Raw genomic sequence first — 72,089 nt, 5'->3', positions numbered from 1 at the left:
CTGTGGAGAAGTTCAGCTGTGCCTACAGGGAGCCTTCACCTTTACGTGTTAGCATCATGGGTACAGGTACTCTGCATGCTACCAAAAGAGAAATGTGAACACCAGCCCAGCCACAGACCCTTGGATGGACAATGATGTCCTGCCAACAATATATGCAAGCGCAATGGTGGTATAAAGCTTGTAGGAGTAACCAACCAATATTTGATTTGACTGAAGGCTCACTCCTTCAGTCAAATGGAGCCCACACCTGGCACTCCTTAGGTAATCAAGAACCTGAGACTAGATAGTCCAGAGAGCTATATATTTGTTCTTAAAAAAGAAACAAACAAAACCCCAGAAATATAGCAATAAAATGACTCCTCATGACATTCTGCTATATTCATACTTAAGTGCCTTGCTCAGACAATGGCAAAGTAACTTCCTCCTGCAGTAAATGGGAACAAATACAGAGACCCACAGTCAGACAGTATGCAGAGAGTGAGAGACCTTAGAGCACTCAGCCTTAAACAGGATGTCCTCAAATCCCTTCCCTCAGGCCTCACCAAAACTCTCAAAACACAGGAGGCAGAAAGAGTATGAGATACAGAGGGTTGAAGGATACCACGAATCAAGGCCCTCTAAATCAACAGGATCCATGCACACACGCACTCACAGACTGGGGCGCTGTGCTCAGGGTCGGCATAGGTCCACACCTATGGGATCCTAGAGCTGAAAGGAGTGGACACATGTTCCTCTCCCTCGCCCAGAAGCAATCTCTATTGATAACCTCTGCAACTGAAAATGTAGTTTCCTCCAAGGGAGTCTCACTGGGGAAACACAGTACTCATAAGGGTAGGCTGTATACCCCTCAGTAGATGGCCAGCAGAAAATGAACTCTATGCTGTATTTGGAAGTTCCTTGTCTCATAATATTCTGTCAGGATCCTTCCTGTTTTTCCCTTCCAATTATATCTTTAAAATTTTTTATTATATGTAAATACATAATACATATGCATCTATGTATCTATCTATGAATCTATATATGTATGTATTATCTATCTATCTATCTATCTATCTATCTATCTATCTATCTGTCTATCTATCTATTTATCTATCTATTTATCTTCCTCTTTTTTAACCCTATAGATCATATACATACATATATGTACATATATGTAAACTTCCAATTTAGTGAGTTTTTTGGGGGGCTTCCTCAGTGGGTCTCTGTGTCTTGTGCTTTTTCTTGGGCTCTTTTTTATTGTTTGCTCATTTTGTCTAATTCCAATGTGTCCATTTTTATTTTATTTTATTTTTTATTACTCCACAGAAGCCTGTTTGTTCTCTAATGAGAGATAGGAAGGAGGTAGATCTAGAAGGAGCAGGGGGAGGGGGAAATGTAGACAAGGTATATCATGTGAGAATAAAATCTATTTTCAATAAAAGGAGAAAAAAGAAAAAAGTATAAGTGTATAGTAAGATGACTCTTAGTTAGAGGGGACGAAGGAGCTCTCGAGCCCCTGCTGAGTGTGGCCTGTCGCCAGGGTCCTGGTGTGCATCCCCTCAGAACAGCTGTGGCGTGTGTGACTGCTCCTCACCTGCCCGGCACTCTGCACCTGCTGTTTGCCCAACATAACATATGTCTGATGTTTGCTGGGCCTGGTCTTCCAGCTGTTTCTGTGCAGCATAAAGAGGAAGCGGGTCACTGGTGGCAACACCAGGCACTTAAATTTTCTCAGGTTTTCAGGATCGAAGGAGCTGTGCAGGGCTGGAGTGTCAGATGGGTTCTTGAAACACACAGGTATTATTAAGTGTCAACATGTCTGGCCACTTCCTGTTATTTCCTGGGAGGTAGGTGTTCAGATGGTCTTGGAAGGAGGATGCATTTCAAAGAATTTAGCACTTTCCTTCAGTTGATGTTCTTAAGGTTTTGTCTCTGGTAACTGTGTATGTTTCTGTGAGCAAATACCAAAAGCAGAGCTGCTCTGACGATCTAAGGGACTTAGCAGCGCTCTGAGCCGTACTTAATGGTAGGTGGTAGCTTTTCTTGTGAGGATATAACTTCTTCAAACTGGGACACTTGGAACAAGAGAGAAAAATGTGAACAGGGCAAACTGGGCTTGGGTGATCTGCAGGCTCCAATCTATAGATATCACTCAACTCAGAAGGGAGGACCAGAAAGGGTAAGAATCACAGAGAGAAATCACAGAGACAAACGGAATATTCTGTATTTTCGAATGGTTGAAGAAAGCTGGGAGATCGAGTTGCTAAGTCTCTGCTCAGTCATCCCATGTAAAAGAAGGAGTCTCAGTGAAGGGTAAGGGCATGACCTGGGTCTGCTGAGGACAGGTAGATCCTGTAAACAGTGGATGCATACATAATGAACCACAGTGACTACAAACAGGATTGGCAGGACAGCACTCTGTTTATTCACGAAGGACATCGTGCTTGCTTACCAACCAGGCCGGAGGGGAAACAGGTTAGGTCCTTCCCCTTCCCCCTTATTTTAAATGCCACCTCTTTTTTAAAAAGCCTCTCTCCAAGTCCTATAAACTTCTGGTGGCATGAGCTGCGGGGATCGGGATGCGACTGTCTGACCGGGACTTCTTCCTGAAGCTTTCTGATGTCTGTACTGTGAGAGGCTGGATGCTGGTACCCGTTTTCTCTAATGGAGACCACCAGGAACTTGTGTATTCCAGGCTAGCTTCCCGCTAGAGCTAGGGTTCTCAGAGGGGCTGATATTCTCACAGTGTTACTAAGTGGCAAGCGTGCACCTCAGATCAGCATGAGAGAGCTTCAGATGCAGGGATTCCAGGCTTCCTCAGGAATAGCATAGCTCTCCAGTGACCTACTTAGCAGAAGTCTTTCCCGTTCTCCCTTTGAACCGTGATGAAAGTGGGCTCCACACGGGCTGACAGGCGCAGCCTATGAAATTAAATCCCAAGCCAACCTTGATGTTAAAACCCTGAAACAGAGAGTTAAATTTACACAGGAGGATCTGAGTGTCCAGAGGACTCCCAGACACCTGTGCTCAGCAGGACGAGTTTGATTTGAAGACAGAGCAAGCAAAATAACATCCTCATGATTTAACTGAGATATCACGCTTACAACAGAATGGGAAAACTTTTAGAGTGTGCTCTCTGTCTCTCATCTGAGTCTCTGAAAGCACACATTTATTAAAATCTGAGCTGTTTGGGCCATTCGTGTGCTTGCCAGCTCTTACCAAGAGTCCTTTTATGTCTGTTTTCCTCTGAATAACTACATTTTCTGAACATGAATAGCATGTTTGTGTTAGAAGTGATATTTGCAGCAGTTAGTTACCCGATTCCACAGTGACCTTTTTTAAAAATTAAATTTATTTACTTAATCATTCTGCATCCCACTCACTGCCCCTCCGTTTACACCCTCCCACAATCCTTCCTTCCTCCCCCTCCCTCCTCCTTTTCTTCCCGTAGTGGTGACAGGACCTGCGGGATGTGTCCCCACTCCCCAGCACTTCAAGTCTTCCAGTCCAGGCGCTTCCTCTCCCACTGAGGACGCACAAGGCAGCCCAGGTAGTAGAAGAGCTCCCGCATCCAGGCAGCAGCTGTCGGGATAGCCTCTGCTCCGTTGTCTGGGACTCACGTGAGGACCAAGCTGCACACCTGCGACATATGAGCAGGGAGGTCATGTGTGGTCTTTGGTTGGTGGTTCTGACCCTGAGAGTCCCAAGGGCCCAGGTTACTTGGCTCTGTTGGTCTTCCTGTGGAGTTCCTGTCCCCTTGGGGCCACAGTGCCCTTCTCGATCACCCACTGCTCCCATAAGGACAAGTTCACAGATGTGTGATGACTGAGACACACGAGCGCTCAGCTGCCTGCTTAGCTGCTGTGAGGGAGAGCAGTGAACATCTTCCTCAGTCATGGCTGCACTTGGTTTCCAGGTGTGACGCTTGGGACACATTGCTTAGTCTGAAGCATTTTACCATTTTACCTTTGCTTCTCTCTCTCTCTCTCTCTCTCTCTCTCTCTCTCTCTCTCTCTCTCTCTCTCTCTCTCTCTCGTAATTTCCTGTGATGATCTGGATTGGCCCCAAGACTTGTGGACTTGTGTCCACCAGGCAAATGCTGTATCTCTGAGCTGCATCCCCAGTCCTATTTTGTACAGTTTTGAGGCAGGCTGGCTGGATTCAACTTACTGTGTAGCCCAGTTATGCCTCGAACTTGTCACCCTTTGCCTCAATGTTCCCTGTAGCTGGTATCACAGGCCTGTGCCACAAGGTTCGGGGTCACCTTCCTGGACTCTATTGTTATATAACTGAGAAACAATGACTGTAAGCCAGCTGGGCTGGTGCTTACCTGTGGTCCTAGCAGGTGTGTGTGTATGTTGGGGGTGAGTGAAGGCAGGAGGAGCAGGAGTTGAAGGATAGCCTTGGTTACATTATATGATTATAACTAGCCTGGGCTACATGAGACCTTGTCCTACAAAAGCAAAGCTAACTAAATAGCTGAATCTATGAACAGCAGATGTGATATCTTGGTAGACATTATACACTGTGAAATATGGTTACCACAGTCAGCAACACACCCACCACCTTGTGCGGTATCCTTGTGCCGTGAACATGTAGTAAGATCATTGAACACCTATGTTTGTAAATTTCCAACATAGCATGCACACTGTATATTGACAATAGCCTCCAATCTGTAAATTAGAATTCCATAGCTTATTCCTAGCCTGTTACTGAAACTAATAAGACCTGGATGTGCATGCACACAGGCTTGCATGCGGGGACAAAACAGAGTGACGAGACAGAGGCACACGGAGGGGCTAGCTACAGGTGGCAGAGGAAGGAAAGGACAGGTTACGGTTTTGTTTGCTTGCTTGCTTTTGTGGATAGGAAGAGCAGGCTGAGGGCCAGATAACCGTAACCCAGTGAAACCAGAAGTGCGGTCTTTGAGAGGTTATGAGCCTGAGACCTTCATGAATATCATCAATACTTATAAAAGGGACACCCCAGAGCCACCTTCTCTTCATTCTGCTGTGTGAGGACACACTGAGAAGGCAGCCTCTGCAGCCTGGAGAAGACTCACAGGTTGGACTCTGCTGACGCCCTAAAGTCAGATTCCACTCCACAGAGCCATGAGCAGTCAGTTTCTTTACCAGACACCCACTGGATGGAACTTGGTTCCTGAAGGCTCTTTATTAAGAAAGCAGGTGTTTAGAGAAAGCAACACGGGGGAGTACAGCCCCTTGGTCAGACTCTCAGAGGAAGGGCATTCCTTACTCTGTAAAGAGGGCTCGAGGGGAGTGAATCCCTAGCTCAGTGTGGCCCGCCGTCCCCTTCCAGACATGCACCGGGCAGTCCTCATTGGAAGCAGAACTCACGCGAGCCACTAGGCACTCAGGGCGACGAGCTAGGCATAACGCAGACGTGAACTTGGTAGGAAGCAGACATTAGCCAGGGAAGGCTATGGCGGTTAGCATGTTGCCCGACTCCGTCACAATCCTTGTAGTGTGGACACAAATCCAGTGTGAACCTCAAAATCAAGCTCTACCTTTGAGGACAGTGGATGATCTGAGGACACGCCAATGCTTTCTACATGTGAGCCTTCAGAACATTTCAGAACGTGCTGGTGTGCTTGTCCAAAGCCTTTTCCCACACATTGCCCTGTGGGCTCTGTTGCACACGCTCGCTCGATTACAGGTTTAACAGTGTCTATTGCTCCACAGGTCTGAGCAAACTCCCTGAGCCCGGCCAGCCTGGGCCATGCCAACTGCCATGAGGCAGCCTCCAGCTTGTCCTTCCTCTTTCTTAGTTGTACCGTGCTTTCCAGACACCTCCTTAGGTCAGTCAGTGTAACTAACTGTGACAGAGTTCAGTTCACATTGCAGTCTGTGGAAGGCTAACCTTTCCCAGGCCCAGAGGAACCTGACTTATACCTACAATGATTCCTGACAAAATTTTACATGTAAATGATTTTTAAAAGGGCACCATAGTTGGGTGCATTAGTATTAGTTTAAACCTATTACTTATGGGTCAGTAGTCTTTATTTAATATGTGAGTTCCTTTTGATTCTAAGTATAATAATTTAATGAACATTTCAGAAAATATATTTTCTTCATTATTTTGCAAAGACTCTAAAGATTTAGAATCTGAGATGTTATGCTCTTAGCCGTAGAGATGGTTGGCACTGAAACAGTGACTCTGTGATGGACAAGATAGCACATACTTGGCTACTGGGAAGACTGAGGCAGGAGGATTAAATATTTGAAACTAACATGAGCAATTTAGTGAAATTCAGTCTTAGAAAAGACAACAAATATGTGCTCAGTGATGAAGGGCTCACTTGGCAGTAAGACTCTAAGTTCAATTCCAGTACTGAGATAATCAACACACACACATACACACACACACACACACTCACATACACATCACAGACACTCACACATACACCCTCACACACTCACACATGCACACACACACTCACACATATACACTCACACTCACATACACATCACACACATTCTCACACACACACATACCCTCACACACACATACATTCTCACATACTCACACACACACACACTCACACACACATACACTCACACTCAAACATCAGATACCCTCACACACACAGACTCTCACACACTCACACATACTCACACACACACACACACATTCACACACACTCACACACATTCACACACTCACACACACTCATACACCCCTACCAACCCTCTCTAACTCCCTACTATTAACACCATCACCATCAGTGTGAGTATCACCACTACCACTACCACCACCATTACTAAAACTCCACAGAATCTGAAATAACTACAGAAGAGGAAACCACATGATTTTAAAAACTAAAAAACTTCATGTTATAGATGATTTTCTTGGATGTTTGTCTTAATAAAAGTTAATAATTTTCAGAGGCCAATATTTCTTTGGTGAAGTTAGTATTTTTACCACGCATATAGCTTAAAATCAAACAGGACTTGAATGACAGAGTCTTGGCTACTTATGATTCTGTTTTGAGAGGTTATTGTTCAGAGCTCTTACCCTTCATGCTTCTAGAAAGCACACACTAAGTTTTTAGTTTTGTTTATTAGAATTTCCCCACAACTAGAACTATTAAGAACTTAGCTTCTTTACATCACCCCACAGCTGCAGAATCATAACACGTTCACCATTGTTCAAGATCTTTTTGGTTATGACTGTGTGTATTTTTCATGGCCAAGGCACATTACGTGCTATGATTATAATTTCCCATACTTCCTTTATCAACACTGTGCTAACTGGAGTCATTGTCCATACGTCTACCTGGCCCTTCACCTTCTCCTACCACTACTTGTCTTTTGCCCTGTCTACAGCAAAGTGTTTAGATATTCTCCCAAACTGAAGACAACTCTCTTTGTCCACTTTTACATTTTTGGATTATTCCTTAATTTCAGCATTTCTCTTGTCTCTTCCTTGTACTCCAGGTGGACTGACATGTTTTGATACAGCTGTGGTCTGGGACCCTCTCAGGATCTCCTATCCTGCATAGTAGTCTTGTTTTATTGCTTGGCGTGTTTTCTTTTTCTTTTTAAAAATTAATTAATTTTTTACACTCCATATTATATTCACCCCCACATCCCGTCTACCCTCCGACTGTTGCCTCACATCCCATACCTTCTCCCACCCCTTCACCACGTGAATGTCCCTACTCCTCACCCTATCTGCCCTCTAAACTCCCTGGGGCCTCCAGTCTCTTGAGGGTTAGGTGTATTGTCTCTGAATGAACACAGACCCGACAGTCCTCTACTGTATGTGTGTTGGGGGCCTCATATCAGCTGCTGTATGCTGCCTGTTTGTGGTCCAGTGTTTGAGAGATCTCATGGGTCCAGATTAATTGAGACTGCTGGTCCTCCTACAGGGTCACCCTTCTCGGCTTCTTTCAGCCTTTCCCTAATTCAACCACAGGGGTCAGCTGCTTCTGTCCACTGGTTGGATGCAAATATATGCATCTGACTCTTTCATTTGCTTGATGGGACTTCTGGCATGCAGTCATACCAGGTTCCTTTTTGTGAGTGCTCCATAGCCTCAGTAATAGTGTCAGGCCTTGGGGCTTCCCCTTGAGTTGGATCCCACTTTGGGCCTGTCATTGGACCTTCTTTTCCTCAGGCTCCTCTCCATTTCCATCTCTGTAATTCTTTCTGACAAGAACAATTATGGGTCAGAGTTGTGACTATGGGATGGCCCCCCTCTCCCTCAGGTAATTCCGTCTTCCTGCTGGAGGTGGGCTCTATAAGTTCCCTCTTCCTACTGTCCAGCATTTCATCTAAGATTCCCCCCTTTGAGTCCTGAGAGTGTCTCACCTCCCAGGTCTCTGGTGCATTCTGGATGCTCCCCCCAACCTCCTATCTCCTGAGGTTGCCTGTTTCCATTCTTTCTGCTGACCCTCAGGGCTTCAGTCCTTTTCCCTCCCCCAGTACCAGATCAGGTTCCCCTCTTCCTTTCCCTCCCTCCCAGTCCATTCACTTTCCCTCCCAGGTCCTTCCCTCCCTCCCCACTTGTGATTGCTTTCTTCTCCCTCCCAAGTGGAACTGAGGAGTCCTCACTTGGGCACTTCAGCTTGTTGACCTTTGCGAGTTCTGTGGATTATATCTTGAGTACTCTGTATTCCCACCCCCCTCTTGACTAACATCTACTTATTAGTGAGTATATACCATGTATGTCCTTTGGGTCTGAGTTACCTCAGTCAGGATGATATTTTCTAGTTCCATCCATTTGCCTGCAAAACTCAGGATGTCCTCATTGTTAATAGCTGAGTAGTATTCCATTGTGTAAATGAACCACATTTTCTGTATCCATTCTTCTGTCATGGGACATCTGGGCAGTTTCCAGCTTCTGGCTATCACAAATAAGGCTGCTATTAACATAGTGGAACACGTGCCTCTGTGGCATGGTGGGGCATCTTTTGGATATATTACCAAGAGTAGTATAGCTTGTTCTTCAGGTAGATCTATTTCCAATTTTCTGAGGAACCTCCAGACTGATCTCCAGAGTGGTTGTACCAGTTTTCAATCCCACTAGCAATGGAGAAGTGTTCCTCTTTCTCCACATCCTCTCCAACATGTTTTGTCACCTGAGGTTTTGATCTTAGCCATTTTGATTGGTGTAAGGTGGAATCTCAGGTTCATTTTGATTTTCATTTCTCTGATAACTAAGGATTTTGAACATTTCTTTAAGTGCTTCTCAGTCATCCAAGATCCCTCAGTTGTGAAATCTTGGTTTAGTTCTATACCCCATTTTTTGATTGAGTTGTTTGGTTTTTTGGTGATTAGTTTCTTGAGTTCTTTATATATTTTGGATATTAGCCTTCTATCAGATGTGGGGTTAGTGAAGATTTTTTTCCCTAATCTGTAGGTTGCCGATTTGTCTTACTATGTCCTTTGCCTTACAGAAGCTTTCCAGTTTCATGAGGTCACATTTATCAATTCTTGATCTTAGAGCATGAGCCATTGGAGTTCTGTTTAGGAAATCTCCCCCTGTCCCAATGAGTTCAAGGCTCTTTCCCACTTTCTCTTCTAATAGATTCAGTATATCTGGTTTTCTGTTGAGGTCCTTGATCCACTTGGACTTGAGCTTTGTGCAAGGTGACAAATATGGGTCTATTTTCATTTTTCGACATACAGACATCCAGTTAGACCAGCACCATTTATTGAAGATGCTTTCTTTATTCCATTGCATATATTTGGCTTCTTTGTCAAAGATCAAGTGCCCATAAGTGTGTGCCTTTATTTCTGGGTCTTCAATTCTATTCCATTGATCAATGTACTTGTCTTTGTAACAATACTATGTAGTTTTATCACTATTGCTTTGTAGAAATCAGAGATGGTGATTCCCCCTAAAGTTCTTTTATTGTTAAGAATTGTTTTCACTATTCTGTTTTATTTTTATTTTTTATTTTTTATTTTTTTGCCTTTCTAGAAAAAGTTAAGAATTGCTCTTTCCATGTCTTTGAAGAATTGTGTTGTGATTTTGATGGGGATTGCATTGAGTTTATAGATTGCCTTTGATAGAATGGCCACTTTTACTATGTTAATTCTGCCAATCCATGAGCGCAAGAAATCTCTCCATTTTTCAAGATCTTCTTCTTTGAGAGACTTGAAGCTATTGTCATACAGGTCTTTCACTTGTTTGGTTACAGTTACCCCACACTATTTTATATTATCTGTGGCTATTGTGAAGGGAGTTGTTTCCCTAATTTCTTTCTCAGTCTGTTTATCAATTATATAATGGAAGGCTACTGGTTTATTTGAGTTAATTTTATATTCGGCCACTTTGCTGAAGTTGTTTATCAGCTTGAGAAGTTCTCTGGTAAAATTTTTGGGGTTGCTTATGTATACAATCATCTGAAAATAATGATAATTTTATTTCCTCTTTGCTAATTTGTATTCCCTTTATCTCTTTTTGTTGTCATATTGTTCTAGCTAGCACTTTGAGTACTATATTGAATAGATATGGGGAGAGTGGTCATCCTTGTCTTGTCCCCGATTTCAATGGGATTGCTTCAAGTATGTCTCCTTTTAATATGATATTGGCTGTTGGTTTGCTGTATATTGCTTCAATTATGTATGTATGGGCCTTGAATTCCTGATCTTTCCAATACTTTTAACATGAAGGAATGTTGTATTTTGTCAAATGCTTTTTCTGCATGTAAGGAGATGTTCATGTGATTTTTTTCTTTGAGTTTGTTTATATAATGGATTATGTTAATGGATTTTTGTATATTAAACCAACCTTACATCCCTGGGATGAAGCCTACTTGATATTTATGAATGATGGTTTTGATGTGTTCTTAGATGTGGTTTGCAAGAATTTTATTGGGTATTTTTACACTGATATTCAAGTGAGATTGGTCTGAAGTTCTCTTTTTTGATTGGGTCCTTGTGTGATTTAGGTATCAGAGTAATTGTGGTTTCATAGAACAAGTTAGGTAGTGTTCCTTCTCTTTCTATTTTATGGAATAGTTCGAGAAAAATTGGGATCAGGTCTTCTTTGAAGGTCTGGTAGAATTTTGCACTAAATCAGTCTGGCCCTGGGTTTTTTATTTTTATTTTATTTTATTTTATTTCTGGCTGGGAGGTTTTTAATGACTTCTTCTATTTCCTTGTGTGATATGGGCCTGTTTACATAGTTTACCTGCTCTTGATTTAACTTTGGTATATGGTATCTGTCTAGAAAACCATCCATTTCATCTGGATTTTCCTGTTCTGTTGAGCATAGGCTTTTATAGTAGGATCTGATGATTTTTTGAATTTCCTCCATTTCTGTTGTTATGTCTCCCTTTTTCATTTCTGATTTTGTTAATTTGGATACTTCCTCTCAGTGCTTTAGTTAGCTTAGCTAGGAGTTTATCTATCTTGTTGATTCTTTCAAAGAACCAGCTTCTGGTTTTGTTGATTCTTTGTATTGTTTTCTTTGTTTCTATTTGGTTGATTTTGGCCCTGAGTTTGACTATTTCCTGCCTTCTGCTCCTCTTGGGTGAGTAGGTTCTTTTTGTTCAAGAGCTCTCAGGTGTGCTGTTAAGTTGTTAGTGTAAGCTCTCTCCCATTTCTTTACCAGGTCATTTAGTGCTATGAACTTTCCTCGTAGTACTGCATTCACTGTTTTCCATAAGTTTGGGTATGATGTGTTAATATTTTCATTAATTTCCAGGAAGTCTTTAATTTCTTTCTTTCTTTCCTGACCAAATTATCCTTGAGTAAAGAGTTGTTCAGTTTCCACGTGTATGTGGGCTTTTTGTAGTCATTGCTGTTATTGAAGACCAGCCTTAGATCATGGTGATCTGATAGGATGCATGGTATTATTTTAATCTTCTTGTATCGGTTGAGGGTTGTTTTGTGAACAATTATATGGTCAGTTTTGGAGAAGGTATCATGAGGTGCTGAGAAGAAGGTGTATTCTTTTGTTTCAGGGTGAAATGTTCTGTAGATGTCTGTTAAATCCATTTGGTTCATAAGTTCTCTTAGTTTCACTGTGTCTCTGTTTAGTTTCTGTTTCAATGACCCGTTAGAGTGGGGTGTTGAAGTCTCCCACTATTATTTCTGTGGGGTTCAATGTGTGTTTTGAGCTTTAGTAAAGTTTCTTTTTTGTGAATGTGGGTGCTCCTGCTTTTGGGGCATAAGATGTTCATAATTGAGACTTTCTCCTGGTGGATTTTCCCCTTGATGAATATAAAGTGTCCTTCTTCATCACGCTTGATAACTTTTGGTTGAAAGTCTATTTTATTGGATATTAGGATGGCAACTCCTGCTTGTTTCCTGGGACCATTTGCCTGGAAGACCTTTTCCATCCTTTAACTCTGATATAGTATCTGTCTTTGTTATTGAGGTGTGTTTCTTGTATGCAGCAAAATTCTGGATCTTGTTCGCATATCCAGTCTGTTAGCTTATGACTTTTTAATGGTGAGTTGAGTCTATTAATATTGAGAGATATTAGAGAGAGATGACTGTTGGTTCCTGATATGTTTGTCTTTGTAGGTGGCTTTATGTGCTTGTGGTTCTCTCCTTTTGGCTTTGTTGTGAGATGCTTAATTTCTTGTCCTTTATTTGGTGCAGGTACCTTCCTTTTGTTGGAGTTTTCCTTCTAGGATCTTCTGTAGGGCTGGATTGGTAGATGGATACTGTTCGAATTTGGTTTTGTCCTGGAATATTTTGGTTTTTCCATCTATGTTGATTGAGAGTTTTGTAGCCTGGGCTGGTATTTGTGTTCTCTTAGACTCTTCATGACTTCTGATCAGGGTCATCTGGCTTGCATAGTCTCTGTTGAGAAGTCTGGTATAATTCTGATAGGTCTACCTTTGTATGCTACTTGGCCATTTTCTCTTGCAGCTTTTTATATTCCTTCTTTGTTCTGTGTGTCTAGTGCTTTGATTATTATGTGACGAGAGGATTTTCTCTTCTGGTCCCATTTATTTAGTGTTATATTGGCTTCTTGTACCTTTATGGCCATCTCTTTCTTTAGGTTGGGGGAGTTTTCTTCTATGATTGTGTTGAAGATGTTTTTAGGGCATTTTGAGATTGGAATTTCATTCTTATCTATTCAGATTATTCTTAAATTTGGTCTTTTCATTGTGTCCTGAATTTCTTGAATGCTTTGGATTAGGAGTTTTTTATGTTTTAAATTTTCTTTGACAGTTGTGTCAATCTCTTCTACAGTGTCTTCTACACCTGAGATTCTTTCTTCTATCTCTTGTATTCTATTGGTGATGCTTGCATCTTTATTGATTTTACTTCCACTTTTAGGTCTTGGATTGCTTTATTCAATTCCTTCACCTGTTTCCCTGTATTTCTTTCAGTTAGTTACTGATATCCTCGTTAAAGGACTCTTATTTTCATGAAACAGGATTTTAGGTCAGCTTCCTGAATTCATGTGTGTTGTTGTATTCAGGGCTTGCTGTGGTGTGAGAACTGGGTTCTGATGATGCCCAAGTATATTGGCTTTTGTTGCTTATGGTCTTGCACTTGCCTTTCGCCATTTGGATATCCCTGGTGTTTGTTGGTCTGGAGTCTGCCTCTTGTGCCCCTGGGTTGCTTCAGGTCTCCTGGTAGGCCTGCAGCCCTGGATGTAGCAGACAACCTGTGGGGCCTTCCAACTGGAGGTTGCCGATCTGTTGCCCTGGCTGCAGTAGATCTCCTGGGAGGCTTTCAGACTGTTGGGTCTTCAGTGGAGCAGTCCAGATGTTGTCCAATTGCTCTGAGTGCAGCTGACCTTCAACTACTCTGAGTGCAGTGGGTCCTCAACTCCTCTAAGTACAGCAGGTTTTCTACAATTACTGGAGCAGACCAGCCAAGAGTCTGCTCCAGCAGAAAGAACTGGGCTGTGAAAGGGGTGGAAGGGACAGAAGGGGAGTGGTATTTGGGAGGGCAGGGGTTTTAGTTGGTGATGGGCCCTGAGTCCACTGGACCCCTAGCAGCAGTTCTGGGATTCCGGAGTGGGGAGGGGGTTCTTACCAACTGCTTTGAGTGGAGCGGGTTCTCTAGGAACCTGCTCCCGCAGAAAGGACCAGGAGACAGAAGGGATAGAAGGGTGCTTGGTGTGTTTTCTAACTAGGTTTGCTTCTGGTAGATTTACTCCTGATAGGTCTATTCTGGTAAAGCATTCCTTGTGCAGGTTGTATCTTGCTAAGTTGACACAATTCTAGATATATCTGAAACAAGTGAACCCTGATTGAGAAAATGCCTCCATATTGGCCTGAGGACAAGCTTGTGGTGGTATTGTCTTCATTGAGGAAGGGCTCAGCTCAGTGCGGGCAGGGCCAGCCCCTGAGGAGCTGTTTCTGTGTGCTATAAGAAAGCAGACAGGTCAAGCCACTGAAAGCAAGCCAGTAAGCAGCATCCCTCCATGGCTTCTTCAGTTCCTGACTTGAGTTCCTTCCCTGGGTTTCCATGGTGATGGACTTCCAAGTTCTGAAGTGAAATAAACTCTTTCCACCTCAAGTTGCATTGGGTCAATAGTGCTTTATTATAGCAATTGAAACCCTAACGAAGGCAGTCCATGCGATATATTTATATAAAAAAGCTATATGAGAACAGGGTGGAGCCTTTTCAAAGTTGTCTTTCTTATTTTCAGTTGGATGAGTGAGTCATGAAGAGCTAAGCAAACACAGACATTGCAGTAAAGGTCATGTTGTTAGCAACAGTGAGGAACCATCACTGCCAGGTACCGTCAGGGTTTTCCTAGGTCCACCCATAGAACACGTGAGTTGTTTAGAACATAGGGAGAAGGTTGCTCCTCCTTCTGGAAGTCAGCAGATGCTGAAGCCACTTTAAAATGGAGAATATGCAATACTTCGTAGGCAGGCTGAAATGGTCTCCACAACCTCCCCAATGCGAAGCGGGTTTCCTACCAGCACTCTGTCATTTCCCACACCAGCAACTGAGATTAGACATCAGCTGCCCCTTCTCTCCTGTCCTCCCTCCCCATATCCTCCCCACTCTCTGGCTGCTTATATTCCCCAGACTGTCTTCCAGTTCATGATCCTCCTCCAGCCGGCGTCAAGGGCTGGGACAGCACATAGTGCCATCCAGCTGCCACTTGAAATTTCCCAGTGTCCTGAGAATGCAGAAGAATTACTAAAACAAGATGCACTGGGTTCTTCAGATATGCTTGTTTCCTCCCCTTTCCTCCCTCCCTCTCTCCCTCCCTCCCTCCTTCCCTCCCTCCTTTCTTCCTCTCTCTTTCCCTTTCCTTTCCTCCCTTCCTTCCTTCTTTCCTACCTACCTACAGTGTCTTTCTGTGTAACTATGGCTGGACTAGAATTTGTGTACCAGGCGGCCCTGAACTCGGACATCCACCCCTGCCTCCCAAGGGCTGGAAACAAGGGTGTGTCTAGCAAGCCTTGCCCGTGCTCAGGTTCCTCACGCAGCATCACTATCCTCAACGGTGTGATAGAAACGTGGAGAGCCAAGGGCCACAGGAGTCTCAGAGCAGCCTCCCAGCCACGGCACAAGGACACCCTAATACCTTGGGCAGATGAGATAAGGCATCTTCAGTTTCATGTGGCCTCAGGCAGTGACCGTCCCACCTCCACTACGACAGCGGGCGCAGTTGAGGGCAGGGTGGCAGGGTGGCAGGGGCCAGTGCCTACGTCCTTACATGTGCCCTCCACTCCTAAGGCTTCAGTTACTCTCTGTCCCCTGTGGTCTGAAAAAGGAAGATGGAAGATCTTAGATATAAAGAAGTCGCCCATTACAATGACACCCTGAATACCGTGATGAGGTTTAATACTGCCCCGCCTAAGCCCTGTTGGTGATCACCTCTTCCTGTAGAGCATCTGAGCACTGCACTGTCTCCCACTACTCCCTCAGTGTCTTCGTTTATCTGAAACACACATATCCCGCTCCTAAAATGACCCTAAAACACAGACATGAAACAAAGTTTTGTGTGACATCCTGACATTAAATAACTATGATGTGAAAAAAAGGCAATTTCTAACTTATCTGTTTACTTATTTTTGGTTTTAGAGACAAAATCTCACTCAGCTTAGGCTGGCCTCAAAGTTCCGATGAAGCCAACGGATAGCCTTAAACTCCTAATCCTCCAGGATCAGCATCCCAAGTGCAGGTAAAGACTTTTAAATTTTAGGTTTTATGTAAGACAGCACCTGTGTATGCAGCCCTGGGTGTCCTGGAATTCTCTATATAGCTGAGCCTGGCCTTGAACTCACTGAAACCTGCCTCTTCCTCTTGAGTGCTGGGACACTATGAAGTCTATCTTAAAATTAGGTATTTGTCTGTGGATTAATCATACAGTTATTGGTGTCCACTCGAGGCCGCTTCCCATGCAGACTGAGTCCCTGCTGTCGGGTGGCAGGTCTCTCCCCTGCCTTCATTGGCCTTCTGTCGGTGCTGGTGCTGGTGCTGGTGGTGCTGGTGCTGGTGCTGGTGCTGGTGGCAGCGGGTGGGGGGGTGGGGGGACGATGAAGGAACTTGCCTTTGTGTGGGCAGTGAGCACAGTGACTTACAGACTGCACTGCGTTTTCTCTCAGGTGACCAAAGAATCATATGGCAATGTAGGGTAGTGCCTGACAGTGTGGGCGTCGACACCCCGTCTTAGCCTTAACCCTCGAGTCAGCTGTCCTCTAAGATGCCAGCGCAGGAGCCTACATCTAGCTGCCTTTGCTAGTGTCAGCTGGGGTTGGGGAAGACGGCCCGTCGGCCGTCGGAGCTGCAGTCTGCCTGCTTTCCGCGCGGTCCGAGGCCCCGTCTTCCGGCACGAGGAGCCCAGGGGTTCAGAGAATCGCTCTCAGCTTAGGTGCCGCGCCTGTCACCCGCGAGGCGCAGACCCGCGTGGGCTACGGTCAAGGCCGGCCCGGGCCCCGCCCCTCGGGGCGGCTCTGCGCATGCTCGGCGGTGCGGCCGGCAGCGCGGGCGGTGGCGACCTGGAGACCCCCGAGGGATGGAAGCGCCGGCGCCGGCGGAGGCGGCAGGATGCGAGGAGCTCGGTGGGTGTCTGCCAGGCCCGCCCGGGCCCCGGGGCGTGGGCGTCTCCCGTGTTCGGAGAGAGGGTGCGCGGGCCTTCGCGCCCGCCGCCGCGGCATCCGGGCTCCCGGTGTCTCGCGCGCCTGGCGGGGGCGTCTCTGCGCGCGCCCTGAGCGCTAGGGTGGCAGGATGGCGGGGTGGCGGGGCGACGTGGTTTGCAGAGACCCCAGGCAGAGGGTGGTGCGTCCCAGGACCCTGGCCGGCGGGAGTTCCTCTAGGACCAGCTCAGCACAGGGGTCCCCAGGCCTGGTGGGGCCTTGCAGGTCGCTGCCCAGTGTGTACGAGCGTCTGTCTGCCTTTGAGTCCCTCAGTCTTTGTATGTCTGTCATTCTGTCCATCTGTCTGTCCGCGGGCCTGTGCTTGTAGTACTGTGCGTCAGTGCGGGGAGTCGCCCTGCTTGTCCACGTCAAAGGGAGGCGGGAGCTGCTGCCACCGCTCGCTCTGGTTTTTTCCAGGATGCTTTAAGGAAGTTACCATTGTTTTCTTTTCTAAGCCTGGATCTCAAAACTGGGCGTCTCCCGGTGAAGCCTCATTTGACTCCTTGCTGCCCAAGTGTTCTAAAGGGATGTTGCCACCTGGAGACTAGGACATACATGGGCTCTGACCCGCCCTGAGCGCTCTGTTTCCATGGTTTTGGAAGGCTTGCTTCTGTTTACTGCTGTCAGAAAGAAAACAGAAGCCAGGATCAGGATAGAAAGATGTCCTCCTAGCTGCACCCTGTGTTAAGGAACATTTCTTGAAGAAAGATTAAATTAAAACATACTTTGAAGTAATTCATAGTAAGTAATTCCTGTAATAACGTGCCCTTACTTCATGGCTGTTTTCAACAAAAGTAGTCACAACAAAGGTAGAAACTGTAAGTCTAACTTTGATTGAGAACAGACCGTTAAGCAGGGTGCTGTATATTATGCTAGCCAATGGCTACTTGATCTTCCCTAGAATTCAGGGAGGCAAGTTCTTTTGTCTTGCAATTGCTCTCACTAATGGCAGGGCCCTCAACTCAAGCTTATGCGACTTTTCAGTTCATTGATAACCCATGTTGGTGAGCTGTGAGGAGATTGGCAGGAGCAGGGTAGTATATTATCATCAATACACATAAAGCTGGGGTGGTAATAGTACACATTTGCAGTCCCAGAGTTCATGGGGCTGAGGCAAGTGGACTGTCAGCCTGTGCCACACAGTGAGTTCTAGGCCAGTGTGGTCCACACCCTGATGTCCTGCCCTTTGGAAAAGTTCATCTTTTCACTCAGCAGTTTTATGTGTAGAATATTTTTTTCAAAGAAGTAAATCATGCAATTAAACTGTATCAAGCTGAGAGGGCGTTTCAGTGGGTAAGAGTACTTCCTGTGCAAGCCCGATGTCCTGAATTCTGGCTCCCAGAACCCACGGAAAGCAGTGGAACATGGGAGACAGAGGCAGGGGGATCACTCGTGTACTTGAATGACAGCTTCAGAGCCCAGCAGCAGAGATGAGAGCTTCCCTGCCTCGAGTCAGGTGGGAGGGAGAACAGAGTCTGCAGAGTTAGCATCTGAGCCTCATATACATGCTGTGACACACACACACACACACTCACACACACACACACACACACAATCTCTCTCTCACACACACACACACACTCATACACACACACACACACATTCTCTCTCTCTCTCTCTCTCACACACACACACACACACACACACACACACACACACACGTCTGCCAGGTGACATTCATTGGCTCATCTGTAAGGGTCAAGGCAGTTATTGTCCAAGTGTCCGATGAAGAGCCACGAGCTAGGCTGTCCTTTAGCTGCACGGTCACCCGCTGCTTAGCTGGTAAAGGTGCTAGGGAGCTTATCACCCTGGTTCATCTGATAACTGGCAAAGCTCACTGGTTCCGTCCTCCCCAGCCCTCCTCCTTTTGGATTTTTGAGGTGAGGTCTCACTGTGTAGCTCAGGGCACAGGATACATCATGAAACAAAGACCACCCCCCACCCCAAACTCCAGCCAAACTAACAACCCGTCAAGATGCTGCTTCCTCAGCCATTGTATTTAGTAAGCAGACACAGACTGTGAGCAGCACGGATACCTCAGGTAATTACACGGCCTGCCCAGCGAAGGCTACTGTGCAAGGAGGAGCAGTGTAATGTGAAGGGAGGACGAGTGAGCTGAGCATTTACAGCAACTTGGCTGGCTTAGGTTTATTTGTATTTTTGAGACAGGGTCATACTATGCAGCCCTGGTTGTCTTAGAACTCAGAGAGCTGGCTGCCCCTGCCTTCAGAGTGCCAGGATTAAAGGGTGGGCCCTGCCTGCTTTAGGGATGTGGGGGAGGGGAGGGAAGGGAAGGGGAGAGGAATATAACTGCTAGAGTGTTGGTCTAGTCTGCCTTAAGCTCTCAGTTTGATCCCCATCCCTGCATAAACTGGGCATGGCGGTACAGGGCTCAGGATGTAGAGGGAGGAAAATTAGAAGATTAGAAGTTCAGGGTCAGCCTCTGCTACATAAAAAGTTTGAAGCCACCCTGGTCTAAACAGCGAGAAGCACTACAATAAAGTGTGTTTATGGTGGTTTCCCTGTGACAAATGGACTTTTGAACAAAAGCGGGAACTGGAGGGCATTCTACATGCTCAGGAAAGAGGCCAGCATGCTCTTCAGACCAGCATGGTGGCCGTGATGGGAACAGAGAGGTGGTTAGACTGGGGATGACGAAGACCAGTGTGATTTCCAAAGAGACTGGGTGAAGGCAGGCAGGATGGCTACAGGGACCCTACAGGGACACATTATAAAACATAAAACCCCCTATGTTTTATAATGTGTCCAGCCTTTGATGTTTCCCTCTTTAGCCTCACTTCTGATGACTAGCTTTTGGCTTACGGGTCTCCCCTTGAGCTAGACCATGTGAGGCCCTGTGCCTTTCTCTGTGCTCTGTCACTTCCCTTCTCTCACTTGAGGGGAAGCCAGCTACCATGTTGGGAGGACATTCAGGTAGCCCAGAGGCAAACATTCATGGGGAATAGCTCAAAGACAGTGTTCGTGGGGAGTAGGCCACAGGCCTCTTGACATGCTGGTGTCAACCATAGAAGTCATCCCCCAAAGCCTAGACTTAAGAGGTGACTTGTCCAGATGGGTGAAGTCACATGGGTTTGGAGAGGAAGATAAGGATTTGGTTTAGAGCCGGTCATGTGTAGGGTTAGTGGAGGGTGAGGTCTAGGGAGGAAAGTCTGGAAGTTGTCAGCACACAGGATGTCCTGAAGCTGTGGGGAGGGCAGGGAAGGAAGAGGAGGCAAGGAAGGGAGGAAGAGGAAGAGAAGGGATACAAAAATACCAAGCTGCTACTGAGGTAGATTCAGGGTGGTGAGATAGTTAATGTAGAAAGCACTGTTGTTACACTGTTACTCATGCTATGGGAGGCGGGGTTGGTATGGTGGCTGAGTGTTACATCATCGTATAGAAGGTGGCTTAATGTTGGCCATCTGTGGAGACCTCCTGAGACAGAGGATGCGCTTCTTATGCTCAGAAGCCATTGGGAAATTCTAGCCTGTTTCTTATATTCTGTTCTCTCAACCACAGGAATAAAGAAGTCTGCTTTTATGATCAAGGTGGTGGTTCATAGGTCGGTGTGGCAGCATTGTGCTGTTTTTCCCAAAAGAAACGATGTCCACCGTATTGGTTTCTTACTTTGCAGGAATGTTAAGAGTGATATAGCATTACTAAATGTTTTTTAATATTTTCAGAGGAAGGAAAGGATAGAGATGGTTCTGTGGTCCATCTACACCATGAGCTGGTTCCCACTTGTTTTCTTCTCTCCATTTCCACTTTACTTTTGAAAACATTGTGGTGTAGTGTGAGTACACAGTCCCTCTTCTGACTCATTGGATGTCTGCCCTGGCCCGAGCCTTCGCGATCACACTGTGAAGGCAAGGTTGTATCTTCTAGGGTAGGTACGCTGTCGTGAGCATAGGAAGTTGCTTACTGCTGTGCACTTAGCAGACTTTTAGACTTTTAGAATTTATGTCTCGGCAAGCATCTGTATCAGTAGCTTGCCAGAAGCAGTTACTGGATGAGAGTGGAGATCACTGAAAGACTCTGATAGGTATTGCTGAATGTGTTAGCCTTTAGCTACGCCTGGAGCTGATTTCAGGGTAGGCAATTGAGGCTGAAACAGAAGCTGCGGTGACAACAGAGCATCTGTATTTTCCTAATTTAACCTTCATTAGTTGTGTATACATTGCATTATATTGAAGTTGTATAATAGTTAATTGACTGTTTTTTATTGTTACATGTTAAATACTTATAAATAGAAATAATTATAACTGAGTAGTTTGAAATCCACTGCTTACTAGTATTTTATCAGGAATTATTAGTTTTATCTATCTTACCCCAGCTTTTATAAGAATAGCTTAATTTATTGCTCGACCAAAAATTACATAAAAACTTCAGTAAATAAAAGAGTAAGTGTAAACTACATAGGCTTTACTTGATATAGATATTTTAATATTTTCAGAGGAAGGAAAGGATAGAGATGGTTCTGTGGTCCATCTACACCATGAGCTGGTTCCCACTTGTTTTCTTCTCTCCATTTCCACTTTACTTTTGAAAACATTGTGGTGATGTGTGAGTACGCAGTCCCTCTTCCGACTCATTGGATGTCTGCCCTGGCCCAAGCCTTCGCGATCACACTGTGAAGGCAGGGTTGTATCTTCTAGGGTGGGTATTAGTATTTGAGTATTTTTAATTCTTTAGGTTTGAGTTACTTTGTGACTTTTAGGGTAATAGAGTCAGTTCTAGAACTTGACCCTATTTTAACTATTCTTAATTTAGTTTAAAATATATATATAGGTAAATATATGTATTTATATAAACTTACAACTGCATAAATATATAGTTAAAGGATATGTATATATATGTGTATACACACACACACACACACACACACACATATATATGTTCTTGTATCTGTATTGTGTAATGTTGCTGCAAGGAATGACGTATAAGCACAGGGGCAGGAAATGGCCGCCTGCACATCGTGCTGCTACACCCCCCCCACCCCCCCCACCCCCACCCCCCACCCCCCTGGCAGAATCCGAGTCACACATGAATGTAAACTCATGAGTTCCTAACCTGTTAAGTACTTTTCTCTCAGCTTTGACTTTTATAAATGAATTCCTTTAAATCCTGTTACGAGAAGGTTAGAGGAGTGTCATAAAATAATTAACCTATAAGATGTTCTCACATGAGGGGTAAAAAAATTGATTGAAGGCAAAGAAATATAGAAAAAGGTTCATGGGCTCATGTTTCCTAGGTGGTTATAACATCGAGGACGACTTGAGAACCAGAGAACAGTCAGTTGGTAAACACCTACGTTAGGAGGGAGCGAGAGCCCAGCTGACCTGTATGTGGGAGTCAGCGAGTGTTGTAATGCTGATTTGAAAGTCAAACATAAATTACAAAGCTGCTATGAACAGCCATTTTAATACTTGCAGATTACAGTCTCAGGTTTTAATCTAAAAAGATACTGAATATAAATTCACCCCCTTTACCAATAAAAGCAAATTTCTTATTTCGTTGATACATTTTTAAAGTTGCCAGAGAGCCTACCTTTTCCTTGACCTTCCGTGGCTGCTGTGATCTCTCCGGCAGCGGGCTTCAGATAATAGGTGGTTACGGTTTTGCAGTGTTGGTAGTGATAGCTGTCTTTATGGAGAACACAATGAGCTTACTACAGCACAGCACCGGGCAGAAATGAGAAAGTGGGTGTGACTGGTAGTGTGGACAAGCTAAGCTGATCAAAGGGAATGATGGCGATAGCCCAAGGGGCAGCAGGGTGCAGCGAGGATAAAACTGAAGCCGATGACACGAGCAGGTATGGTTCACTGACTTCCCCAGAAGTCACTTGTTGGTCCCACGCAGCACTTCAGGAGCTGATCTTACTTGGAGATTGGACCTGCTGTAGAAGGCACTGTGACTGATCCTTACAGAGCGGTGGACCTGGATGCAGACTCAGTTATGGGAGAACATTACATGGACATAAGAATGGCTGCATATAAGATGGGACAGATGCCAGAGCCTTCCCAGCCCCCAGAGGAACCTGCTTTCTCAAGACTCTGTTTCAGGATTCTGGACCTTTGGGATGGTTGATTTCTGTGGTCTTAAGTCCCATTTTGTCACAGTAACCCCCACAAAACTCCAGGGATGGATTTGTAGGGAATTGCTTTGTGTGGAGTGTAACAAAGGAAGCAGGATCTGTGGTAAGATGAGATACATATACCTGATTGTAATGTGTATGGAGCACAGCATGGAGAGGGCAGGAGCACGGCATGGAGGGGACAGGAGCAAGGCATGGAGGGAACAGGAGCATGGCATGGAGGGTAGATGGGAGCACGGCATGGAGGGGACAGGAGCACAGCATGGAGGGGACAGGAGCACAGCATGGAGAGGACAGGAGCACAGCATGGAGGGTGGACAGGAGCACAGCATGGAGGGTGGACGGGAGCACAGCATGGAGGGGACAGGAGCACAGCATGGAGAGGACGGGTGGTTCTCATCTGAGGAGTAGGGGGTAGGAGACTAGGAAAAACTGTGGGAAATCTCTTTCAATGTGATCATCTTGAAGTGCTAGGAGAGAGGTCTGATCTTCAGGTTAGCAGTTCAGGGCCCAGGCCAGGAAAGGAATTTTATTGGCAGCAGGACTGAGGGCAGCCTTGCCAAAGCTTGCTTATAGCAGAGAGCTAGGCAGAGCTGGCGGGGTGGGGGGTGGGAGAGAGGTGGGGGGAGGGAGGGATGGGGGGAGGGGTCTCCTCACACCCTGGTGGAGAAGGGGATGAAGGACAGGCCTGGAAGCAGAAGAGAGGCTCCTGCAGGGAAGACAGGGAGGGAAGCAGAGGAATGTAGGGGCAGTGATCAGCAAAAACAAAGTACGCATGACCGTTGACCGCCAGTGTTTTGCATACTAGATTTTGAATGAGGACTGAGTCCTCGGAGAATAATGTAGTGGTGAGTCCTTCCTGAAGAATCTGCTAGGACTGTGCTCAGAGTGAGTCTGCAGCACACCAGGATCACAAGGCCTTCCTCTCAGCTCCCGCCTATGCTTATCTAGTCAGAAACTTTGGGGTGGAGCATGTCAGTTTGTTGGCAAGGTCTGCCTGGCCTCTCTGAGACAGTCTAGTAGGTATACACTTGTGGACGATTGAGGAGGCTGTCAGAGAGTTACAGGAATGTGGATGCTGACCACAGATCTAAGGTGCAGATGTGGACAGGTGGGAAGGACGGGTACAGAAAGTACGACAAGTGAAGGCAGAGCACAGGCTGGCGGCAGGGGAAGGAGGGAAGCCACGGCCGCGCAGTGCCAGTGCGCCTCATTTCCGTGCTGTGACCAGTGCACCACAGGAAGCGTTGTCTTTGCTGCAGGCCATCATGGCCAGGGGAACACGATGGCAGAGGGAGCATGGCTGAGGTGGCCCTGTGCAGGTGGGAGCCTGCTTGAGCTAGCTCACATGTTGGTGGAGCAGGAAGCAGAGCCGGGATAGAAAGGCTGACTGTGGCCCTCAAGGCCTGGCCTGCCTAGAGACTCCCTTCCAGCGAGCTCCACCTCTGAAGGTCCCGTCTTCCTCTGAGGACCGAGTGCTCAAGCATGAACACCAGGTACTTTGCCTTTCAACTGTAGCGTCCGGGTGGCAGGTAGAGTCTGTGCAGCCCTCGAAACTGTCACGGCCAGGGCTGCAGAGATGTTCAGCTGTAGAGAATGCACACGCTCCTGCACAGGACCTGAGTTTCGTTCCTAGGGCCCACATCAGGTGGCTTACTATCCGGTAGTTCTAGTTCTAGGAGGTCCAGTGGTTCCTCTGGACTCTGCAGGCACCTGCTCTCACACTTGCCCAGACTCACATACAGACCACACATACACACGGTTTAAAAATCTAAGCACTGTCTGGATAGTAAAACGCTAAGGAGACAGGGAGAACTAAGGACATTCTAAGAGACACAGTCACAGAGGTGACCAGCAGAACCGCCCCGGTCCGTCTGTCCCGAAACAGCTCAGAGGAGTTCATTGGAGCAGCTTGAGAAGCTAGAACTCTAATGTGGACTTTCAAGAGGCCTTCCTAGTTCTTAGGGAGGGTGCTGCCCTAGGGTGCACTGAGGTGGCGTCTTTGCTCTGTGGTAACTCATGGAAGAGAGTCTGCATTTGGGATGGGGGAAAAACAATTGCAGCAAATGGTTAGAGAAAATCTGCACAGAATGCACACATGTTAGTACTATTTTTTCTCCCTTTGGCAAATTTAAACCTGAAATTCCTCTAAAATGAAGAGTTTGAAGGGTGATGTTGGTCGTTTCTAACTTAGTTACTCCACCCCCTAGCATGCGTACCGTGAGTGGTAGATGAATGTGTTTAACTTTAAAAATCTCTCTATTTCAGTCTTAATGAACTTAGATTTAATGATTTTTTTTATTTATAGTAAGAGGACAGTGGTGGACAGCCACATGAAAACGTCATTAGGAAGAACAACATTTTGATATTAAAATTTTAACATTTGGATGGATGTAATCTTTCTTTTTAAAGATTTATTTACTTATTATATGTAAGTACACTGTAGCTGTGTCAGATCTTGTTAAGGATGGTTGTGAGCCATCATGTGGTTGCTGGGATGGATGTAATCTTAAGTACTTAAAAATGTACTTATTATTTACCTTTTGCAGTATAATTTGAAGCTGGTCAGATATAGAAAATATATTTGATTATTTTTTCACATTTCTTGTCTTGTAAATTTCATGTGGATAAAATAAGAACTGTTTTCTATATTACTATAGCTTTTTCCTCTGCACTGTATAATTCAAATAGAACATCCAGAAAATAAAATAAGTCTCATTGTTTCTTTGTGATAATATCAAGACTAGAGTGGTCTAAGGTGAACTAAGGTACTGAGCTGCAGTGAATACAAATGATATTTCAGTTTGTGTGTGTGTGTGTGTATGTGTGTGCGCGCGCGCGTGCATATGTGTGTGTATGTGTGTGTGTGCATTCATGCAGAGTGAATATATACTTGCATATGTGGGTGTGAATATGTGTGTATGCCAAATATATGTTTGCATGCATGTGTAAGTGTGTGTGTCCTGTGCAGAGAGTATACATGCTTGCATGTGTGTGTGTGTCCTGTGCAGAGGGTATATATGTTTGCGTGTATGTGTGTGTCCTGTGCAGAGGGTATACATGCTTGCATGTGTGTGTATGTCCTGTGCAGAGGGTATATATGTTTGTGTGTGTGTGTGTGTGTGTGTGTCCTGTGCAGAGGGTATACATGCTTGTGTGTGTGTGTGTGTCCTGTGCAGAGGGTATACATGTTTGCGTGTGTATGTGTGTGTGTGTGTGTGTGTCCTGTGCAGAGGGTATACATGTTTGCGTGTGTGTGTGTGTGTGTGTGTCCTGTGCAGAGGGTATGCTTGTGTGTGTGTGTGTATTGTCCTGAAGCAGAACTTGAATATCTTGCTGGGCTAGTCTCTGTTTTATTGAGATAGGATCTTTCACTGAATCCAGAGCTCACGATTCCTTGCTAGTCTTGACCGCTCACTTGTCTATCTCCACCTCCCAAGTGCTGACGTCACAAGCAGCTGCCATGGCTCCTGGCTTCCTTGTGCGTGTCAGGGACCAAAACTCAGGTCCTTAAGCTGAGGGTCAGGTGTTTTATCCAGCAAGCCATCTCTCTAGCCTCATACTTCCTAATATTTAAAAATTCACAAGTTGTAGCCGTTCTTCAGTTTTTTATGAGCAGTGGTACAGGACCGTTTTCTCCCTGTTTTTAGATATGGACGTGATGAGGCCCTTAATAAACGAGCAGAATTTCGATGGCTCGTCCGACGAGGAGCAGGAGCAGACGCTCCTGCCCATGCAGAAGCACTACCAGCTGGACGGGCAGCACGGGATTTCGTGAGTGTCCTGGGGCATGGGTCCCAGCTCTGTTATTGCAGCATGCGTTTCTCCGCCTCCCACAGGTCTGAGTGCTTTATGACTAAGAAGGAGTCAGACTCCTCAACACTTCTGTCTGTGAGAGAGGGACATTAGGCTACTGAACATGGGGATTTCTTCAGGAGTGATAGAATTCAAATGTTGTGTCCCGCAGAGAAAGATCTCAGAAGAGGGAGCTTGAGGGAGTGGGGAGAGGCTTGTGCGGCCTGAGGAGACAAGCTACAGGTGGGATGCTAATAAAAGCCTGCTTTGTTATCTTATGAGCATTGCATTCTTGTCTTAATAGTGATTTAATGATTAAACACTAAATTTGATGAAGAGTATAAACAAATAAATAACTCCCAAACAAGTAATCCTAGGCAGGTACTCTTGTTTAATAAGCTTGAATTCCTTAGTCTTCTTCATTTTAGTTTGTTTCTTCTTGGTCATGGGGAGTAACTCCAGTGAAGTAGAAACTTCCATGCTCAAGTCCTTAGAGAGCTCATGATAATATAAATTATTATTTTACCTGAGGGTACCTTTAAAATTTGCATACATAATTTTCATCTCTAACCTCCATTTGGGGTGACAATCACAGATCAAATGTTTAGAATGTAAATCAGACAATGCAAGTTGTTCTATTTTACCAGTCAGACCGTGAGTGTTCTTGACACCACAGCAGCAAAGTATCCTATGAGAAAATTGCTATTCTATGTGCACAACACTTTCACTAAACATTTCACTTGATTCCCACAATAAATCTCTGTGCTTGTGAAGATAGGACTGGAGCCCAGCATGACGGAGCCTAGGGTCACTAGTGCTGCTGCTGGGAGGGGAACCAGTCTTCGGTGTGTGGGTCCCTAGGTTGAAAGATTAAATCGTAATTTATGATTTTCACTTCCCAGATTCGTGCAGACCTTGATGCATCTTCTCAAGGGGAACATCGGAACTGGCCTTTTAGGGCTCCCCTTGGCAATAAAGAACGCGGGCATTGTGGTAAGCTTGTCTGTGCCCCTTACTCTAGATGCAGTTGCTTGTCTGCAAAAATGACTTCTAGGGTCCATAGAGCCTGATCTAATATAACCTGATCAGGTGACGTGGGTGGCCATTGAGTGTTGTCCTGATAGTTATGTGAACTGTAATCATGGTACCTAGCTCAGAGTTATATTTACTGTTTTCATTTCTGTTATTTTAATATTTAACAACAACAACCATAGCAAGGTCTCAAACCTAACAACCCGTTTTGAAGACAGGGTTGTCTCATTTTTGGGGTGATCAGGGGCTTAGACCATATACCCACAGTGACAGGTGCATTACAAAATGGATTGTTTTTATTATAGTGTAACTTCTTTAGTATCTTAGAGTCAGAATAAGTGTGTATGCAGCATTCAAATCTAAGAAAAATAGTTGAAATGAGTAACAATGTCTTTAAAGAAATATATCAAAGGGTGTTAGAGAAAGCTACTATAAAGACTGCATTTGAGAATCTTGTTGAGGCAGATTCGTGAAGGAAGAAAATTAGGTATAATTGTTTTAAAATGGTTTGGTTTCCATAGAGATTGTAGCTCTACCCCCCCCCCCCCACACACACCTGTGTTTTAACAGTCCTGCATGTAAAGTAACTATGGAGTTTTGATTGGCTAGGTAAGCTTTGCCTGCTTCTGTTACCCTGCTATAACCCAGGCACCCCTGAGTATGGCGAGTACACACTTGAAACTTCTCATGAAACACCTTTTGAAATAATTATTTCCCAATTGCTTTTCCTGACATATAAGTTTGGGTTCTCCAAGAGTGGTCTATAGAAGGATAATAATTTTTTTCTTTTGGTCTAGTTACAAGTGTGTATTGTGCCTGTGAGACACTGATGCTGTAGATTTGTCCTGTGCTAACATGTATTCTTTGATGAGTGTCTGTACTCTGTAACAAAGGCTTCAGTTGCAGAGTCAGCAAGGGTAGCATCATTGTCTAAAATATCAACTGAAATCATTTCTGTCTACTAATGTTTTTCATGCCTGTGATGATTTAATCAATGGATCCAACAATTTTTTTCATTGTAAATAAATTGCTCATTGACTCATTGCTTTTAAGTTCACTCAGTTTTTAAAAATGAGTGTTTAAATCTTCCTATTTTCTTCTTCACAGCTTGGCCCCATCAGCCTTGTGTTTATAGGGATTATCTCCGTCCACTGTATGCACATATTGGTACGTTGCAGTCACTTTCTATGTCAGAGGTAAATGTGGACTCATTAAGTCTCTTTGATTAATTGTAAAGTTTCACGTTTGCTTACAGCATGTTGTCTCCTGTATCTATTGTGCTTTGCATCTAGTGGTTGTATTTCCTTCCACTGTATAGACACAGCTAAGGTAATCACCCTGGGACAGGTTAGCATTTTCTATACTTAAATTAGTCAGGATCTGGTCCCAATTGTCCCGTAGTGTTCCTAGAGACTTGGTCTCAGGATCCCCATGGATACCAAAAGTGCTCAAGTCCCTCACAGAAAATGATGAAACCTCTGCACAGCCTTTCAGATACTGCAGTCATCTTTCATACAGTATACATGCCATGCGCATTATTACTCTGTACTGTTTACCAGATCATGACAAGAAAAATAAAATTATGATGTAGTCAACACAGCCATATTTTTTCATAAATTTTCCATATGCAGTTGGTTAGCCCACACATGAGGAACTTGTGGGTTTGGAGGGACGAGTGTAGTTTCTTTTTTCTTTGTAACGTTTATCATTGTCTGTATGTATATGATGTATGTTCGTGGGCACATGTATGACACAGTACACACGTGAAGGAGAGAGGGCAACTCTGTGGCATTAGTACTTTTCTCTACTTTATGGAGTCCCTGGCTTTTGTGGCAGGTGCTAGAGCTCCTGTGTCATCACACTGGCCCATGACTGCAGATGTTCAAAAGTCTCCTGGGAGGCGGGTGGGTACTTTCATTTAGTAGAAGAGGAATGGGAAGATGTGAAGGAAGCTGAGGAGCTGTGTGCCGAGTGAGTGACTACGCCATCTTTTCCGGTCATTAGTGACACAGTTTGGGGCATAGTACCTTCAGTGATGGTTCCTGATATATGAGCTGACAGACTGTCACAAAAATAATATATCTCCTTTTAGTTCTGTATCATGAAATGCTTCTACTGGACAATAAATCAGCCTTTAAATGGGCTTCGGATTATAGTGGATAAGTGGTCTGGACTCAGCTCTTCATTAAATGTTCTTGAAACTGTTTATATAATTTATGTTGTTTAAATATTGATGTGTACTCTAGAAAAGAAAATGGCATAGAAAATGGGGACATGAGCCTGGCGTCTTAGAGATGTTCTGAAGATTATATGAGACAGTTATAAGGAACTGTATTGCAGAGCCAGGCACACTGTGCCGTCAGGATGGAATAATCTTCAGAACAGTATAGTTGGTATTTTTAAGTAGTTAAAATTTTAAATCAATGAAGCACTAATGCAAAATTGTCTGAAACTTACAGATAAGAAAACTTCAGCAGTGGATAAAACTTTGTATGCCTATGACAGGACACTGATATTTTTAAATTTCTTGTGACATGCTCGAGTACACAGATATTTACACCTTGAAAACAAATCTGCTAATGTATATCCCTGGGTTCCCAGATCTGTATTTATTTGATGCTATTTTCACGAAGTAGACTTATAGACCAACTTATTACTTTTCTTTGCATGTTTGTCATTAAATTTCAGGTTTAAGAAGTCAACGCTGGGGTATAGTGACACTGTGAGTTTGGCCATGGAGGCTAGCCCGTGGAGTTGCCTTCAGAGGCAGGCGGCGTGGGGACGGTGAGCACTGGCCTTGCTTCTAATGTCTCTGTGTGGAAGTTACTCTAATTTTTAACTGTTTTCATCAAACAAGACATAACTCAAAGTATGACATGGTTGTGGGAACATAGTAAACGGTCTTTAAGTTGGGCAGACTCTGGTTCTAGTCTCTACCAGTTTGCTGTCGTATGAGCTGATGACAGTTGACAGGATTCATCAGTCAGGCAGTCTGGTTGTGTGCTCTGTCCTTGCTCCAAGTCCAGGATGCAGACTGTTGTACCCGGGGCCTGCCATGTTCAGTGACATCACACAGATACCTGGCAACAGTTGTCCCTCCTACATGACTGCTTTATGTTCTGGACCTTTTCAGCGCATCTCCCTAAAAAATAAAAACAAAATTTACCAGAGAAGTCTCTAGAAGTTTGATTCACGTCTCCACCTCTTGCATTTCACTCCCTTATTATTTGGAAGTAGCAAGTGTGCTCACCGCCTGTACATGACTGGAGGCTGGCTGGGTGGAAACACACTGGCCTGGCGTGAGGAAGATCGAGAGATGTAGGCTCGATAGGTTTAGTCTAAATCATGAACCTTTCTTTAGTGCTGAGGCTTGAATGCAGGTCCCTGGGCAAACATGGTGAAAGGCTTCCCTAGGAGCCACACCCCACGCCTGCTCATATTTCTGTAAAACTGTTTGACAAGCAGCTATTGTTGCACAGAATTGCTCAAGTAGGAAGTAATGTAAAACTCCTTGCCTTTAAACTGAATGAAGCCTGCTTCTACTGTCCCAGATTCTTGCCTTATTGACTGGGAAATAGGATCTTCATAGGAATCCAATATTTAAGTGTTTATTATCTCAGGAATTAAAAGGAAAACACTATTATAAAGTGTTTTAAGACAGGAGCAGTGTTCTGCTGCTGTTCAAAGCCCCCGGTGACCTTGCCTGTGGGACTGTGTTTTCAGGAGCGTGGTCGACTTCTTTCTGGTGATAACACAGCTGGGATTCTGCAGCGTCTACATTGTCTTCTTAGCTGAGAATGTGAAACAGGTGAGTGTGTTTCCACTTTGTGACATTGCTTTCTTCTGATGCCTTGTTTATCCCACAGTGGATGATGCCACGGTTGAGGATAAAGATGTCTTTCACTTGCGGTCATTTTTCATGTTCTCTTTTCACAAGTTGGGATTCTGATGTTATTGCTGGTATTATTGTGTCTGACATTATATCAACCATGGTTGTGCCTTTGCACTGGACTGTGGTACAGTTCACTGTTTCTTGATTATTTCAAATTTAAATCTCAAAAGTGTGTGCATAGGTATTGGGGTGACGTTCTTCACATTGTTGTACGCAGCAGCAGAAAGCCTGGGGGGCAAAGGAGTGTTTATTCCAAAGGGTCAGTAATGTCGCCATTGTTTAGAAAGGTTCTGAAATCACATGGCGTCTCGCAGTCAATCCTGTGGAACAGGATGGCAGCAGCCTGTCTGGGAGCGTGCAGGAAGGCAGTAACGGAGCTTGCTATCCCATCCCCACCAAGTTGACTTGCCTTTCTGAGATGGTCTCATCTAATTCAGGCTCCTTTTGAACTTTCCATGTAGCTCAGGCTGATCTTCAGCCTCATCATCCTCCTGCATTACCTCCCAGGTATCTACTGCCCAGTCTCATGTCTATGATTAGCATGCCCCGAGCCTACTGGACATTTTCCTGAAATGGAGCCCTCAGCCACGGTTGCTCCCTGCCGTGTTGTTTGTCAGTTATGGATGACCTTGGGGTTCAGGATCTCTGCGCCTCTGTTTTCTGTGTTGGGTTAGGCGCCATCACACCTGGTTAGCCGCCTCTGGGATCTGATAACGGTTTCGCTGGGTAGAATTTGAGGCTTCCTTCCTTCCTTCCTTCCTTCCTTCCTTCCTTCCTTCCTTCCAGGGGTGGGTGGCATGGGGAGGAAGAAAACATTTAAAGGCTTTGAATGACTTCTCTTATAAAACATATTTGTTCCAGAGTTTAATGGAAAATTTAAGTCATGAGAAGATGAGGTAGAAAAAGTTGCTCCTTGGGTGGTTAGAAAGAGAAATTGTCTTTTATAGCTAGAAGATGAAAGTGTTTCAGAAGCATAAAGGGGAACTACAGAAAAAGACATGCAGTCAGACTTTAAAGAACAGCCCAAGGTGGCAGTGAGCACCCACACGGACAGGGCAGGCAGCAGTCACGGAAGTGTGGAATTGGGAGTTGTCTCTCTTGGAGGAAGGTTCCCTCCATTTGGTGGTCATGTACATTGTTGCTACACACACTCATTACAACTCATTCCTCACCACCACCACCACCAACACCACCACCACCACCACAGGTAAACACTGTGGGATGACCTCATTGGTCACCAGTGTCATAGTAAGACACCGTGGGATGACCTCACTGGTTACCAGTGTCATGGTGAGACACTGTGGAATGACCTCACTGCTCACCACTGTCACAGACATTCTGGGATAACCTCCCTGGTCACCAGTGTCACGGTGACACAATGTGGGATGACCTCCCTGGTCACCAGTGTCACAGTGAGACACTGTGCATTGACCTCACTGGTCACCACTGTCACAGACACTCTGGGATAACCTCCCTGGTCACCAGTGTCACGGTGATACAGTGTGGGATGACCTCCCTGGTCACCAGTGTCACAGTGAGACACTGTGCATTGACCTCACTGGTCACCAGTGTCACAGACACTCTGGGATAACCTCCCTGGTCACCAGTGTCACAGTGAGACACTGTGGAATGACCTCACTGGTCACCAGTGTCACAGTGAGACACTGTGCATTGACCTCACTGGTCACCACTGTCACAGACACTGGGATAACCTCCCTGGTCACCAGTGTCACAGTGAGACACTGTGCATTGACCTCCCTGGTCACCAGTGTCACAGTGAGACACTGTGCATTGACCTCGCTGGTCACCAGTGTCACAGTGAGACACTGTGCATTGACCTCCCTGGTCACCAGTGTCACAGTGAGACACTGTGCATTGACCTCACTGGTCACCAGTGTCACAGTGAGACACTGTGGAATGACCTCGCTGGTCACCAGTGTCAACAGTAGAGAGTGTGGATTTTATTTGATTTGTCTCTCTTGTGACTATATGCTGATGGGTAATTTTCTTTCTCTGTCCTCTCCTGGTGACTGTGTTGCAGGTTCATGAAGGATTCCTGGAGAGCACAGTGATCGTTTCGAACAGCTCGGATCTGTCTCCTGCCTGTGAGAGAAGAAGTGTGGACCTCAGGGTCTACATGCTCTGCTTTCTTCCACTTATAATCCTCTTGGTCTTCATTCGAGAGCTGAAGAATCTCTTCGTACTTTCATTCCTTGCCAACGTTTCCATGGCTGCTAGTCTTGTGATAATTTACCAGTATGTTGTTAGGGTGAGTGTGCTTTTGGGTAACCATCCTGTGTGCCCATGTGGATAAAGCTTTCTTTGAAGGTGAGAGTTGTGATGTGCGGAGACCTGTTCCACATATGTGGCACATGGATAGGCAGTAAATGTTGATTTCCCTTCAGGGCGTAATGTTAACGTTGATGCTAAGATGTTGAGTCTGTTTTTAACACTGATGGTGATGTTTGTGGGTTTGTGTCTCTGTTTCCAAACATTCTGCCTTCCTTGTTAGAGCTCCTGGGAGATTTAGGACTGTGCTCTTACTCAGAGCCTCCTGTGACTCAGCTCATTGAGTTACTGGGTGTATGCTTTTGAGATTTGGGTCAGTCACAAGGATGGGCGTGTATTTAATTCTCTAAGCTTTTGTGCGTGCTGCCACATGCCCTCCGCTGCCACAGCACAAGTTTGTGACTCTTTCTTTGTTTGAAGACCTTGCAGAATCAGACCTGAGGTCACTCTTTGAAGTCTCAGGACTCTTAACCCAGTTACATCAGGCAGAGACAAGTGACCTCAACAAAGTTGAGGATCCCCGTTTTGCTTCCTCATGATCTAATGTGTCAATTAAGTGTATTACTTCTAAGGTAATCAGAACATTTCCGTCAGCAGTTCAGACACGCGTGTGCTGTGTCTGCTTCTCTTCCCGCCCTCTGGATTCTCAAACCGGGAGGAGAGAGAGTCACCTGAGCTTTTCTGAGGCTCACCGCTCCTTAGCTTGTCCTGTTAGACTTGGTGGGGCAGAGAGGTGGCTCCCCTGGGAGAGGGAAGCACAAGGCATGGCAGCATCTGCGCGCTTGAGAACCGTTGAGCAGTTGTGGACGATGAAGACCCCTCGGCACCCGGCTGGCTCTGGTCCTTGCTTCCCCGTCACGTCATCCTCACCTCATGGCATTCTGCATGCACCTCAACTGTCCCCAGCCTCCACGTCCCCCAGACTACCCGCGTGCCTTCACACCTCCATCTGTAGATCTTCTTTCCTTGACCTTGAGTTCTACGTCAGTAGGCAGGGCAGAGAAGAGGGCGGTGTCAAGGGAGGCCAGAATTAGGGTGTCTGGAAGAGAGGGCGTCGTGGTTGGTGGTTTTGAACCAGGTGTGCTGCAGTGATGTTGTCTAGATCAGGAGAGTGGGAAGCGTCACTGGGAGTTGGTGCCCAGTCACGAAGGACAGTGGGGTCACCCACAGGCTGGGCACGCCGTGTCAGAGCACTCACTGAAGCCCCAGGAGACCTGTGCCAGGGACAGCAAGGGAGGAAGTCAGGAGCCAGGTGTCCTAGGAGAGTGTCGAGGAGGGACACCTGGAGACCACAGCAGTGCATGGTGACCTCGGGTCTCTGAACATGCCTGCATACTTATATGGCAGGAGGGTTACCTTGTGTGCTGCCTGCAACTGGCCAGTGGACACAGGTGTATAGGAGGGGTGTGTAGTTGTCAGGGAAACAGTTCCTTCAGCAACTCTATCCTAACAGCTTAATATCCCTTAACACAGGATAATAAAGTGTTTACTAAATGTCATAATCCAGGTTGCTTTGTGAAGCTTTGGGGAGTGTGATTCTGCTGCTTAACTTTAAATAATTTGAATTAGATAAAGCTGTAACCTGGTTTCTTTTTCTCTTTCTGTCTTCTACAGAACATGCCAGATCCCCATAACCTTCCCATAGTGGCTGGTTGGAAGAAATACCCACTGTTTTTTGGCACTGCTGTGTTTGCTTTTGAAGGCATAGGAGTGGTAAGAATTAGCCATTACTTGGTTTGTTTTTAAACTCTTAAGTTAACACACGATTTTATATAGTGAAACTATATAAAAAATACATTGTTTTCTTTCAGTGTTTTAATTTCTTGTACTCATAGACCATGATTCCCAGTTTGGTGGACGAATGACAAACTGAAATAAAAGGAAGGGGATATGACTACTCCTAAGACATAGAGAAGATTTTTATTATAAGAGAAAAAATAGGCAGAAGGAAGAGTCCCGACTGAACATGGCCGGCAGATTAAACCAGACCATGAGAGGAGATGGAGGGAGAGCAAGGGAGGAGCCTCCAACCAAGCATTGACAGAGGCTGCTGGCCAGGAGACCAGTGGACCAGTGTAGCCAGAATGGCTGAGTTCTGTAAGGATCCGGGTGGGGGAAGTGAAGTGGAAGCCCAGCCCTGGGAGGGAGGGGCTTAGGGTAGGGCGGGGTGAGGAGTGCTGGGTAGGCGAAGCCACAGGCATGACCAAGTGAGGCTTGTCCTGGATTTGAGACCCAGTAGTCAGTGGGGTAGACTTGAACTATTGCTTGGCTTTTCTACTGACCAGTAACTTAATCTTAGACATGTTTCTTAGGGTCTAAGTCTTTTCCTTGGTAGGTTAAGTGACGATATTAGACTAGACTTTTAGCATTATTGGGAATAATTATTAAGAATACAAGCCCATAAAAGCCTTAAGGTTGCATACTGAAAACTCTATCATATAGCTTCAGAAACACAACTCATGGACAGTTTTTGTTTTGTCTGTGTCCCACATATTCAAGCATGCCCAAATAGAGCATTTTTTTTTTTAATTTTAAAATTTCTATTATGCATGTGAGTGTTTTGCCTGCAAGTATGGGTGTGCTTTCAGGTGCATGCCTAGTTCCCATGGACACCAGAAGAAAATGTTGAGACCTTAGAGCTGAAGTTACAGGTAGTTGTGAGCCACAATGTGGGTGCTGGGAATCACACCTAAGTCCTCTGGAAGAGGAACCAGTGCTCTTGATCTCTGAGCCCTGTAGTAACACATTTCTAAAAGGCGTGTATGGTGTGGGTTGGGGAATTCAGAGCACGGTTTTCAAGAGTTTGCTCTCTCTCCTATTACTTCACGGAAGCAAGGTCTTTTGTTTCTGCTGCTCTGAGATACTGCAGGATAATGGGCCACAGAGCTTCTAGGTGATTCTCCTTTCTCTACCTCCCATCCTCCCCAGGAGGGATGGGTAATGATGTGAGCGCAGTACCCAGCCCTTCCTTTCTGGTGACCAGCCTCAGGTCATCAGGCATGCATGTCCGCCTGCCAGCCCAAACATCACATTTATAAACTAGAATAGCTAAAGGCCATGCAAGTAATTGTAAAGTTATTGTTGTGTGGAAATCAGAGATAATTCTCCCTTTAGGTTGGGCACATCATATTTGTTTTGAGGTACATTATGGAGATACCAGTGCCAAGAGATACATCCTGAGCCTCTAGCATCTTAAGTATTTCTACTCAAAATACTCCCAGTACTTATGGCCTAGAATTTGTAGGTTTAGGGAAATTAGGATAGTAATGTCATCTGTCTTCAAGGCTAATGTCTCAAGATCTGATGGCTTGGTATCAGAGCAGAAGCACTTTAACTGTTTCTTCCTGTGAATGCAAATGGATGCATCTCAGAGGCAGACCCCTCGGCCCCTTTGTGGACTGTCTGCAGACTGAACTCTTACAAATTCTTAGCTATCCTCCCAGCTCCTCTTGCTGGTGTTGTAGCTAGAACTGTGGGTTTTAGGTCTGTCTGCCTGTTATTAGTTTAGGATCTTAATCACTGGAGAGTCTCTGACAGCAGCCGCCAGGCCCGTTCTCATTCAGAACCAGCCCCACCAGCCTGCCTCCTCTCACCCCTTTAATTCGTAGAACTTTCTTTAGTTAGGATACCAGTCAGAGCTTCTCATGGTAATCTTGTAAGTCATGTCCTTTGTTCTCTTGCTGCCCGCCCCCTCCCGGCACCACATAGCCCCTCCTCCTTCCTGCACACGGTCCATTACTATCTCCCGTCAGCTTTCCAAGAGCTCTTGGTCTTTGGTTGTAGTCCCCTTTCTACTTTCATGCCACCTACGCACACAAGAACACATTCACACTGAACTCTCTCTCTCCCTCTCTTTCTCCCTGCTTCTCTCTCTGTCTCTCTCTCCCTCTCTCTCTTTCTCTTTCCCTCTCTTATGCACACACACACTCAAACACATTCACACTGAAACCACACTTATACACACACAGAACTCATTCTATACATATACACATACATTCACACTGAATTCATACATATACACACAATTCACACTGAACTCGCACACATACACACATACGCATTCATACTGAACTTACACTTCACCAGGAAGGAAGGCATCAGGAAGGAAGGTATCAGAGCAGACCCAGGTTATGTAGAGGGTGCCGTGCAGAGGAGGCTGTGCAGAGGAGGCTGTGCAGAGGAGGCTGTGCAGAGGATTGTAGTGAGTTAAGGCCATGAGCAAAGAAAGACAGAAACCAGACAGACCTCTGGAGCCTGAGGAAACCAAGTGGGCAGCGTGGGGTCCTGGATGGGCTCCTGGCACAGAAAAAGGTCATTCATGGAAAACTTAGAGAAATCGAAGTAGAATTCGGGATTCAGCCACTGGGGGTTGGCTCAGTTGCGATAACTGGTGATATAAAACGTTACTCATGGGAAGCTGTTTCAAGGGCATGTGGAAGTCGGCTGCGTTTCCCTTTGTATTTAAGAAAACAAATCTAAAAATATTCTAACAAGAAAGGATATATAAAAATAACCAACAGAGGGGCTGGAGAGATAGCTCAGCAGATAAGAGCACTGGCTGCTCTTGCAGAGGTCCTGAGTTCAATTCCCAGCAACCACATGGTGGCTCACAGCCATCTGTGGTGGGATCCCATGCCCTCTTCTGGTGTGTCCGAAGACAGCCACAGTGGACTCATTCGTTCATATCTCTATCTCTATATCTATTTCTATCTTTAAAATATATAATTAAAAAAATAACCAGCGGGTTGCCACCTCAGAGCTGATCTTCAAACCTTTTTAGGAATTAAAAATAATGTGGTATAAAAATCTATAGAACCAGGGCTTGAGGAGGATCAGTGCCTGCAGCACAGGGAAGACCCCATCACTCACATAAAAGGCAGGGTAGAGGTGCATCTGTAATCCCAGTGCTAGGAAGTGGAGACAGGTGGATTCCTAGAACTCACAGCCTAGTCTGAAAGCTCCAGGTTCAGTGAGAAACTCTCACAAAACAGCTGGAACCTTGGTATGATAGTGCACACCTTTAGTCCTAGAGTGTGGAGACAGAGGCAGGCAGATCACTGTGAGGCTGAGTTCAGGCTGGTCTATGTAGTTCCGGGCTAGCCAGGACTACATTGCAAGACACTCTCTAAGAAAACCCAAGGGGGCAAAATCCAAGGAGGAAAGCAATAGAGGAAGACACGGACATGAACCACACACCCATGCAAACATGAGAATGTACACACCACACATACAAGCCTACATACATAGATATGTCTACACATCACATAGGAAAATGGCACTTACATGTGGATTGAAAATAAGATTTTGTACCCAGACTACAAGAGATGGACCAACTTATTTACCTAACCAGACCCTGATTATTCTGAAATTCCTATATCCTGTTCCTTTAAGAGTGGTTAATGCTATTCTCCTCTTAGGTGCTCCCACTGGAAAATCAAATGAGAGAGTCCAAACGCTTCCCTCAGGCGCTGAACATTGGCATGGCTATTGTCACAGTGCTGTACATCAGCCTAGCTACCCTAGGCTACATGTGTTTCCGTGATGAGATCAAAGGCAGCATAACCCTGAATCTTCCCCAGGACACGTGGTAGGTGGAGATGCCTTCTGTCCTCGATTATGTGTCTTAGATGTAATCTCCAAGATGTGATGGGTACGATATGTTTTTAGATCTGTGATTTAAGCATTTAAACTTTTTTTTACTGTGATTTCCTTATCAGTGGAAACCGAAAATGCATTTGAGAGGTGCTTAAAATTTAATTATCAAACATGGGTAGAAACAAGAACAGTCTTTATCCACAGAGGTATCTGTAGAAAGTCTTACTGTAAAAGGAACTAAAGAGAAAGCATGCAGAAAAATATATGTGCTCCTGCTCCCAGCCAAGATGTGGAGGATGGGCAGGGCCACATGAAGGCATGCTCGTATGTTCCCGGTTTAAACCTGGTGTGTGGGACCTTTCCTTGAGGTATCCATCCATTTTCTATAGCACTGCCTCACCCCTGACCCTGCTTGCTGTGGTTCTCAAGTTAGAATAGAGCAAGTTGGGGCTTGTGACTCAAAGACCATCCAATCATAGGTTAGCCTCAAGAAAGACTTGCAAGCCACCTGACTTTTAGCTAGAAAAAAAATCCTCCAGAAGTTATCCCAGGACACAGTAGACATCCCAAAGAGCAGGAGAACAGGTCAGAGTAAAGAGAGATTTCCGCTAGAGAGGTCTTCCGAGCCTCTTCCTGGGGTCGGGGAGGGGGCAGAGCAGCCTGTCCCCTGCGGCTGTGGGCCTCGTCCTGCCGCTGGCTGAGAGGTACAGGTGGAGCTGCCTTGCAAAGGTGAGAGTGTTCTGCAGGGTGAGAGAGCAGAGTTGCCCTGGGCCATCTGTCCCCTCATGGCTTCTGTGTCTAACTCAGGATGCACAGCTCTGTGGGACTTACTACTAAATGAGAACAAAGGTTGAAAAGTTGAGAAAAGCTGTTAAGTGTTATTGAAAGTACAAATGTCAGCCATAGAAATAAATGTGTTTTTGAAACAGAAAATAGGTAGAAATGAAACAGGTGCTTTTCTGTGGCCTGTTTGAACACATTGTCATTTCTGTATTACTCTTCCAGGGTTGAAAAACCAGTTTGTATAGTGCTCACTTCTCTAGCACATGTCTGTGAAGAAACAATGTTCCATGTAACACCAAATAACAGTTCTGCATATAGAATGGTAGTAACACTAACCACTCTTTAGCCTGTGTAACTCCAACTTTATGTCAGTAGAGTATAATTATATTTATATGCAAAGTGGTTGTGGGCCTATTTCATTTTAAGTATATTATCAGCTACACTTTGAAAACACAACAATAAAGTATAATTAGAAAAAAAGCAATGTTCCTCTTTAAATGAACTAATGAGGATGTTTAATTCTCTGCAATTGCTTATCAGAATATTTGAACAAATAGTCACTTAGTAAGTTTGCGTATTTTCAGCCACAACCATTTATAGTTAACTTTTAAGGCTCTAGCTAAATAAATCTTTGGGTAATTTTTAAATTAAGGTTTATTATTTCTAGGCCTGGGGACTTTCCTTGGTTCTAATTACATCATTTGCCACATTTTAGATCTACTTTTACTCTATCTACTCATTCCTAAGATAAATGTGCTGTGGCAAAAGCCTACTGAATCCTTGCTTGGTCACAGACTAGGGTGCGCTTACTGCTGTAAGTCTGAAGATGTCAGAAATAAGCTTAAGCCCTAATTAATCCCTTGCTGAAAGTAGAGTCCTTTACATCCTTTTAGGATAATAGGATTTGTTCCAATGAGAAGCGCTCTTCCACATGTATCCCACTCTTGGTGAGGCAGTAGGCCTTAATGTTTCCACAGGGAAAGAACACAGGAGGTGGTTCCTGCCCCAAACTGCAGCATGGTACATCTCAGCACTGCCCCAGTCACAGCACTGCCCCAGTCTCAGCACTGCCCCAGAATCTCAGCACTGCCCCAGAATCTCAGCACTGCCCCAGAGTCACAGCACTGCCCCAGAGTCATAGCACTGCCCCAGAGTCACAGCATTGCCCCAGAATCTCAGCACTGCCCCAGAATCTCAGCACTGCCCCAGAGTCACAGCACTGCCCCAGAGTCACAGCATTGTCCCCAGAGTCACAGCATTGTCCCCAGAGTCACAGCATTGTCCCCAGAGTCACAGCACTGCCCCAGAGTCACAGCACTGCTCCAGAGTCACAGCATTGTCCCCAGAGTCACAGCACTGCCCCAGAGTCACAGCACTGCCCCAGTCACAGCACTGCCCCAGAATCTCAGAACTGCCCCAGAGTCACAGCACTGCCCCAGAGTCACAGCATTGTCCCCAGAGTCACAGCACTGCCCCAGAGTCACAGCATTGTCCCCAGAGTCACAGCACTGCCCCAGAGTCACAGCACTGCCCCAGAGTCACAGCACTGCCCCAGAGTCACAGCATTGTCCCCAGAGTCACAGCATTGTTCCCAGAGTCACAGTACTGCCTCAGAGTCACAGCACTCTGGCCTCTTTCTAGTTTGTTTCTTAAAACATGCATGCATATTTTTGATTATTTTAAATATAAAAATATAAAGTAAACAAAATATTAATAGTATTGAAATACAGCATGCTAATTTTATCATTCAGAGATGAGAGGAGGAGGCTTATTGCTTTTACCCCTTTGATGAGTCCACACATTCTCTCCATTTCACTGAGAATGTCACGTTTCCTAGGCAGTGGGAGTTTGCTAAGATACTTACTGGGAAATGCGTGCCGAGGGCCAGGAGAGATGGCTCAGCACTTGCTCGTCAGAGAGCTTGCTGCCCTTCCAGAAGACAAGATTTAATTGTCAGTACCCACGCGATGGCTTACAGCCATTACTAATTCCAGTCCCAGGGGATCTAATGCTCTCTTCGAGGCCCCAAAGGCACCAGGTATTTATATGGTGCATAGTCATATGTGTAGACAATACACAAAGTACATGCTGAGTTTTGATGGGGCCCATTACAAAGATAGAAATCTAAAGACAGTCACACACTCTTTACATTTACCTGAACTACTACTGTTTGCAGGGAGCCTTCCAGAGATGACCACTTGCAGTTTATAGCCCATTTACGTCTTTATTGTAGCTGGCTGGGTCTACACCCACATATTTGGGCACCCAGTTTTAGCCCTGTGCATTTAGAGCAAGGGACTTTTAAAGGTAAAGCCCACATCCTCCTGGTATCTCAGTTGGCAGCTACATGGGGAGGTTTTTATGTAAGCAAGCAATTTAATGGAGGCTAAGATAAGCAGTTAGCTAGAGGGCAGGTTTACACAAGCAGGCAGTTTAACCGAGTCTGAGATAAGTTAGCAGAAGCATCATGACCTCAGTTTCTCGAGTAGAGTTGGGTACTTTTCCATGGGATTCTCCATCAAGGACATGAAATACAAGATGGAGGAATAGCTGCCCAGCCCTGCTCTGTCCCACACACTGGTTCCTGTTAATATGCGTAGCCCTGTGTATCACGTAAAATGAGTCATTAGGGGATTCTAAAGATGTATATACGGATGAACATTGATGTGCGGTTTTGAAGTCCTGACCTACAAGGGATAAGTTTACACCATAAAACAAAGAGTAACGTCTATTCCCACAGTGCTGTGATTTTAATACAGATGGCAGGTGCACCTCAGGGAACTCTGGTATTGAAGTGATTCAGATGCCCTCCTTGTGACCTCTGGCTAACAAAAATGTCAAGCAAGGAGAGCTCAAATTCAAAGCCTAATATGACATTTTCTTCTACATGTAGATCGCTGAGGCTGTGACTCAATATTTTAAAGAAGTAACAAGGATATTCAAGCTTTTACAAAGTTGAAAAAAAAACCCCACCCTGCTTTGAAAAGTCCTGACCGTCTCTCCTTGGGGCTGAGAGTAAATTGGTGTACTGGCTTGGCCCTAGATGCAGTCTTCTGGGCATTGTGTCCCCAGATCTGTGCTCAACCTCACCAGTCTGCATGAGGATTAGAAATGAAGTAGTCAGGGTTTTAAATCCCTGAGACAGGGTTCTTATTCTGTAGCCACATCCTGTCTGGAAATTACTACATATGTAGCCCAGATTGATATGGAACTTATAGCAATCCTCCTGCCTTGGCTTCCTGAGTGCTGGCATTATAGTTGTACCCTACTGCATCTAGCTTGGTTGGCTTTTGCACAGACAAGCATTTTTGATTAGGAGGTTTCAAAAGAGGCTCCTGTTCTATAGTTCTTGTTTACTCTCTCAAAATTAAAAAAAAAAAAGAGCAGAGTCAGATTTACATTAAGGAAAACTAAATGTTGAATTTCTTTTTTTCCAACAGGTTGTATCAGTCAGTGAAGATTCTGTATTCCTTTGGCATTTTTGTGACCTATTCAATTCAGTTCTATGTCCCAGCAGAGATCATTATCCCTGGAGTCACTGCTAGACTTCATGCCAAATGGAAGCGCATCTGTGAATTTGGGATACGGTCCCTCCTGGTTAGTATCACCTGTAAGTATCAGTGATGTCTGTCCCAATGGTTGTCTCCCATGTGTTCAAATGAGAACTGTTTGAATTACGCATTTTGCAAACAGATGATATTTAGAAACATGGCTATGTTTCTATGTTTGTAGATCAGGGTAGCTTTGAACTCGGTATCCTCCTGCCTCAGCTTCCCATATCCCAAGATAACTAGGTTTGCACCAGCGCTCCTGGCTTAGGGTTAAACTGTTGGCAAGAGTTGCACAAGACTGAGCTGGGCACTGCTCTGTACCAGCTCAGAACACCAGCTTTGCTCCCTTGGATAAAGTCGCCTCTGTGTTCCCTACCGTGAAGACACAGTTACCTCGTGGAGGTAATTTGTGACCATACGTGGATCCAGGTCTCATTCAATGTTCATCTTTTGGTATTGGAAACAAACCCAGGGCCTTGTGTGTACCAGCCACACACTGAGTTAATCCTCGGATCCCCGGTTTTTGAGACAGGACCTTCCTCTGTAGCGCAGGCTCTCCTCAGTCTTATAGTCTTCCTGACTCAGACCCACCTTCTGGGATTGAAGCTTGCACACAGCACTTCCTGCTTTTGTCCACTGGTTTTCTGCGTCCTTCATTGACCCCTCCCTCTCAGTGAGTGTGGCTTTCTGGTACATTGCGTCCTGAGGAGTGGTCGTTTAGAATCCCGCTGTCAGAGCTGATGCTCTCCGTGCCCCTGCATTCATGACATAACACTGCTTTGTGTGTCAGACTCTGCTGTGTGGCTGGCAGAGGAATCAGTGCTTTGAAATAGAGGCTATAGTCCCTGAGCAAAAAGTTACAAGTTGTTTACATGAGAAATGTTGATAAGTATGAGTTCAGGAAATGTTTCTCTGGTCTGTTCTTCCTTAGATCAGAATGAATTTTATCATTTTCCCATAAGTAGTGGCTTCTGCTAATTACTGCAAGTGTGTTAAAAAGATCTGCATTCAGTCCCTGTGTGTGTAGCACACACGTCAACAGGACCTGTGTTTTTTGTTTCTAGGTGCTGGGGCGGTTCTCATTCCTCGCCTAGACATTGTGATCTCCTTCGTGGGGGCCGTGAGTAGCAGCACACTAGCCCTCATCCTGCCCCCACTCGTGGAAATCCTTACATTTTCTAAGGACCACTATAACATCTGGATGATCCTGAAAAACATTTCTATAGCGTTCACTGGAGTCGTGGGCTTCTTGTTGGGCACGTATGTCACTGTTGAAGAAATTATTTATCCTACTACAGCAGTTGTCGCTGGCACCTCCCAGAGTCCCTCTCTGAATGTGAACTCTACGTGCATAGCAAGTGGTTTGTAATAGTGAGAGGAGGGCGCTGAGTCCTCTCTTGTCATCCCAGTTCTAACGTCAGTGAAGAACGGGTACAGGGCATCGCATACATTGAACAGTGCCAAACTCCTAGGTTTTGTTGGTAGAGCATTGTAATTTGACTGTGAACTGGACATCTTTCGCAGCTATGATAAACTGTGGCAGATTATTGCTTTTATCTATGACAATGAAAAATTTTAAATTAGCCTTGAAAATTGAAAAAATTTAAAATTCAAAATGTAAACAATAAGCGTAGCCTATTATTCTTTTTCTGTAAGAAACACTTTGAGTAAGTGTTCTTTTTCTTATCACTATTGAGAAGATAAAGGATTGTATAAATTAAATAGGGACATAGTTTAAAAACCTCTTTAAAGCACCCACACCTTTGAAGTACACCTCCTGTGTACGTGTGCACAGAATGCACTGATTGTGCTTTTATTCCATGGGTGATGCTGCTGACAGGCCCTGGAGGTATAGTAGAGTCCAGCTGACCACCATGTTAGCATTAGAAAGTTCCCAGAGCCAGAATCTTCATTGTCCAGCTCTCCAGAGAGTAGGGAAGTCACCGGGAAGCACCAAACACGGTTCTGATGTCCTCTTTCAGTACAGGTAAAAGGTCATCGAGGTATCTGGACTATTGCTCCCTTAGTTATATCTTGTTAGGTTTCTGTTGCTGTGATAAAACACCACGACCAGAAGCAGTTATGGAGGAGAGGGCTTCAGTTTGCAGTCTGCATCACAATCCATCATCAAGGGGAGTCGGGCTCAGGGGCTCAGGGCAGCAGCCTGGAGGCAGGAGCCTGGAGGCACGAGCTGACGCAGAGGCCACAGAGGAGTGCTGCCCGCTGCCTTGCTTCTTTCTCAGTAAGGTGCTTTCTTGCAGCACCCAGGGCAGCCAGCCCAGGGGTGGTGCTGCTCACAGAGGGCATAGCCCTGTCCCCACCCCAGACCACAGGTTAGTCTTGCAGAGATGTTTTCTTAAGTGAGTCTCTTCCAGAAATGACCCCAGATTGTGTGAAGTTGACATAAAACTGGCCAGGATCATTGCCATTGTAGGAAATGGAGTTCCAGAAACGTTAGGTGGCTTGGTCAAGAGGACTTAGCCTTGACTCAAGAGAACCTGATATTTGACCCAGTGCAGAGACTGGAAAAAAATTATTTTTCCTATCATAGTCAATAATGATAAAACACATTCAGCTTAATGTTAGTGTAAAGTTTAATTATATTTTCATCCTTTGGGAGTATGTGTCTTATCTCTGAATAGTACATGTGACGTGATAAAAAGCCAGAAAAGAAACCCAAGAAACCTGCCTGGTGGCCTCCTAGACCTCAGACAGAAAGAAGCTAACAGTCGTTCATATGGTAGGGGACTGGCTTGCCGTAGGGTGTGCTGTAAGGTGGCGGTCACAGGGCGGAGGCCCCTTAAACGGTAGGAGACCGCCGGCTAACTAGTGTCCTAGTTGCATGCTCTCTTGTCTCCTAGGTTTGCAGGCATTATAGATACCTGACAAAACACAGAATTGCACATTTTCCTTGCCACATAGATTTCCTTACTGCAATCTCCCATCGATGATCTGAATGGGCAGAGAACTGCCCAGTGAGTGCTTAGGAAAACTCGAAACAGTAGAGAACTGTCTAGTAACTCCCAGGGCACTTCAGGCATTGTCCAGAGAGATGTGGCCTTCACTCCTCTTCAAACACACTAGCCAAAGCAACCAAGCTCATCTGATGATGAAGAGGAGAACTGGGGACTTTGAGGGACTCAGTGGGGTCAACTCCTGGACGTCTTTGCCCATTGGCTCTGTAATGTGTAAGCTGGAAGATGTTACCCAGCTGTCTGTGGAATTCTCTATTTTTTTTTATGTAAATGTTAACTTATTCAGGCGTGGCCTTGCTTACGTCATTGCTTTGTCTTCATGTGTGAGCCTATAAGTATATCAGAAGCTTTATTTTGCTAAGCATTCATAAGAACCAAAATTTAAAATCATTTATGTTAGATATTTCTAATAATTGTTTGTTATTTTATGTTAAATTGGTACTTCAAGTCTTCAGTCTTAGGCAGTGGAAGAGGTTGTGAGGAAAGTAATTTCATTGGAATTTATCAGTGAGAAACGTTATTTGCTATTTTGAACCGTACAGTGGCATACGGTGAGTTACAGACTCCCTGCCCAGGAAGCCGCATGCGGTTCTCGTCAGCTGTGTCCACGTTGTATTTCTGCTGCACATGCTCAGTTTTATTTTTGTTTTTCCGCCCGCTCCATGTGGAATTCAAGTGCAGCGGGTTTTTAACTAGTGGGTCACTGCAAGGCTTTTTAAGTTCCGCACACAGGGTGTGAGCCTCTTATCAGGCAGGATTTCTTAGGTAGTAAGACTGCTGAATCAACAGCATCTATGGGACTCCCCAGATCATCAACCCAAGAGGAGTCACAATACAGAAAGGAAGACAGGCTGAGAGAAGCGGAGAGGGTTGTAGTTTCTAGTGTGAAGCACTGCTTACAAGCCAAGTGTAAAAGGCACACACTTGTTTAAGCGTGCCTGAAGGTGTACTTGCCATTTGATCTTTTTTCTCTGATATTTGGTTTAACAGAATTACACTTTCTAAAGGGTTTTGGAGAAGATGTGTTGATTCCAGCATCCTTTCCTTTTGTCTGGGGCTGGTGGAAGGGGAAGCAGGTGGGCCTGTTGAATTCATGTTTGCTGTCTTGATGGATCACATGGTAACTGAAATGACCCCAGCAGTTACTTCCTGGCATGGCGGGAACTGTCCCTGAAAGCTAGCCAGTTACATGGGTGCTATTTCCACTGTGAAGCATTGAGAAGAAAGCTGTTGTTACCTCCCACGGGCTCTCTGCTCCCTGGAACTAACTCCACGGAGTGCATTGGTGTCTGAGTCCATTCATAACACACTGTTCCCACAGGACTTTTTAGCACAGGCTCTTTCCCTCCATGTGACCCTGTTTCTCCACAGTTGAAGAAGTAGGCGCTGGGAAGTTTTCAGGTTAGATGTGCCCCTTAACGTGAACAAAGCTGTGTTTGTGATGCTCCAGTACTTTCCTGTCACCAAGGCTGGCTCTCAGTCTTGTTAGATGATGCACTTAACGTGTTTATAAGCCATTTATGACAGTGCACTTGTGAATTTCCTAACAGGGTTTGACCTTATGTGGTACATGTGTTTGCTGTCCTAGAGAATGTCAGCCTTAGCGTGTTTCGATGATGCCCTTCTCACTAGGTTTTACGTAGCTTACCATTTCACTTTGGTGCTCACAGATGCAGCACATCTGTTCCTGGCAGCATACCTGAGGCCTTGTGTGCCACTCCTTTTTCTTCAGTCAGGATGGGAAAGATACAGAAGAGAGCCAATGGAGATAATAAATGCAGCTGTTTATGTAACACGAATGCTTCAGCAGATGTCAACTGTTGAGTAATAAAACTGCTATAAAGCATCAGTAACGTAAAATTATAAAATGTTGGAAAATGTGTTTGTTTTAATCAGCTTGGCTCAGTGATCTTCCCTCACTTAAGAAAATGTAAGGGATTTGTCTAGTGCAGATAGCAGGATTCTTCCTCTCATTAGTGGCTGCATGTTACTGGCCAGACCTGACTTTCTGCATCTCGTTGGTTCTGACCTAGGATATAAAAGAAATATGCTTAGGAAGTGACTAGGTCTAAAATTTATTGCCTAATGAGTGAAATGACAAACCACCCAATTGTTCTGACTTCCTGTTATAATTGGCTCACAGCTGTGTGCACCCATGCATGTTACCCCAGAGGGACTCACATCTGAATCCATTTCAGCTACTCTATCCCAGGTAGGACCAGATGATGATCACATAGGAAAATCCACATTCATGACATGAACAGTTCAGGCTATAGATTTTTGTTTTTAAAAAAGGATTTTGTAAGCTTTATTGAAAGTAAAGTTTCATTGGACTTGTATCATTTCTTATATTTATTTTTCTTTGTAAAAGAGTTTGAAAATGTCTGACAGTACTGTGATTTCTGAATTGTCAATAAAGTATAATTATTTTGCTTGCTAATAAATGCCTCTTAAGTTTTCTACTCATAAGATTAAATCATATAGGACATATCCTAGCTGAAAGTCTCACAGGGAAAGCATTTTTTAATTAAATCTTTAAATTTTATTTTATTTATTGTTTTATGGCTGCATGTGCCACGATGCATCTAGAGGTCAGAGGACAACTTTGTGGAGTTGTTTCTCTCCTTCCATCTTTATGTGGGATTGTAGGTGTTAAACTCAGGTCCTCGGGCTTCCGAGGCAAGCTTCTTCAACCACTGGGCGTTTTGGTATCCCCTCCCAACTTTTTGTTTCTTAAGTTTTATTGCATTCTTATTACTGTACATGTGTGAGAGAGATGTGTGAATATTTTTTAATGAATAGTGTGAATAGTCCTTGCTGGCTTGCCTCCCCTGGCTTGCTCAGCCTGCTCTAGTTTTATGTTCCTTCCACCATTATTCCACACCCTTAAAATCCATTCCCACGCATATTCCCCAGATTTCTGCTTGAATGAATTAGCAAACTCATTAAACTCCCTAGTAGTATAGTGTATTTACTCATGGACTACACTTTCTACCTCCCCTCTAGGGGCCTGCTTTGCCTTGAATCTGGTTATAGGTCTAGAAGAAACTATTGGTGGGCCCTGAGAAATATCAGTATTGTCAACAAAAGTCACTGCTGGTTTATCAGGCTCTGAGGGATTAATTTTCTCAAGTGGAGAAGGCATTATTTCAAGGAGTGGGGCTGAGGGTACTACTTCTTCAGGTGGAGCAAATCCTTGAAAATCTGAAGATTCAAAATTCTCAATTTCAACACGGTCTTCCCACACATCCCCATCCCAAGTTATAGGATCCCATTCTTTGCCAATTAATGCCCTTACTTTAACTGCTGACACCCTCTGAGGTTGAGACTTACATTTTCTCTGTAATTCAGCCAACCTTATAATGAGGGCTTCAGTTTGATTTCCTGCTACTTGAGCTCTAAGGCTGCTAGAGAGAAGATTCTCTTCAAGGGCACACTTAGCAACTTTTAGATTGTTTACTTGAGTCTGGAGCTGTTTGATTTTATCACACAACTCCTTCCTTTCCTTCATTGTTTTTTCCCCCGAGATGCTAAGAGCCACCAGCCAGCAAAATCATTTTCCGATTTTTTTCCCCAACTTGGAGAAAGTATTGTATACCACTGAATCATCTAATTCATCAAGATAATCAAAGGCATTAGCTTCTTTAAGCTTGAGATATAGTTTCATCCACGGGTCTTCAATATTCTCCGAGCTCCCAGGAGGCAGAGAATCTGGAGAGGTTTCAGTAGTTGAAGGTGCTGGTGGATCAACCAACCAACTCCAAAATTTTAAAACATTCATCCTTATACTTCTGCGCCTCTAGAACCACTCTTGGTACCAACTTCTGTATTAGTTTGGGTTCTCTAGAGTCACAGAACGTATGGGCAGTCTCTATATAGTTAGGGAATTTGTTGATGACTTACAGTCTATAGTCCAACTCCCCAACAATGGTCAGCAGCAGCTGTGGATGGAAGTCCAAAGATCTAGCAGTTGCTCAGTCCCACGAGGCAAGCAGACAAGGAAGAGTGAGTAAATCTTCCTTCTTCCAATGTCCTTATATATATCTCCAGCAGAGGGTGTGGCCCAGATTAAAGGCTGTGTCTCCATGCCTTTAATCCCAGATGATCTTGAACTCGGATATCTCCTTGTGTTAATCTTCTGGAATTCATAGCCACTATGCTTCAAGATCTCCATGCCAAGATCCAGGTCAGAAACTTATATCTCTGAGCCTCCAGATTAGGATCATAGTTGAGCCTTCCAATTCTAGATTGTTGTTCATTCCAGATATAGTCAAGTTGACAACCAGGAATAGCCACTACACAGTCTTTATAGGTATTCAGAGCCTCAAAGATTTAAGAGTATGATGAAACACAAGAGGACACGGAGAACCAAGTGTCCAGTGATACGCATGACTCAACTTTCCACAATGTCAAAGGAGCCAAAATGTGTCAAGTGCTGATCCCACTAAGGACTGATAAGCGTTGAGATGACAGGTGTGTCAGCTCTCTGACTTGAAAACCACGTGTTGTATAGATGTTTTAATGCTTCACATTGTGCTCTGTGAGTCTGTAGAATTTGATGTACCCTTTGAAAAAGCCTTGAAATAACTAGGTCATATCGCTGGATTTGTAAAATGGGACAATGGTTTCAGAAAGCACTATCCCATCCTCCTATCAAAGGAAACAAAGATTTTATGTGCCGACTACCAGCAATTCTGATCCTGTGAATTTGAGACAAGGACACCTCAAAGGATGTGAGAAACTCCATCAAGAGAAAAGCTGCAAACAAATCAACAACAAAATAACATCAAAGGCAACATAAAGGCAGGCAGAGCATCCTAAGGAGGCCGATTCAGGAGATCTGAAACTCCAGGCCGGCTGGACATACTGAACCCTGGTCCCTTCTTCATGTGGAAGCAGCATCCAGATCTTTCACCACCACACTCACCACTGGAGGGAATAAAATAAGCACAGACTGGAATAGAGGGATGCTGTTTCTACCTTCATGGTAATGCCTGGAGCTAATCACATGTCCAGGTCCAGTCCAGAGGAAGTAGCACTGAAAACATCTGTTGAGTGTCATTGAGACACTAGTGGGAGTATTATTTTATATCAAAAATGCAATTTTGCTACTAAGTGTGATTTTAAAATATGAACTTTAAAACATGACACTCCTAAGGCAGTTTGAATTTCAGGGATCCTGTTTTGGAGTTTTCTCTGGAGAAAACTCTTTGGCACTGATGACCAGGAGCTGTTATGGCCAACTGCTCTTCGGTCTTTTCATCCTCCTCAGCAGACGTGATGAAGTTAGCAAGAACTGCTTATAGCTGTTCGTAGATAGCTGTCCACATGTCCATCTTCATCTCAGTCACGAGCACGGAGAGCCAGAGCACAGACAGGGCCACACTCAGCATCCCTGCCTACACATCCTCCTTCCATGTTGTGGAGATAAGAGACCTGGGGTGGACCGGAACCTGTGGAATGCTGATAGCACCCGAGACCAACACGGGACCCTGGAGAGGCAATGGGGGAGGACTCATTTCTGTTACAGTAAGGTGGAAAGGAACTTGATTACTCAGCTTTTAAAAAAAGTTAAATTTCTTTCTTTTTTTTAATTTTCTTTTTTTATTTTCTACATTCTTTGTTTACATTCCAAATTGTTTCCCCTTTCCAGGTTCCCCCCTCCCCATAAGTCCCATAAGCCCTCTTCCCTCCACCTGTTCCCCAATCAACCCCCTCCCACTTCTCTGTCCTGGTATTCCCCTACAATGCTGCACTGAGCCTTTCCAGGACCAGAGCCCTCTCCTTCCTTCTTCTTGGGAGTCATTTGATATGTGAATTGTGTCTTGGGTATTCAGAGCTTAGCTGGGCTAATATCCATTTATCAGTGACTGCATTCCATGTGTGTTCTTTTGTGAATGCGTTACCTCACTTAGGATGATATTTTCCAGTTCCAACCATTTGCCTAAGAATTTCATGAATTCATTGTTTTTAATTGCTGAGTAGTATTCCATTGTGTAAATATACCACATTTTCTGTATCCATTCCTCCATTGAGGGGCATCTGGGTTCTTTCCAGCTTCTGGCTATTATAAATAAGGCTGCTATGAACATAGTGGAGCATGTGTCCTTATTGCATGCCAAGGAATCCTGTGGGTATATGCCCAGGAGAGGTATAGCACGGTCCTCCGGAAGTGTCATTTCCAGTTTTCTGAGGAACCACCAGACTGATTTCCAGAGTGGTTGTAACAGCTTGCATTCCCACTAGCAGTGAAGGAGTGTTCCTCTTTCTCCATATCCTCGCCAACACCTGCTGTTTCCCGAGTTTTTAACCTTAGCCATTCTGACTGGTGTGTTTTGATTTGCATTTCCCTAATTGCTAATGATGTTGAACATTTTTTAAGATGGGAGCTTTCTTTCTTTCTTTCTTTCTTTCTTTCTTTCTTTCTTTCTTTCTTTCTTTCTTTCTTTCTTTCTTTCTTTCTTCTTTTTTTGAATATAATCTTCATTTACATTTCAAATGCTAAAACCTTTCCCAGTTTCACCCTCCGTGAAACCCCCCCAACCCCTCCTTACACCCCCTGCCTCCACTTAATATGCCCCTCCACCCAACCTACTTCCACTCCCCCCCCCTTCGATTTCCCTTTGTTGGGGCCTCTATTGAGCCTTCACTTGACCAAGGACCTCTCCTCCCACTGATGCTCTACAAGGCATTCCTCTGCCACATTTTTGGCTGGAACCATGTGTACCCCTTGGTTGATGGTTTAGTCCCTGGGAGTCCTGGGGCATCTGGGTGGCCTACATCATTGTTCTTCCCGTGGAGCTGCTAACCCCTTCAGCTCCTCCTTTGGGGACCCCATGCCAAGACCAATGGTTGGCTGCTAGCATCTGCTTCTGTATATATAAGGCTCTGGCAGGGCCCCTCCAGAGACAACCATGGTATGCTCCTTTTGGTATACACTTCTTCTTGTCCATAATAGTGTCTGGAGTTTGGTGACTGTTTATAGGATGAATCCACAGGTAGGGCAGTCTCTGGGTGGCCTTTACTTCAGTCTCTACTCCACACATTGTCTCCTTTATTGCTCCTGTGAATATTTTGTTCCCTTTCTCAGAGGAACCAAAGCACCCTCACTTCAGTCCTCCTTCTCCTTGAGCTTCCAGTGATCTGGGACTTGTAACTTGTTTATTTTGAGCTTTTGGACTAACATCCACTTCTCAGTGACTGCATACCATGTGTGTTCTTTTGTGATTGGGTTACCTCTCTCAGGATGGAAGTGTGCTTCTAATCCACAAATCAGAGGCAGGGGTGGGGAGGGGAGAGAAAGGAGAGGGGAGAGGTGGGAGGAGAGGCAATGGGGAGGTAAGGAGAGGTAAGAGAGCTAAGGAATGGTGTGAGCTCTTCAGATCTGAAAGCCCATCCCCCAGTGACATACCTATTCCATAAAGGTCACGTCTGTCTCTTAATCCTTCCAAAATGCTTACACTAACTAGGGCCCAGGCATTCAAATATAAGCCTATAGCGGCTATAGTCACTAAAATCATCATAGCTGCTTACTGGATTGTTCTGTGAGTCACCACCTCCTGTTAGTTTATACCAGCCCACGCCCCTCTACCTAGGCAGAGGGGAATTCTACCATGGAGTATTTCTGCCACCCACATCCCACCAGTCTAGAGTCCACAGTGGGCTGGGCCCTTCCACATCACTCAAGACGATTCCTTTTAGACATGGCCACGGGCCAGTCTGATCGATGCAATTCTTCATTTGAGGTACTCCCATCCCAGGTGACTCTAGGTTGGGTCAGATTAACAATGAAAACTGATTAGCACAACTTGCCATACAAAGCGATAGGCTCCAGGGTGGTAGTTTCTGTGTATCTATGGCACCATGCTGTGTTCATATAGGTCCTTTGTCCACTGCCCCCTTTCAGAGCCCCATGCCCTCCCCTCTCTTCACATTGCCTCCTTTCTTCTCTTCAGGTTTCAGAATTCAACAAGCAATAAAGAAACCTTGACTTCAGGGAACCTGGAGTAATATTCCACTGTGTTTTGATCCTGAGATTTGCATCCACCTTTTCCATTTCAGCCCTCAATTCTCAGAGTTATGCAAGCACCATTCAAGGAGTGCAGATGCTGAGATGCATGCAGATTTCCCTTCCAGGCATCAGACGCCGTCAATAAACATTTGATGAATTGAGGAACAGATGCAGAGCCTAAACACTGCAGGACCCAAGGCGCTACCATTATTCATTTAAAAGATAAAATCAGTAATTAAACCCGCTGTTTTCAGTCTTCACTTTATTTCCAGAGACTTAGCAGCGTGCTTGATTGTGCCACGGATGGCAATGGCTACTTGCTGTAAGCTTGGTATTTTAATTAAAATCCTTGTTTAATACAATATTGAAGAGAGTCCTTTTGGAGGATATAGGTAATGCAGAAGCTGTTGGGTGTGGCTTGAGAATGGTTTAAATATGTTGGGAATTGGTCCATGGAGTGGTGTCATGGACCCTTTATGAGATGTTGCTGAGAGAGCTATGCATAGATCCTTGGAGGCAGGGCCTCAGAAGAGACGTGGAGTCCAGCCTCGTTCTGACTTACTGTTTCTCTGTGTACTTAATGGCTCCTACCATGTGCATCCATGAGATTGTCTGGGGATCTCACCAGATATTCACCATGAGCTACAAACTTCTCTTTTTTGGTAAATAGTTTATCTCTGGAATTTTGCCTTACCAGAGTGACAGATAGCACACAACCAGACCTCCTTCCTAACGAGTCAGATTAAGGCCTGTTCTTTTGTGCTTAGTTTTCACCAGCAACTACTACTTCGGCTGAACTCTCTGCTCATGGCTTACATAATGAACACACCCGAAGGGCCATTGTGTGGTTGGTATAGTTGGCATCGATTATGCTGCCTTGTTTCTGGAGAGTTTCAGGTTCTGTGTGTAGAGTCCATGCTGAGCATGGCAGAGTGACACACCCTCTGTGAGCATGGGGAGTGCAAGCAGTAAGGAGGCTGAGGTCCTCATGTCACCCCAGTGTCCCCTCACATGCAGTCTCTCACTACCCCAAGAATAACACTGTCAGGCCTCTGTGCTTTGTAGCTTGTGTGTTATTTCTTCTTTCTACTAGACTCAATTAATAGTGGCCTAATAGCCTGAATGAAACAGTCTATAAATTAGCCTCTTTGGTCCTGAGAAACAATTGGCTGTAGTAGCTGAGTTACCACAGGGTTTCCAATGTTGCCTGGTCAGCTAGCTTTGAGAACACTGCTGTGAAAGAGAGAACAAAACAAAACAAAACAAAACAAAACAAAACAAAAAATAATGGGTGGGGAGGATCTGGGAGAAGTTGGGGGAATGAAACCAGTATCAGAATATACTGTGTGAAAAATATTTTTCTTTTTTTTTCTCTTTCTTTTTTTTTAATTCGATATATTTTTTATTTACATTTCAAATGATTTCCCCTTTTCTAGACCCCCACTCCCCGAAAGTCTCATCAGCCCCCTTCCCTCCCCCTGTTTTCCCACCCAACCCTTCCCACTTCCCTGTTCTGGTTTTGCCCTATACTGCTTCACTGAGTCTTTCCAGAACAAGGGGCCACTCCTCCGTTCTTCTTGTACCTCATTTGATGTGTGGATTATGTTTTGGGTATTCCAGGATTCTAGGTTAATATCCACTTATTAGTGAGTGCATACCATGATTCACCTTTTGAGTCTGGGTTACCTCACTTAGTATGATGTTCTCTAGCTCCATCCATTTGCCTAAGAATTTCATGACTTCATTGTTTCTAATGGCTGAATAGTACTCCATTGTGTAGATATACCACATTTTTTGCATCCACTCTTCTGTTGAGGGATACCTGGGTTCTTTCCAGCTTCTGGCAATTATAAATAGGGCTGCTATGAACATAGTGGAACATGTATCCTTATTACATGCTGGGGAATCTTCTGGGTATATGCCCAGGAGTGGTATAGCAGGATCTTTTGGAAGTGATGTGCCCAGTTTTCTGAGGAACTGCCAGACTGATTTTCAGAGTGGTTGTACCAATTTGCAACCCCACCAGCTGTGGAGGAGTGTTCCTCTTAATTTTTGAGGAACCGCCAGACTGATTTGCAAAGTGGTTGTACCATCTTACAACCCCACCAGCAGTGGAAGAGTGTTCCTCTTTCTCCACATACCTGCTGTCTCCTGAGTTTTTAACCTTAGCCATTCTGACTGGTGTAATGTGAAATCTCAGGATTGTTTTGATTTGCATTTCCCTAATGATTAACGATGCTGAGCATTTCTTAAGGCGCTTCTCGGCCATCCGAATTTCTTCAGGTGAAAATTCTTTGTTTAGATCTGTACCCCATTTTTAATAGGGTTATTTGGTTCCCTGGGGTCTTGAGTTCTTTGTATATATTGGATAGTAGCCCTCTATCAGATGTAGGGTTGGTGAAAATCTTTTCCCAATTTGTTGATTGCCATTTTGTCCTTTTGACAGTGTCCTTTGCCTTACAGAAACTTTGTAATTTTATGAGGTCCACTTCTGGAGGATCCTGCTATACCACTTCTGGGCATTTACCCAAAGGATTCCTTGGCATGCAATAAAGACACATGCTCCATTATGTTCATAGCAGTCTTATTTATAATAGCCAGAAGCTGGAAAGAACCCAGATGTCCCTCAATGGAGGAATGGATACGGAAAATGTGGTATATTTACACAATGGAATACTACTCAGCAATTAAAAACAATGAATTCACGAAATTTCTAGGCAAATGGTTGGATCTGGAAAATATCATCCTAAGTGAGGTAACCCAATCACAAAAGAATACACATGGAATGCAATCTCTGATAAGTGGATATTAATTAGCCCAGAAGCTCTGAATACCCAAGGCACAATTAGCATAACAAATGACTCCCATGAAGAAGTAAGGAGAAGGTCCTGATCCTGGAAAGGCTTGATCTAGCATTGGAGGGGAGTATCAGGACAGAGAAAAAGGAGAGAGGTGTTTGGAGAATGGGTGGAGAGAAGAAGGTTTATGGGACATATGGGGAGGGGGGAACTGGGAAAGGGGGAATCATTTGGAATGTAAACAACGAATATAGAAAATATAAATATATAATAAAAAACCTAATTTTTGAAGTTTGTGAAAGCATTTAAAAATTCCCCCTCCTTTTATATGCTTAGAAAAATATTTAAGCAAATAAAACTCCCTTGCTTGCTTCCTACTTTGACGATGTGGAGAGGTGAGAATGGAACTGACCTCCTGGATTGTCTTTATAGGCAGTCTGGGACACGTGATGCGCGGATGGACCAGGTCAAGTGAAGGTAACATGTCCACGTAAGTGCAGAGCTCCTCCTAACCCTAACCCTAACCCTAACCCTAACCCCTAACCCTAACCCTAACCCTAACCCTTAACCCTAACCCTAACCCTAACCCCTAACCCTAACCCTAACCCTAACCCTAACCCTAACCCTAACCCTAACCCTAACCCTAACCCTAAGTGCAGAGCTCCTACTAGCCACTGTCACACCTGTTAAATCCTATAACCACACAAAGGAGGCACTATTATTATAACTGTTTTCAAGAAAGGGAAATGAGAGTTAATAAGGTTCACAGCATGCCTAAGGGGTTAGGAGAGACCCTCTGACCTGGCCCACACTAAACCTCATGCCTTTAGCCAACACATTACTTAATACATCCATTGCTTCCCTGCTCAGGGGCATGACACCGAACAGGTAAAGATCAAATTAATTACCACTCTATGGCATTATTCAGCTTTAACGATAATAGCCCTTGGCATTTTTCAAAAGTCACACAATGTGGCAGGGACTTCTTGGAGGTGATTACGTGATGCTTCCAGTATGTTCTAGTCTCCTGCAAAATGTCAGGAGATAAAAGAGGGAGACAAGTTCAAACTGGAGCAGGTCGGATGTAAGAAGAATTTCCTATGAGTGTAATAACTATGGAAATTTATGACTGAGAAATGGAATGTGTTAAAGCATCCTCAGAACGTTTAAAGGATTCGGCTCAGTGCAGGAGAAACTGGGTACCTTAACTTTTAACATCTTCACTTATTTTCACTACTAAAGAAACCCCAAATGCAAATTCAACTCCTTGATAACATTTACCTAATTTTTTTTATTATAATCAGGAAGTATCAAACAATACCCATTCTCTCTGGATGTAAGACTTATTTAGAAATTTAAGTTTTGATAATATTTTACTGCTATTTAAAAATTCAAAGGAAATTAAGGGAGCCACGTAATATGATATTTCAACATTAATTTAGTATGGCTAAAATTGCAGATATGTATATATGTATATGTATGCACCATGGATATATGTATCATACACCATACACACACACACACACACACACACACACACACACACACGCGCGCGCGCGTGGAGTCCTCTGGGAAGACGAAGCCTCATCTGAAGAATTACCTCCCTCAGGTCTGTAGGCCTGTCTTGGGGGCGTTTTCTAGACCGATGATTGATGAGAAATGGCCCAGCTCGCTGTGAATGGTGCCATCCCGGACAGATGGTCGGTAGCATATATAGGAAAGCAAACTGAGCAAGCTTGGAGGAGTAACCGGGAAAGCAGCACTCCTCCACCATCCCTTGCTGGAACTGTTAAGTTGCAAGTCCCTGTCTTGGCTTCCCTCATGCTGTGATTGGAACCTGTAAGCCAAATAAATCCCTCCTTTCCCAAGCTGCTTTTGGTCATAATTTTAATCACAGCAATAGAAATAAAACTAGAACAACCATCATAACAACAGACAACACACACACACACACATATAGATTACATTCCTCTAAAGTATGTATATATGATTAGAATGAAAATAAAAAAAAACCTGACTCACTGATTTTTATGCTGCATGTTTGGAGCTATAAGGCAAATCAAATGATATTCTCATTCTGCAAATATGAAAACCTTAAGGTAATGTGCTAGGTAACCAAGGTACTAATACACACACACACACACACACACACACACACACACACACACACACACCAAGGGCAGGTCTGCCAGGGATTAGTCAAGGATAAGAAGTTGGCTTCCATTTTTTGTTGGCAAGCCCCACATTTGAGACCCTTTTGACAGGATAGTAGAGATACCAAAGGAAATGAATGCATTAAAGCAGGGAGAATTTCAGGTGCGCTATCAGCCAACAAAGGACTCCTGAAATATGATGTCATTGACAGTGTTGACAGCGCACAAATACAGGAGACAGCAGCAGGAAGCCCAGGCAGAAAGTGATTCCGATGCTGCTGTGGGAGCAGACGCAGATCTCAGTGGAACCAGGGAAGCACAAACCTCCCTGCCTCCAGCTACTGAAGTTAGGAGTGAGCAGGGAAGTTAATCACAAACCTATCTTGAGAAGACCTGTGAGTGCCAGTTCACCTCAGCCTCCAATTTTGAAAGCTGACCTAATTTTCAAAAGTTGACACTAACTCCTTACAAAGTCTTCCAAAAATTAGAACATAATTCATGCTGTGATGCCACACACTAAATTCCGGATCCAAAAACCTGATAAAGATACCACAAAGAGAGAAGGTTGAGAATCAATATTCCCTTTATGTATAGAGGCAAAATACCTAAAAGAAGAACCCCAGAACACATCAAATGGAATATTCAAAATAAGTGTCTTAATTTTTGTTGCTGTGAAGAAACACAAGGACCACAGGAGCTCTTAAAAGTATAGCATTGAGCCGGGCATGGTGGCGCACGACTGTAATCCCAGCACTTGAGAGGCAGAGGCAGGCGGATTTCTGAGTTCAAGGCCAGCCTGGTCTACAGAGTGAGTTCCAGGACAGCCAGGGCTACACAGAGAAACCCTGTCTCGACAAAACAAAACAAAACAAACAAACAAACAAACAAAGGATAGCATTGAATTGGGACTTGCTTACAGTTTCAGAGGTTTAGTCCATTATCAGCAGATCAGGAAGCATGCCAGCATCCAGGCAGACAGTGCTGGAGAAGGAGCTGGAAGCTCTATACCCAGATCTTCAGACAGCAGGGAGAGCCACTGGGCTTGACTTCAGATTGTGAAACCTCAAAGCCCACCCCCTAGTGACACACTTTCTCCAAAAAGGCCACATTTCCTAATCCTTTCAAGTAGTGCCATTCCATATGGATTTGAATATATGAATTTATGGGGCCATTCTTATACAAGCCACCACAATACCTAAGAGGAATTTGTCCCAGAATTCTAAGATCCTTTAAGCCTTCACATGTCAATTAATGTAATGTGATATATCAATAGAAAAAAGCCCCAAACCACAATTAGCTCAATAGAGAAAAAGCACTTATTGGAATTAAACACATTAACCTAGATCAGCCTGAGTTATGTAACAAACCTTGTTATAAACAACAGAACGCAAACTCCCTTATCAGAAGATTCAATAATTCTGACACAGAATAAGTGAATTTGAAGACAACACAAGAGACCTGACTGAGTTTGAGTCATGGAAAGTCCTCAGGGATCTGTATAGATTTGTGTCAATAGAATTAATATTTGTATTATGACGAGACGATCAGGAACAGAACAGGGCTCTTTGAGAAAAAATAGTTCAAACTCTTGAGCAAGATTCCTTTTAAAACATCAACAAAAAAATTCATACATTTCCTCACCAGAGATACCATATTTTTAATTTTTGTTTTCATAGAAAAAAATGTAAGTTGTTTTAAAATCACCACAGTTAACTTGTGTTGCACAATTTCCTTAGAAATTGTCAGTAGATGTCTGCAACACTCTTCAGGCTTCCAAACAGCTTTGCTGCTCCCTATAGTTGCTAGCTCCTGGGCCATGCTGCCTGACATCTGAGGGTGGCCACTGGTTTATGCATTTGACCATGTATTCAACAATACCACCGCTTATTTCCACTGAGCCCAGATAGGCAAGAGGTGTTTGACAGATTTCTGCAGAGAACGCTACTGTTGGCTGTGACCCTTTACTGTAAAATCATTAAGTAGTTCATAGCTAAGTTTATTTGGGATACTTTAAGAAATACTTGCCATTCCCAAGTACTTTTTATTTAGTTTTGCATGTCTTTTCTTCCTTCTTTTCTTTCTTCTTCTCCTCTGTCTCTCCCCCTCTTTCTTTCTTTTCATGCTACACCCTGATAGAAGTTCCCCTCCCTTCCTTTCCTCCTAGTCTTACTCTCAAATATCCCTTCCCCCAAACCCTTCCTTTTCTCCTCAGAGAAGATGAGGCCCCTGTGGGTACCAATCACCTTGGTGCATCAAATCACAGCAGGACTAAAGGCATTCTCTCCCACTGAGACCAGACAAGGCAGCCCAATTAGGGGAAGGAGATCCAAGGGCAGGCAACAGAGTCAGAGACAGCCCTTGTTTCAGTTGCTAGGAAACCCTTATGAAGACCAAGCTGCAACTGCTACATATGTGTAGGGGGCCTAGGTCCAGCCCATGCATGCTCTGTGGTTGCTTGTTTAGTCTCTGTGAGCCCCCATGGGCCCAGGTTAGTCATCTTGTGCTGTGCTTGACCCTTGGCTCTTTCAATCATTCCCCCTACTCTCCCAAGTCTTCCAGACCAGAGCTCTGTCTAATGTTTGCCTGTGGGTCTTGGCATCTGTTTCCATAATCTACCTGATGAAGGATCTCAGAAGACAGTTACATTAGGCTTCTGTCTGCAAGCATAGCAGACTAGTCAGAGGTTGGCTCTTTCTCATGGAGTGGGCCTCAAGATGGGCCAGTCATTGTTTGGCTATTCCTTCAATCTCTGCTCCATCTTTATCCCCACATATCCTATAGGAAGGACAAATTTTGGGTAGAAGGTTTTGTGGGTGGGTTGATGTCCATCTTCCTCCACTGACTACAGGAGGTGGCTACTTCAGTCTCCATATCCACCACTGATAGGAATCTCAACTAGGGTCAGCCACATAGACTCTTGGGAGCCTCCCCAGTCCCAGGTACCTGATCTCCCCACTCCTCTTCCACCCAGTTCCCTCCCCCATCCACCTTAGATGTCTATTTCCCCTTCTGAGTGAGATTCCGTCCCTCTCTGTCACCTAGCTTCTTTGGGTCTGTTGATTGTAACACGGTTATACTCTATTTTATGGCTAATATCCACTTATAAGTAAGTACATATCATGAGTGACTTTCTGGGTCTGGGTTACCTCAATCAGGATGATGTTTTCTTGTTCTATCCATTGTGGAGAGCTCTTGGTGATGCTTCAAGGATGTTGACAAGAATATTTACATTGAGCTAGGACAATGCTCAAGATAAATACAGCTGAGGAATGTGTTCTTTGTGACTTGATCATCTTATTAAGTCCCTGAATACAGTAATCATGGACCTTTGTTTATGCTTTGTTCCTTGACTACTTTGTCTTTGACCTAGAACTGACCCTATTCTTTGCATGTGCCTAGAATGGTATTAAAGCAAACTGGAAGACAATAAACCCACCTCAGCAATTACTGGGGTCATGCTATAATGTTCTCTAATTGTCTCTTTTTTTCTTTAATCCTCACTCCCTCCCTTAAGACCCTGTTGACTGATTGAGCTGGCTTGGTCAATGCATTTTGCCTGCAAATTTTAAGATGTCTTTGTTTTTAATAGTTGAGTAGTATTCCATTGTGTACCAGTTTCTGGCTATTACAAATAAAGTTGCTAAGAATACAGTGGTAGATTACCATGATAAAAATAACCATCTTACCAAAAGCAATATACAGATTCAACCGAATTCCCATCAGTATTCCAACTCATTTCCTCAGTTCCTTGAAAGAACAATTCTTAACTTCATATGGAAAAACTTGTGACCACAGAGGCTAATTTTCAAAAATTGATAGGATTTATGACTTCCAGATACAAATCAACACATGCTAAATGTTTTATTGAGTAAGTACTGAATTGTAATACAGTAAGAAAATGTTGAAATGAACCTGGAATACTATTTTACCTATAAGGCAATAGTTAATTTTCTCCCTACTGGTCCATAGACAGCAATTTTTTGTACCGTTGTTAAGTTTATTAGAGGGTAACTCATACCTGATGGAAGTGTAAAATCACATAGGAAAGTCACCGCTGTGTGGAACTGAATAACTCCTGGAGTCTTTTGCCTTTTGTGCAAAGGTTACCCAGTGATCTTTTATTACCCATTCCAAAGTCATACTTTCTATAGTGATAAAAGCTACATAAAACTTGCCTTAGGACAGATGGAGAAGGTACCACAAGAGATATACTCATTAAAATTATCAGAAATAAATCACATTTCTTTGATTATCTTAAAAAAACACATAAACATGAGAAAAACATAAATTTTCACCATTAGGATAAGAATATTATAATTAAGACTGTTATGGTTATCTGAGCAGAAATGTAATTATTAATTACTACTAATTAAAAAACATAAAATAAACAGGTCTTTCTATGTGTAATGATTTCTCATTGTTAGTTCAGAATTAAAAACATACATTTTTAAGGTTGGAATTTACTCTAATAAATTATTTTTCACCTTACTAACAACATACTCATTTGTGTTAGAGATTAATGATATGGAAACCAAGGGAGACAGGAAGTTCTAGCTTAATGTAAATGGTCTAACAATGGAGGTGTCTGAATTAAGTGCTGAGATCAGTTTCCTCTGGAATTCAGGTACTCATTGCCTAAGTGGCCCATAGCAGCGAGGATGTATTTTAAGTTGCTTGCTCACCAAGCTGGGCGCCCTGGAGCCTTGACCTGCTCTCACTTACTTCAATGCTTTTATGACACCTCACAGAAATCAAGGCCCTCTTTGGACACCACTCTTATGTGGACCAACAGCAGGAGCTAAGACCAAAGGATGGGCTGGTAGTGGGTGAGGTGGGGCTGACGAGTGCTCAGGGCATCAAAACACAGCCAGCTGAGCATTTCTTGCCCTGCACCCTGATCCACAAGATCCTTCACTGCATTCTTTGTGGAGTTCAGACAAATAGAGCTTTGACTTTCTGTCATTGTATCAAAGCAGCATCTTAAACTGTGGGCCGAATGCATCATCTGCCGAAATCTCTGTGACTACCTCCCTTTAAACCCCCTCTACCATGTGAATTTGTTTTGAGGGTAAGAGTGTATGTGCTTGGCTCTAGTACACAGAACACTAGAATATCATAGGCATTCCAACTGAACAGTTAAAGAATAAATAACACATTAAAACAAGATTAGAACATTCTCCAAGTTATCAAATATCAAGCTTGACAGAAAAAATGAGGCTCAACCAGGAGGAAGCTTAACAGATTCCTTCCTAATACCTGGGTGAGAACAGCAGGGAGTGGGGGATTTTGGCAAAGGTCTGGGGCCAGGGTAGAGGTATCATTTCCAAGCTTGGGCCAGAGAGCAAAAGGAGGCTAAGAAGTACTGGATCCGAGGAGCAGTCTCCCTCCATAGCTTTGCCTCTTTCCTACTTGACAGTGGCTGACAAGAACCATCCACCTTTTGAAAACCTAGGCACAAGGGCAATGAGGAAAATCTCTGCCATCCATCAAGTATCTATATCCATTCTTGGATGACTAGAGCAAGGATCAGAACTCTTGAAGCACAACTAACGTTGTGGAGCCTGGGTTAGAAGGGTCTGTCAAAATGAAGGGTCTACCTGCTGGGAAAGGGATCCTTCATTCATAATGGAACTTGTGTCGCAGAAGTGGCTTTGCTTCTGGTATCATTGATATGAGACATGACATAAAGACTACCTCGGTTTCCCCTTCCTTCCTTTTCCTTCTTCATCTTCTTGGCTTCCCTATTTCCTTCTTTATCTCCCTCACAACAGCACCTACCTCCATTTCTTTCTCCCCTATGTGGGGAGGTACAGGTATAGAGGTGAACAGTTCTGAGTCTCAAATCAACATGCATCACATTGGAGGATGGATACATTGCAGTATGTGAAGACAATGGGATATTGTTAAATACAAAAGGATTGAGCCACTGTAGGAAGTTAGGAGGATAGGAACAAGATAACAAGACAGGAAGCAACTTTAGTGTGTCTTACAGAGTAAGCTAAGTTGAAAGGGTAGACCCTGAGTGAGTCCAGCTGTGAACTTTCTGGAAAAGACAAAGCTATGGGAATAGGAAAATTCCAGTAATTCCCAGGGAAAGAGATGGGAAGTGGAGGCTAGGCATGCCATGGAGGACTTTAGAACAATAGTGATGGACGCTACAGGCCATTCAAGTCTGTTGAAGCCTATTGAAGGTATGACATCCAGAGGGAATCCTAATGATACAGTTGTGGGGTGATTGTGATGAGTCAACACAGGCTCATCAGTTACAACAAATGTATCATCACTCTGGTGGGTGACTCTGCTACTAGGGGAGGTGTGTGTGTAAAATTCCTACACTTTGTACTTGACTTTTCTGTGAACCTGTACTTCATGAAGCAAAATCTATTTTAACATGCTTCGAGCCACCACCCAGATAATCTGTTAGTAAATAAAGGTCAGCTTAGGTTTTGGCTTCATACAGGATATCAACTTGTCTTGGTGAAGTTGGGATGATGTAACAAATACTGTGGATTAGGGGCCTTCAGTGATAGGACTGGGCTTTGGTAACTAGAGACTGGGGAGAATAAGAACAAGGAGTTGATGATTGAGTCACTGGTGAGGACAAAGGACTCCACTCTCATGACCCAGCCACCTTCCAGAGTTCCCTTCTGTCTAGCTCATTCTCTTGATGCACAGGCCTCAGTCTATGAATATCCTGAGGATCTCAGCCTTCTGTTCAAAGCAATGCTCTACTGTCAGAATAGGAAGGACAAGAAAAGAGTATTTGTGAGGTGGTGGAGTTTGGTATGAGACAGGCTTTTTGTTATAGAGAGCTTATTTACAATACAAGAGCAATGGTTCCAGGGATGTGTTCGACAATGTTGGAAGCCATGGATTTAAGAAGATGCAGACTTGCTTAGTAGGTTAAGGTTCATGCAAAATAAGTTTCTGGGTATTCTCAAATGAATGATGAAATTATCTGCAACTTTGTCCTCTGGGGCAAAGCAACAGAGAATTATGAAGTTAAGCTGATAAAAGCAGCACATGAAGTCAGGTTAGTGCAGACAGTGAACCCCTCGGGCGCAGATATGCTCCATTGTTAAAGATTAATAGTAACAATTCTCCCTTGCCAAGTGTCCCCATTCTGGGACAAGGGTTGTAAATTAGAGTCACCTGGCAAGAGAGAACTTCAACTGAGGAACTGTCCCTATCAGATTAGCCTGTGGGCACGTGTATGGTTTTGTTTGTTTGTTTTGTTTTGTTTGTTTGTTTGGTTGGTTTTTGTTAATGACGGTATGGACGGTCCCACCCTTCTGTGGACAATGACACCCTTAGCAGGTGGTCCTGCTTTGTATAAGAACTCTGGACAATCCTGAGGGGTAGTCCAGTAAATAGCAAGCTTCTACACTTCCTGCCTAGGCTTCCCTCCGAGTATGACTGGACTTGTAAGCCAAGCAAGGCATTTTCTTCCTAAGCTGCTTTTGGTCAGTATTTTATCAGAGAACAGAGATACAGACTCTGAGACAGTGCTTCCAAAGTAAAACCGGCTCATTTTCTTCCTCCTAATTTTCTCTTTGAATTTGTGTGCCAGTGCTGAAAGACTTGGATTCTTGTTGTTCAAACTGTGGGCCGGGGACCGGAATCACCATTGACATTTTTTGGGAACCTGAGACTCTTGAACCTATCTCAGATCTTCAAAATTAGAATCTTCATTAGAACAAGATTTTCAATTGAGCAAATTATATGCTAAAGTTGATTAACACGTTCAGCCATTTTGCAGAACAGCGTTACATGTAAACAAAAAAATCAAACCACCACCAACAACAACAAAATAGAGAGTGAGGATGCAGCTCAGTTGGAAGAGTAGCTGCCTAGTATACATGGAGCCCTACACCTCATCTGCATTGTTCATAAGCCAGAGAGTGACTCCCAAGGTGGAGCCAGGAGTATGGGAAGTTCAAGGTCATCCTCAGTTATATAGTAAGTTCAAAGCCAGCCTGCGATGCATAGCACTTTCTTTTAGAACGTTATCTTACTTTTACGTATGTGTCTGTCTGTGTGTTTCCATGGATGTTCACACTTATGTGTAGGCACCCTCAGAGGCCAGACGTGGGCATGGCGGTCCCTGAAACTGGAGTGTGGCTGAGAGTGAGCTTCCTAGATGTGGGTACTGGGACCTGAACTCAAGTTCTTTAGAAGAAGTGCGTGCTTCTAATTATTAAGCCATCTCTTCAGTCCTAATATATGAGACCTTGTAGGATATATTAGTATTAGTGACAATGTACTATTAGTGACAGTAATGATAATAGTCTTTGTTTTAGAAACACAAAGAAGCTCCTGCTTCTATGCATCTGTATGTTTGGCCTGATAGTTGATGCATTTCATAGCCTTAAGAGTTAATGTCCATAGTAATCCATGAAGTAGGGTTTTATAGATAGGAAAATGAGTATGTATGCCTTTTATTCAAGTTCACTAATGACACTGACAGAGCAAGGTCTGGAATTCTGGTCTGTTTGTCACCAAGGCAAAGGTTCAGCCACGATGCCATACTGACCTCTGACACACGCCAGGAGTTTTCTATGCAACTATTCATCCAAGCTGTTTTCTACATACCAGCTATGAGACTCACCACCACGTCCCCAGTCCAAGTGTTTGCAACACCACTCCCATTGAGTGTAACCTCATGACCTTCAGTCTTCACTATCTGATATGTGTCTAGCCTGGGGAAAGAGGGCAAACACAAGTGTCCCAGACATGCTCACACGTAGGAGCAGCAGGGGTTTCCCCTTGAGCCCATGTGTTTGCATACTTGGTCCACTGCTGGAGTAGCTGTTTGCTCTTTGGGGGAGGTTGAGGAACCTTTAGGGGGTGAACTTTGCTGGAGGAAATATGCCACTGGACTGGGCTTAGAGCCTCACTCTGCTTCTAGCTCATTCTGCTTCTGCATGTGTTTGACTATTCCGTCTCGCTGCTTCTTGTTCTGGCTGTTGGCTGTCATGCCTCCTGGGCTACTGTGCTCCCTTCTGGAACAACAAACCCAAATGCATTCTCCCATCTAGATGTTGCTTTGGTTGTGGTGTTTTATCACAGCAATAAAACTAATAGCGCAGGGGCCTTCAGTGTCAACAGTGCTGCCAGGGAAAAACCTTGACAGAGTTGTTAGGAAGAATCCCCTAGGAAGGCCTCAGGAGGACATTAATTTTAGGCTGCTGGGCTGTGATTTCCCTGGCTGTGAACTCATCTGGGGAATCCTGACAGAGCATTTCAGGTAAGACCTCCTACAGTCTTCTTTGCTTCTCTCTCTGTATGTTCATCTCCACAATACAGGGATGCAAATACTGCCTTCCTTAAAATGAGATTTAACAGTACCTGCCAGATGAAAAGATTCAGATAAACATGGGCTAGAGACATCATATGTAAAATGGTGATATTGCCTACCTCACCAGGTTGCTACTATGGAGAAGGCATTGCAGTGAAGAAGTCAGTTGGCAGTGTGCCTGATGTAGCCAGTGAGTCATGAATGATAGGGATGAGAAACAGCCATCATGGTCATAGTTCACATGACAGCGGAGAAGAGATTTTGAAATCTCCTACTGTGTACATGGACACTTTGTTCCTAAGGAATATCACAGACAACTACAGTTGTATTTGGTGTTAAATCAGAGCCTGACATCATCCTCCTTCCAGTATGAACAGTATGAGAGCCTGTGCTGAGTCCCACTATCTGCTAAGTAGTAGTAAGTAGTAGTGCCTAGCACCAAGAGTATTTCTTTCTTTCTCCTCCCCGTCTTCCTCCTCTTCTTCCTCCTTCTCTTCCTCCCTTTTCCTCCCTTTCCTCCTCTTTTCCTTTAAACTTCTCCTCCACTCCTTCAATTCTCCCCTCCTTAGGGATCTCCTAGTCATCACTGAACTGAGTAGGTCCACTGACCTAGGGCCTGGCTGAGATTCCTTTGGCCTATGTATGGCTCTTACAGTTCCAGTCATATCAACAGACCTAGAAGTCTGGGAGCATTTAGATATCCCTGCTCAGAGGAAGAATGCTTTTCCAAGGAGGCAAAGTAATCCTGACCATACCTTGCTTTGGGGATTATCCATATCATTAATTGAATCTGCAGGATTCAGGTTTTGTTTTGTGAGTGTGTAGGTCACAGGTCAATGTTGAGTATCTTCATCAATCATTAACTGTTTGAGGCAGTTTCTCTTACTTATCCCTGTCAAGAGCCATGAGGAAGAAGCTAAAATCTAGTAAGAGATCTTCCTGAGATGGGTCTGCTTTGGGTTAAATCCATATGATGGATTTGCTCCAGCAGGCAAGGCCCAGGAGAAGAAAGTCATTTAATGAAAGATTCCTCCTATTAATATGCTTCTCATAATACACACACACACACACACACACACACACATACACACACACCACTATTTGCCCGTCCCTTTTAGCAGATCTCTGCAGAGAAACAAAGATGTATTGTCTTGTAGTGATACTATTATGTAGAAAAATAGATGACTTCTTAATTCTTAATGATGATCCTATAGGAATTCCTAATATTATATTAGTAATTGTTAAGCTTTTTTTATAGTGGGACTGCTATTAGGTTCTCTCTGATAATCAAAACTACAATGAGAACTCTGCCAGTCTTCAAGTGTCATGAGTAATTGCTTCTGAGATAGCAAGCAGGCATCTACAGCTTAGAGCACATTCCAAGAGGTTGTAAAACCCTTAACCAAAGGTCATAAAAAGGGGGAGAATGATTTACTATAGGTGTAAGGAGAGAAGATAAAATATATAAAACTTTACTAGTGCTTAGTCACAAAAAGATATGGTTTTTAACTCTCCATGAACCTGTAAATATCATGACAGAGGATGACTGTTTAGCCAGATTATTATTCCTAATAGACTTGTATGTAAACATTTTCTTTTGTAAACTTCTTATTCAATTTATGATTTAAATTTTTGGCAAACTTGTGGTGAACTTTTTATTACGTAATCATGTAAAGTAAAAAGATGTATAAGTACTGAGGACAAAGGAAAAAAATAACTTTTTTAGACAGGGCTGGACAGGACTCAAGAGAGAACTTTTTAGACAGAACTCAAGAGGAACTTACAAGTAAAGGCATAGCATTGGGAGTAATGGTATCCAGAGACTGCCCTCCTAGGGATCCTTCCCATACACAGTTACAAAACCCAGACACTGTTGTGGATGCCAACAAGCACTTGCTGACAGGAGCCTGATATAGCTGTCATCTGATAGGCTCTGCCAGTGCCTGACAAATACAGAGGGGGATGCTCTCAGCCAACCATTGAACTGAGCACAGGGTCCCCAATAGAGAAGCTAGAGGAAGGACCCAAGGAGCTGAAGGGGTTTGCAGTGCTATAGGAGGAACAGCAATATGAACCACCCAGTACTCCCAGAGCTCCCAGGGACCAAACCACCAATCAAAGAGTACACATTGAGGGACCCATGCTCCAGATGCTTATGCATCAGAGAATGGCCTTGTTGGACATCAAAGGCAGGAGAGGCCCTTGGTCCTGAGAAGGTTATATACCCCAGTATAGGAGAATGCCAGGACAGGGAAGCAGGAGTGGGTGGATTGGTGAGCAGGGGGAGGGAGGATAGGTTAGGGTATTTTGGGGGGGGACCAGGAAAGGGGACAATATTTGAAATGTAAATAAAGAATATATCTAATAAAAAAAAGATAGGTAAATGTTTTATTTTTACAGCGCAACCCTAAAGAGATCATAAGACCAAGTATTACCCCTTCAACACTCTTTCCCTTCTGCTGCCTCAAGAAGAACCAAGAACAGAAAAAGAAGCACAGGGGCTACTCCCCCCAACCCTCCTGCCCCCTGGCATATCCCAGAACTCACCAGTTTAGTAAGACTGAGTGTCTAGTGAGCCTTACTCCTCACGGTTTCTCACTGTACTTCTTCTGACCCATCTCCTGCCTGCAAGCAGATTTCTTCAACTGTCCCAGAAACCCAAAGTGTATGGGCTTGGTAAGACAATATAACTCCAATTCTCAAGACCCTCACAACATGATGCCTGTTTGTGTCTTCAGCAGGAGAAGAGGGAGGGGCACTGAGTAAGAACATGATTACTTAGTTCACTCCTTCAACATAG

General features: G+C 44.2%; 1 protein-coding gene across 3 annotated transcripts; it reads left to right on the top strand.

Moving 5' to 3' along the window:
• Positions 1-16,820: 16,820 nt before the first annotated feature.
• Positions 16,821-49,460, top strand: Slc36a4 (solute carrier family 36 member 4). Of its 3 annotated transcripts, none has more exons than XM_052189057.1 (11): positions 16,821-16,948; positions 26,768-26,891; positions 27,815-27,905; positions 29,052-29,140; positions 30,633-30,728; positions 31,668-31,752; positions 33,878-34,105; positions 35,740-35,838; positions 39,543-39,712; positions 43,944-44,100; positions 45,119-45,244. In XM_052189057.1, exons 1-11 carry the CDS (start codon positions 16,903-16,905, stop codon positions 45,146-45,148), a joined length of 1,215 nt encoding a protein of 404 aa, XP_052045017.1. In that variant the 5' UTR covers positions 16,821-16,902; the 3' UTR covers positions 45,149-45,244. The 3 variants fall into 3 exon arrangements, with proteins under 3 accessions (XP_052045017.1, XP_052045016.1, XP_052045018.1); XM_052189056.1 differs by having other exon boundaries at positions 16,822-16,948; positions 43,944-44,113; positions 45,119-49,460; XM_052189058.1 differs by lacking the exons at positions 16,821-16,948; positions 26,768-26,891; positions 27,815-27,905 and having other exon boundaries at positions 29,052-29,111; positions 43,944-44,113; positions 45,119-49,460.
• Positions 49,461-72,089: the final 22,629 nt, after the last annotated feature.

The sequence above is a fragment of the Apodemus sylvaticus genome, chromosome 7 (assembly GCF_947179515.1).
Source record: "Apodemus sylvaticus chromosome 7, mApoSyl1.1, whole genome shotgun sequence".
Taxonomy (NCBI): domain Eukaryota; kingdom Metazoa; phylum Chordata; class Mammalia; order Rodentia; family Muridae; genus Apodemus; species Apodemus sylvaticus.
The sequence above is the reverse complement of the archived record's forward strand: the minus strand, read 5'-3'. Positions and strand labels throughout refer to the sequence as shown.

Bases quoted from the DNA above. Each gene is read 5' to 3' on its own strand.
- Slc36a4 (XM_052189056.1), top strand. From the start codon at position 16,903: ATGGAAGCGCCGGCGCCGGCGGAGGCGGCAGGATGCGAGGAGCTCG. The intron at 27,906-29,051 runs GTAAGCTTGTCT...TCTTCTTCACAG, and splicing joins TAAAGAACGCGGGCATTGTG to CTTGGCCCCATCAGCCTTGT. The intron at 39,713-43,943 runs GTAGGTGGAGAT...TTTTTCCAACAG, and splicing joins AATCTTCCCCAGGACACGTG to GTTGTATCAGTCAGTGAAGA.